General features: G+C 36.7%; 9 protein-coding genes across 19 annotated transcripts in view; 4 read left to right on the forward strand and 5 right to left on the reverse strand.

The window, feature by feature from the left end:
- The first annotated feature begins 3739 nt into the window (after window positions 1–3739).
- On the forward strand, window positions 3740–8895 carry LOC100748607 (trimethylguanosine synthase). 3 transcript variants are annotated; one of them, XM_024367252.2, is made up of 8 exons: window positions 3740–4015; window positions 4555–4690; window positions 4810–6653; window positions 6725–6971; window positions 7026–7638; window positions 7791–7922; window positions 7980–8278; window positions 8390–8895. In XM_024367252.2, exons 1-8 carry the CDS (start codon window positions 3906–3908, stop codon window positions 8498–8500), a joined length of 3492 nt encoding a protein of 1163 aa, XP_024223020.1. In that variant the 5' UTR covers window positions 3740–3905; the 3' UTR covers window positions 8501–8895. The 3 variants fall into 3 exon arrangements, with proteins under 3 accessions (XP_024223020.1, XP_012240357.1, XP_033176352.1); XM_012384934.3 differs by having other exon boundaries at window positions 3745–4015; window positions 7041–7638; XM_033320461.1 differs by lacking the exon at window positions 3740–4015 and adding an exon at window positions 4043–4446.
- On the reverse strand, window positions 8317–12992 carry LOC100748727 (zinc finger protein 836). 5 transcript variants are annotated; one of them, XR_004461622.1, is made up of 9 exons: window positions 12863–12992; window positions 11583–12224; window positions 11416–11523; window positions 11135–11337; window positions 10863–11038; window positions 10339–10791; window positions 10040–10246; window positions 9495–9968; window positions 8317–8543 (listed from the first exon to the last, which is right to left on the reverse strand). XR_004461622.1 is itself a non-coding variant. In XM_012384937.3 (8 exons), the coding sequence occupies exons 2-8, from the start codon at window positions 12153–12155 to the stop codon at window positions 9965–9967; spliced, it is 1725 nt and encodes a 574-aa protein (XP_012240360.1). In that variant the 5' UTR covers window positions 12156–12224; window positions 12863–12992; the 3' UTR covers window positions 9841–9964. The 5 variants fall into 5 exon arrangements, 2 of the variants coding, with proteins under 2 accessions (XP_033176353.1, XP_012240360.1); XR_004461624.1 differs by lacking the exon at window positions 12863–12992 and adding an exon at window positions 12550–12808; XR_004461623.1 differs by lacking the exon at window positions 12863–12992 and adding an exon at window positions 12462–12808.
- Window positions 12869–14461, reverse strand: LOC100748846 (leukocyte receptor cluster member 1 homolog). Of its 2 annotated transcripts, XM_012384938.3 has the most exons (4): window positions 14362–14461; window positions 14183–14282; window positions 13301–14104; window positions 12869–12998 (listed from the first exon to the last, which is right to left on the reverse strand). In XM_012384938.3, exons 1-3 carry the CDS (start codon window positions 14382–14384, stop codon window positions 13304–13306), a joined length of 924 nt encoding a protein of 307 aa, XP_012240361.1. In that variant the 5' UTR covers window positions 14385–14461; the 3' UTR covers window positions 12869–12998; window positions 13301–13303. The 2 variants fall into 2 exon arrangements, with proteins under 2 accessions (XP_012240361.1, XP_003489147.1); XM_003489099.4 differs by lacking the exon at window positions 12869–12998 and having other exon boundaries at window positions 13051–14104.
- Window positions 14462–14598: 137 nt separating this feature from the next.
- Window positions 14599–15434, forward strand: LOC100748964 (small nuclear ribonucleoprotein F). Its single transcript, XM_003489100.4, has 2 exons — window positions 14599–14726; window positions 14990–15434. Exon 2 carries the CDS (start codon window positions 15013–15015, stop codon window positions 15277–15279), a length of 267 nt encoding a protein of 88 aa, XP_003489148.1. The 5' UTR covers window positions 14599–14726; window positions 14990–15012; the 3' UTR covers window positions 15280–15434.
- On the reverse strand, window positions 15375–16241 carry LOC100745494 (chromosome transmission fidelity protein 8 homolog). The gene is made up of 2 exons (XM_003489071.4): window positions 15920–16241; window positions 15375–15834 (listed from the first exon to the last, which is right to left on the reverse strand). Exons 1-2 carry the CDS (start codon window positions 15991–15993, stop codon window positions 15504–15506), a joined length of 405 nt encoding a protein of 134 aa, XP_003489119.2. The 5' UTR covers window positions 15994–16241; the 3' UTR covers window positions 15375–15503.
- A 286-nt stretch (window positions 16242–16527) lies between these two features.
- On the reverse strand, window positions 16528–18546 carry LOC100749086 (type 1 phosphatidylinositol 4,5-bisphosphate 4-phosphatase). Its single transcript, XM_003489101.4, has 6 exons — window positions 18374–18546; window positions 18103–18287; window positions 17817–18026; window positions 17600–17740; window positions 17436–17490; window positions 16528–17292 (listed from the first exon to the last, which is right to left on the reverse strand). The coding sequence occupies exons 1-6, from the start codon at window positions 18456–18458 to the stop codon at window positions 17207–17209; spliced, it is 762 nt and encodes a 253-aa protein (XP_003489149.1). The 5' UTR covers window positions 18459–18546; the 3' UTR covers window positions 16528–17206.
- A 177-nt stretch (window positions 18547–18723) lies between these two features.
- LOC100749203 lies at window positions 18724–20225 on the forward strand. 2 transcript variants are annotated; one of them, XM_033320463.1, is made up of 3 exons: window positions 18724–18808; window positions 19127–19217; window positions 19313–20225. In XM_033320463.1, exons 2-3 carry the CDS (start codon window positions 19129–19131, stop codon window positions 19923–19925), a joined length of 702 nt encoding a protein of 233 aa, XP_033176354.1. In that variant the 5' UTR covers window positions 18724–18808; window positions 19127–19128; the 3' UTR covers window positions 19926–20225. The 2 variants fall into 2 exon arrangements, with proteins under 2 accessions (XP_033176354.1, XP_003489150.1); XM_003489102.4 differs by lacking the exon at window positions 18724–18808 and having other exon boundaries at window positions 19090–19217.
- Window positions 19917–44559, reverse strand: LOC100749321. Its single transcript, XM_012384939.3, has 22 exons — window positions 44412–44559; window positions 41386–41475; window positions 40905–41309; window positions 39507–39713; window positions 38532–38759; window positions 37611–38083; window positions 35875–37169; window positions 34640–34899; window positions 34450–34545; window positions 33699–33863; window positions 32900–33256; window positions 32437–32620; window positions 28511–32076; window positions 25070–28378; window positions 23266–23463; window positions 22659–22937; window positions 22496–22585; window positions 22248–22404; window positions 21411–21741; window positions 20840–20965; window positions 20571–20739; window positions 19917–20287 (listed from the first exon to the last, which is right to left on the reverse strand). Exons 1-22 carry the CDS (start codon window positions 44526–44528, stop codon window positions 20258–20260), a joined length of 12132 nt encoding a protein of 4043 aa, XP_012240362.1. The 5' UTR covers window positions 44529–44559; the 3' UTR covers window positions 19917–20257.
- A 4179-nt stretch (window positions 44560–48738) lies between these two features.
- The window catches only part of LOC100749441 (hillarin), a 26055-nt gene continuing 5029 nt past the window's right edge, over window positions 48739–69764 (forward strand). The window contains exons 1-7 of one of the 3 annotated variants that reach the window (XM_003489104.4): window positions 48739–49434; window positions 53981–54430; window positions 60329–60593; window positions 66611–66727; window positions 67294–67466; window positions 68700–68943; window positions 69656–69764. The exon at window positions 69656–69764 is cut by the window's right edge and continues 118 nt beyond it. In XM_003489104.4, the coding sequence (XP_003489152.1) occupies window positions 54087–54430; window positions 60329–60593; window positions 66611–66727; window positions 67294–67466; window positions 68700–68943; window positions 69656–69764 (1252 nt within the window). In that variant the 5' untranslated portion in view covers window positions 48739–49434; window positions 53981–54086. Of the gene's footprint in view, window positions 49435–52076; window positions 52202–53980; window positions 54431–60328; window positions 60594–66610; window positions 66728–67293; window positions 67467–68699; window positions 68944–69655 lie in introns of those variants that run through there. The other 2 variants (XM_012385069.3, XM_024367219.2) reach the window with 2 other exon arrangements.

Consider the following 69764-nt stretch of genomic DNA (forward strand, 5'->3'; position numbering starts at 1 on the left):
AGAGGGATATGCGGCAAGCGCATAAAACAAAATGTACGAATTGGCGTTTAACATTGACACCGAGCAGACGTATGAGAAAACAACTAGTGATAATTTTGAATAAAGACCAATTGTAAGTTTAATATTATATGGAAGTAAAGTGTTATTCCCTGCTGTAAGAAGAGCAGACAACATTCCCATATCATGAACGATACATCCGCCATCTGTAAGCTGTTGCTAGAAATAAGATTTTACTTTTGGACAAGAACTCAAAGCGGTTTGAGTCACCGCTACAGGACTTTTCTCATATCACAATCACTCATTTTCTCACATCTTCTTTCCACAACTTTTTCTGCATGCTCGATGCTCGGTAGTGCTCGATAGCGGCAGTTCTGTAGAATAACCAATGTTTGTTTTTGTTTTTATTATTATTATTGTTAGGTTTCATTGTTAATCTTTGTACACGAAACATATTTTTGGTACTAGCTACTAACAGTTCCGGTGTACTTTTGCAATGAAGCTTTTGAAGTGAATTGGAAAAGAAAAATTTTGTTTTGACTACCTTATAGCAATACTCTGCGATGGACAATACAAGAAAGTTTATCCTCATATTAGGAGTCTTGGAAAATGGCAAAATGAGTCACATGTACGCCAATTATCACGATCCAATATCAACATGCATCATTTATGAATCGTTGCTAGAACTAGAGTGTTATATAGACGAGAACATAAAAGGAGTTTGCTGTCAAGGGTCACTATGGCGCATGTTGTTTGCTTGGAAAGTAACTACATCACAGACAAGGATGGTACCTCTGGCACCAGAACGTAACACCGACGAGATGTCCTTAGTAAATAGTACTTCTGACGATAGGTACCTTATAGGTACTGATAGATCAGTGGTAACACTGACAAGTGTACAAGATTCGCCTATACTTGTACATCGTTTATGTTAGTTTATAATCTGTTACGATAGATCCATCTTATCTGTGGTGATAGATCCTGCATCGCTAAGTATATATATATATATTTCGTTCGTGCCTCGTAACATTTGATATAGATAAGGCAAATAGTTTTGTCTGGTGTTACGTCCCGGAATTGAACCGGCGCAGAATTATCTCGCGCCGATTTCCTCATGGACATTGCGAGTTTGCAATCTCTTGACCACAGAGGGCACTAATCATACATTTAGTCAGTTATGCGGCAGGACGCTTGTACGCCAATCATGGCTTAGCATCACCTAAAATTTATATTGTATGCTGAATCGTCTATGCAGAAATCCTCGAGATTCTGGCGTGCGTTGTACGGCAATAGTTTCCACGGAATGGGAGAAGACGATACCCTGTGGATTTCTGATGTAGGGGTCATCTGGAGCAATTCTATTTTCTCTGTGACAAACGCGACGATACGAATGTCTCCAATTATCCTGGGCAGCACAACGATTCCCAGAGGGTAGATAGTAGTTCGTACAACTCGCGAAAAATAGCATAAGATTTAATACATTGATATGTAGTTGATTCTAGTACTAAGTTTCAAGTAAATTGTATGCGAAAACATGATAAATCATAAAATTAATTTTAAACAATACAATATCTCCTTTAATTTACAAAAATGTTTTCGTTAGAAAATTGGGTATAAATTAAAAATTGATTTCTAATACTCAAATAATAGAAATAATCTTTTGAATTTAAAAAATTGTTTAAGAAGCTTAAAATTCCGTGAAAATGAGTAGAAGAAAATAACATTACTAAATTAATTGTTTCAAAAATGTCAGGAAATATCAACAATCAGAACGCATAAAAATGAGAAAACATTAAGAATATAGGTAGTATCCTTAGTTACCTCGCGTGAGATGGTCCGTGCGGCTTCCTTCATCGTCTGACCGTCAAGGCCCAAGCACCTAAGGTCCCACCATAAACTGAATCTTATTAGCCTTTAATCCTGCAAGTATTTTCGGTTTATGGCTGGTCCTTAGAACAGTCCTTAGGTTTATTGCACGTTCTTACAAATTACGGGGAAAGCAGATATTTGTCTAACGGAAAAGCAGATATTCCCATAAACAATGTCGCCCATGAGACACGTTGGTAGGAGGCTTCTTCCTCCTATCTTCATTCCTAACGTTGGTCATAACCAATGGGCATCGCGGATCGTTACCCTCACTTTCCTAACGAAAAGTGTGAGCAATAAATCCGCTTTCTTCATACAACAAAGACACCCACTCCGAGCTTTCTTCCGTAATCACACAAGAACGAACTTCATTTGTTCTCATAACTACAAAGCAGTCACTTCATCTCTATACTTGCTCTCTAGACTTGTTCCACAGTACATTCAAGTAACAGTCAAATCTCGTCAGTTAGTTAACACCAACTCGACCAACAGTTCAAGGAACAGCAGGAGTCAGAAGTCAAGCAAAATCGCCAAGTCGATGATGGTCAATCGACAGAAGATACATCATCACAGTCGCCAACATGAAATGAGTCTCAGGTTGTACTCATTCGTAGTTTGTCATTCCACATACGTATCCTTGTATCACATTGAAGTTGTTGGATAGTTGAAAATATACAGGATGGTTGGTAACTGGTGGTACAAACGGAAAGGGGGTGATTCTACGTGAAAAAAGAAGTCGAAAATATAGAATAAAAATTTTTTGTTTGAGGCTTTGTTTTCGGAAAAATCGACTTTGAATTTTCCGTCGGTACGTTATAACGGATCTCACTGTAGATCGTTGTCTCGATGGAAAAATTAAAAAAAAAAATTAAAAAAAAATTTTTATTCTATATTTTCGACTTCTTCTTTCTCGTAGAATCGCCCCCTTTCCGCTTGTACCACCAGTTATCAATCACCCTGTATATTAACCTGTTAATATCAGCGTTATATTCATTCAACCACTCTTATTATCTGAACCGAAATACGGGATCGAACGATTCGTGGCGTCGATTAGTCAAATCGTAGCGGAAATTTACGACCCCAGTTGACGCGCTTCTTAGAGATCATCGCGTCTCCACGCGAACGGTCGAAAGTTCAAATACAGTTCAAAGACTACAATTGAGTAGATACATATTACAGAAGTATAGAATTCTATGCTTTATGCGCAATATGTCTTTTTCTATACCTTATTTGTAATTTCATAAAACAGTTTAGTTTCAATTCAAACCACTATTATACCAAATCGACAATATCGTATGCGATAAGAAAACTGTACAGGAGTCAGGTGATCTCCAAAGCGTGAAAACGAAGAAGCATTGAGTGTCATCTCTATTCTGTACCTCTTGTCAATTACCAACGATGTCAACAGGACTAAGAGTACTCTTATCGTTTGTCGATCACTAAGTCGGTTGCAACATTGTCTAGTTCCACATTCTCCCGCTTCTCTCGCGCTGTAGTTTATTTCAATACTGAATCGATAATGTTGCATGTGACACGAAAATGGTAAGGAAGTCAAGTTACTTCCGAAATCCCATAAGAAAAAAAAGGCATAAAATCTATCCATCACATTCGTCACGTTATTTTTAATGTATCTAACGTAGTCTAAAGACAATTTTTAAAAAATGCTTGTTCTTCATAAATTTCTACATATAATATAATTTATACACTTTGTTCGAGTGGAACAAAAATTATTTAGAAAATATTTAACATTTTTTTTAAATAATACAAAGTAGTGTGTATAATTATGATGTATCTTTAAATTGTAATATACTATCATACTTAATGTACACATGTTTTTCAAAATCAAATGAAACTTAACAAAAAATAGCACTTATCGATTGATTATTAGAACATGATGGTAATCAGGAGCAACTTCACGATGGTGTGCTGTCTAAGAAATGGCGGATTGTTTTTACTCGAGGAAGTTGTAAAAATTTGAGCGTGAGACATGTGGGTGTTGTGACGATTCACGAGCAAATAGTCAATTAAACACTTCTATCGGCATGAGTGACCGCTTTTGGGAACCTTTAGCCGAAGTGTACATCGCAAAACAAGCTGAGTCTACTGACCCTGATCATTACATTTATTGTCTTTGCAGCAGAGTATTTATTCGGTAAATGCAGCTGCAACAGTATGACTCATTTATACTATCGAACATCACAGTTTCATTTTCATATCCTGTACCCCATACCGCGTTTATTCAATTCTTCAAAAATTAAAAATAGTACCATTTTATCGATCAGTGGTGTGACACATGACCTAACCTTGACACCCACTCGAATGAGCTAGGTCACAATGTATTTTTTGAAAACTTAATAATCTTTTGTTCAGCTATACATAATAGAAACGAAATAATGTTGTTTTCTTAAAAAATAGAGTTGTATAGAAGTTAACAGTCATTGAAAGTATTTTTTTGTTTTTCTGTTTGATTCTGCGAAATATCGATAATAAACAATTCGTATACCACGTGGGAATTATTTTCTACTTATTAAGCACTGAGATATTGTATCATATTGAACATCTAATTTATATAATAAAAACTATGTAAATTGATTTTTACCATTTTTTATAAGATAAATATAATTAAAGAATAATATAATAACATATATGTTGCTTTAAACTTATGTGAGGTGAATTTTTGTTTACTTTTAGACACCCAGAAGTTTATACTGCCCTTGCTCTAGAAGATGCTAGTAAAGATGAAGATATTGAGAGCGATTGTGTTGGAGAAATGTTAGACCTCCATAAAAGGTCTATTATAGAAGCACAATCCATAGAGAAACACGATGTAAGAATGTTTTTTTGTTTTCTATTAGATATTTTCAGTTAATTCGGTAACATTGGTATCTGTATTAGATTTCGATATAGCATTTGAACAAAAACATATCTTTTCTTCCTTAAAATTAGGAAGAACCAGTGAGCTGTTACTGCAGTGCATCACACACAGACAACAATTATTCCACAGATGAACATGACTCTGTTCGTGATTCGGCTCATCGTCCTACTGCACATTCCCTCACGCAAAAATTGGGCCTGCACCAGTCAGATTCAGGTGCAGACCTATCAGAATATCATGATCAACATGAGGCTAAAAGTATACAAAATCTATTGGCATCTTATGGGAAAACTTTTCAAAATACAGAGACTGAACTGGAAGATGAATTTGACAAAGTGAATGTAATTGCACAGCACCAAGAAGATAAAGATGTAGAATTTAAATGTAAAATAACAAACATTCACTCATCAGATCATCTTGCAGATAACATTGAAATTTTAAGTTATGATCCATCCATTTGTAATGAAAAGGAACTTCATATAGAAAATCCATCATGTATTTTAGAAGACAAAGGTTTTGAGATACATAATATATTTAAAAATGTTTCTTTGAATGATACACAAACTTATAAGGAAGATGTCCAACTTAAGTACAACTGTGACCATAGTTCGTGTGACTATCCATACTATTCTATGTATTCTAAAACTAAGAGTATAATAGATATAGCATGGGAGAAATATTGGTCTAAAAATGGTGAACGTATAATTTGGACAACTTGGATTAGGAAATATGCAGATTATATAAATCCAGAATATTTGCAACAAAATGCTCATTTAATAAGTAATGAAAAGTTAGAAATGAAAGATACTATTGAAAAATTTTCAGAGCAAAATACATGTTTTCCTAGTCAAGCACACAGAAATTGTGAACTTGATCGCTCAAATTTTGAGGGAATATTTAGCAAAAGTAGTAATGCTGGTAATAATGAAATAAAAGCAAAAGACACGTGTAGTATTAATTTTTCATTTGATGACATAAGCAAGCAAGAGATAAGTGACAAAGAAGCGGAAGATAATAGAAAGAAATTGACAAATTTTGAAGCATCACTGGAAACTGGAGATGGTTGGAGTCCATTAAGTCCTTTTAGTATGGAAGAAAGTTACAACCAGCAATCTAATGCGGAAGATGAAAGACTTTTAACAAGGTGTGATTCTATTAACGAGTCAATAGCAAAAACAAATGCAACATCAGATTCTATGACAAATGTCACAAAGATGACCCTTACTAGTTCTAGTTGTGACTCTATTTCTACAAATTCATCTAGTCTCATCAGTTCTGTAACTAGTTCCATTGAAAGCAATATAACAAACACAAGTTCTGATCAAGATAATGATCAGGAATACACACCAGAAGATACTGATAAGTATTGGCAACATTTATGGAAAGAAAATTTCCAAATAGAGTACCAAAATCATTATAAACTATTTATAGAAAAATATAAAAGGGAGCAATCTGAAATTAGAAATCAAAGTTATAGCCAGGAATATAATGATATAGATATGAAAGAGGAAGGAAGTGATGAAAGTATAGACCAAGATTTTGCACAAAGGGAAATAGACACATCTAATGAAATTAATATTCCTGAAAGTAGAATTGCACCTAATAAAAATTTTTCTTATTCTAAGAAAGATAAGACAAAAAAGAAGCGATTAATTATGGAATCAGTGGGAATGCTCATTCAAAATTTAACGGTGGAAGCAAAAGATGATGAAATTGATGCACATAAAAATGAAAAAATTAATGAAATGGAATGTTCACAAGAAGTTGAACATGATCAAACTTCAACTACAGAAAATGAAAATGGTGCAATTATTTCCAATGATACTAGTGGCAACAATAGTATTCAACGTAAATATTCTAATGATGGAGATGGAGATGAGCCCAATGAAGATAAACCTATAACATTAAAACGGAGGTGCAGTGTCATTATATATGTTTATAATCTGTTAAAATATGTAATATTTATCTATATATCTTTTATTTTAGTCATGAGGCTGATTATGATGACACAGAAGAAGGCCTGGAATCAGTAAAAAAAGCATTTTCATTGATGGGATATACTTTCAACGAAAATTACGAACAATCTAATTTTCAAGGAGAAGTAGTATATAGAAAAAAAAATATTAGGTTACAAAATAGACAATTAAAAATGAAATATTATAAACCCAAGCCAATAAATAAACATATATACTTTGATGATAACGGAGTGGAAATTACTAACACTATAGATAAAGTAAATAATTTTTTTTAAAATAAAAACGTAAATATATAAGTATTTTATCTTTAGTGTTTTGTTTTACAGGTGAAGCATTATTTATCATACTGTCCTGTTTTGCCACCAGCAAAGACAGAATTACAACCCTCTGAAAAAGGTTCCTACACAGCACAATTGACGTCAAGTTCTGATGATGAATGTGATCATAGCCTTAAGTCAAAGTTACAAACAAAACGATTTGTATTTAGTAAACCAAGCACAAGTTCAATAGATTCAGGAGCAGATAAAAAACAATTTGATGATGTTCACGATACCTTAAACGTATTTGATAAACAGGGCAATGTTTTCCAAGGTATCAAAGATAATAATATATACTTTGATCAGGATGAAACAAGCGATTCCACAAAATGTGTACCAGAAAATCAAGTTTTCGAACAAGAGAACTTTGATGTACTAAATGTCAATATGGATATAGATGAAAACTATAGTAACAACGAAATACAAAGTATGAAATTATCAGATGAAGATAGCGTAAAGAAGACGCAAAAGAAAAAACGAAGGAAGCCACCCAAAAGAAATGTAAGCCTGCCAGTAGAAATAGACAATGATAAAACTTTAATGAAATATTGGTTCAAAAGATACCGCCTATTTAGCAAATTTGATCAAGGCATTAAATTGGATCGTGGTATGTTCTATGATATTATTTATATGTATAATAATAAAGATTTGTAATCTTCAAAAGACTAACAGTGAAATATTTTATAAATTATTCGATAATGTGCTTATGAACTTTTAAATTTTTATAATAAAATACTTTTTTTACTCTTTTCTTTATAGAGAGCTGGTACTCTGTAACACCAGAAAAAATTGCCCAGCACATAGCTCAACGATGCAAATGCGATACCGTGATCGATGCGTTCTGTGGAGCAGGAGGGAACGCTATTCAATTTGCTTTCACATGTGAAAGAGGTGCGTTCGTTGCGTGTGGGTAATTAGCATAGAAACTCAATATCTTTATTTTTACAGTTTTCGCAATAGATATAGATCCAGCTAAAATCGAAATTGCTCGAAATAATGCTCGAGTTTATGGTGTTGAAGACAGAATAGAATTCATTGTTGGAGATTTTATTAAACTCGCATCAAAGTTAAGCGCAGATGTTGTGTTTCTAAGTCCTCCATGGGGAGGACCTGAATATGCCAAGAATGAAACATTTGATCTCAATAATATTATGCATCCCATTGGTGGTGTAAATTTATTTAATATAGCAAGAAAAATCACAGATCATGTGGCCTACTTTCTACCTAGAAATGTAGATACAATGCAGGTAAATTTTTATAATTCAAGAAGATTCGAAAAATTTCAATATTCTATGTTACTTTACTTTATAACGCACTATACATCAATTGCTTTTATTTATATATATACAAATTTACAGCTTGCCATGTTAGCCGCAGTAGGTGGTGGTGTAGAAGTGGAACAAAACTTTCTTGACAGAAAGCTAATAGCTTTAACAGCTTATTATGGCGAACTGCCCAGAGACTGTTAGTTGTGATACAAGGTGTAATTTCCGGGAAGATCCACATCAGTTGCTTAAAAAAAGGAGCTTCTCACGTTTTATGAATAATTAGCTGTAAATAATAACCTGTATCAATTTGCTTAGGATGTCCTTAAAAACAGTATTTTTTATTTCACTTCACGTTTTTTTTACAAAATACATATAAAAAGGCAACTGTATTATATGCTATAATTTATATATTTTTTATTTTATATATATAGTTAAATATATTTTAAAACTTTCCTATTGGATTTTTTAAAAATAATATGTTTACATATGTCCACCAGTTACCATTTTCACAAATCTCGCACTTAAGCAAATTGATACCGTAATTCCAATTTGTGGGGACATATTTGTGAAATCCAATAATTAATATACGAAATCTTTTAAAAAGATTTTAAATTGAATCTTCCATAGCAATAAGTATTATTTTTACCTGATGAATAATTAAGTCAAAAATATCAGAGCATTTCTCTTTAGTCCATCATGTAAAATATTATTTTACTCGTATTGTAAACCATACGAGACATTGTAATTTACATTTTACAACGGTTCCCAGATTATTTTACAATTTTTATGTACACTTCTACTAATTTCTTATTAATTATCAATAAATACATTCAAAATCTTAAAAATGTGTTTAAATATATAGTAAATTACATTCTTAGTAAAATTTAAAATAAAATATCTCAAAATTACATTCTTTTAACTATAAAATCTTGTTTCAGGACAAAATAACAATTTTTTGAACAAATATGAACATAGAAACCGTGAATGCAATTAACTGATTGAATGTGCATATGTTTTCATTTCTTTAAAATAATGTACAAAATTAAAATTTTTTTCAAACGAAAACACTTAAATTGTTATTGTTTGTGTTTGCTGATATAGTGTACAATTCCAAAAATAGTATCAGATTTAGAATTTAAAAAAATTAATATATTAATTCTAATTTCTTGTCAAAAGAAAACAAATTGATTCATACCTTCTAAGTAACGTGTGACTAGCATTTCTTCATTTACTTTGAAGTATAAATTTCTAGGAGTTTTCAAATATACAGGAATATTTTAATTAGCAACTTAATATTCCGTATTTCATGTATCAACATTAATAGTTGTTGCGCCTGATTCCTCAGGTTCTGCAGGTATAGTTATACCACCTGTGTCTATACTTTCTTCCTCTTCTCTTGGAATTTTTAAAAAACAATGCATTGTTTCTTCATCTTCTTGTTCAATTGCTGAGTTACTTTTAGTTCTACATTCTCTTGTTGGCAGTGAACCTTCAAGATGTTTCGATGGTATCTGTATCGTAATCGTTTGTGATGTACCGTCTGCAGACGTTGAGGAAGACATTAAATTTGCTTCTAAAGTATCGCCCACTTTTGAAAAGGCACCTAAGCAACTATAAATCAATTGTGCCGCCGCAATATTACCAGGAAAAACTTCGACATTTTCACTATCTGAAAAAATATATAATTTTATTTTTTTTTATATATCCATTAATTCTATTAAATACAAAATTGAAACATACCTTTTTTTTGCATATTCGCTTTGATTAATCCCTTTTCATGGTCTCTTACATGTTGTATATAACTTTGATTTTTAACAGTTTTGAAAGGACATAGGTCACATGTAAATAAACCAGAAAGTAAAGGATGTCTAGATTTCAAATGATTTTTATAACTACTACTTTGTATTGCTGTATAAGAACAATGAGGGCATTTATAAGGTCTAAAACCTGAAAATATTATTTATACTTGTAATTTTTAAATACATCCTTGTACTATACACATCTTTTTCATCATTTCACATCTTTATTATCATGCATACCTGTGTGTTGCATAATATGACGTCGTAACGTATTGTGATCACCTGTTTTATATTCGCAAAGTTCACAACTAAAGGGTTTGTCACCAGTGTGTTGTCGTAAATGCATTTGCAACATTGCTTTTCTAGCGCTAGAATGTCCACAAACATTACAAACATATGGTCGCAATTTTGAGTGGACTGCTTGAATATGACTCTTCAAGCATTTGGAATTAGCATAAGTTTTTCCACACATATCACATTTTTTTGAAGTATACCACCGCGTTACTTCCAATGTTTTGCGATCCAAATGCATAACTCTATGATTACGCAATTGACTGGCTTGTTTAAAACATTTACCACATTCTGAACATTCATACTCGCGTGTCTCACTATGCACACGCATATGAGTTAAAAGTTTGACCATTGTTGCACTTTTATATGCTTTACATATTTTACAAGTAAATAATCCTATGTCTAAGAAAACATACATAATAAAAATCACGTTTTAATATTTTATTGTCCAGATATAGATATTAGATACTTACCAATTTGATGCTTTTTCCATAAATGTAAGCTACACTGTCTCCATTTGGTAAATTTCATATCACGGCAAACGCTACATTTAAATGCTGTTCCATTTTGTGATTCCGTATGACAAAGTGCATGTTGCTGCATTGTTTCCTCTGTACAAAATTTGTATGGACATCCTCTATATGAACACCTAGCAAAATATACAATTTAATAGATAATAGATTTAAAAGATTGATATACACGATTGATATACACGATTGATATAACATAAGAATAATATATATACTTTATGTTTCTTTCCATTAATTCGATCATTTTTTTATTGAGCATATATTCAGAATTTAGAGGTTTTTGAATTTTAACTTGACGTTTTATATCATTACTTTCAACACTCTGTCCTATACACTCTAATAACCCAGAATCTTTTGAATCATCTGTTATATTTTCTTTACCACCTCTATTGGCTCCTGTGTCTGTTAATTGATGATCCTAAAATAAAAAACATTAATATGATATCTTTATATTTACTTTCCTTTATAACAGACCAGATAAATTTTAAATAATTACGTTTATCATGTGTTCTTTACAATCTTCAATAGAAGGAAAGCAATTAGAACATTCTCCACACATATATAACAATTTTACTTCATCTGTAATCTTAGATTCTTCTTTTATCTGAAAGATGCAATATCAATGTAAGTATTCGGAGAGAAATAAGTAATATCGTAGCTCACCTCTATATCCACTTTAGGATTTACATGCGTTTTCTGAAAATGCTGTAATAATTGTGTTTTGTCTTGAGTGGTATAAGTACATATCTTACATTTAAATGCTGTTACAACTTCCACAAAATCATTAGCATTTACATTATGTTTCTCCATTATAAAATTTTTTTCATTTTGACCAGTAATAATTTCATATTGTTCTTGAGAATGTTCATCAATATTTCCAATTACTAATCCTTCGTTGGTAATATACTGTGGTTCACAATTATCATCTTCTTTAGGTAGCAACACTGTTTTTTCTTGTGATTCATTTTCATCTATTACTTGACTAAAATCTAATTCTTGTAATTCTCCATTATGAAACGCATAAACCTGACCATCTAAGCAAATTAAAGAAATTGATTCATCATCTTTTTCTACTTGTGGTTCATTTATAAGATTAATTGTATTTTGTTCTTGAGTGGTTGATACAGCTTTTGATATATCTATAGCTGGATCTGATACAGTTTGTAAAATATATCTAGTGCCATTTATTTCATAACTTAAATATGAAGAATCTTCAACACTTCTTTCCTCATTCATGGTGATGATATTTAATTAAATCATACCGTTATAAAATTCTTGACGTTTAAATTAATAGTAACATCTTGCCTGTAATACAAGTATAATTTACAATTAATTAATAACGAATATTTATTTCCACCTATTATACAAGGATTTTAAACATAACTAACAAAGCAAAATTTGATATTGTTAGACATAGAAACTAGAATATATAACCAATAATATACTAATATTCTCGCACGGAGATTTTAAGAGTACATATATATAGCACAGTCTATTCAATAACACAATATTCAATATTTATTTACTTGAATTATACATTACCTGTTTAATATAAAATTTTATAAACTACACTAAACGTACGCATCACTATATTCAAAGTATACAAAATAAATGAATTATTTATAATTACATTTTGAAATGCCGATATTTGTATAAATTAGTGAAGAGGTTATCTTAAGGTCGATTCGTAACATGACTTAAAAATGTAATTCTTCTAACAATAATTGAAGTTAAGCTGTTATATTTTAACGACGTAAAATAAAAGCTTTCACAAATTATCATTTCTCCGTAATTAAGTATATTCATAACTGTTCAAATTCGAAAATCATGTTACGCGAAAGTAACTCGCGCGTTCTATGCGTCTGGTTCGAGATTTCAAAATGGGGCTTCAAAATTTTGAGCGGAAATATTTAATATATATACAAGGAGAGAATATTACTTACGAGAAAATTATTTAAGTCAAGTGATGAACAAGAATACTGAAAAAATGACATAAACGTCAAGTTTTAATACATTATCCATGAGATCCGTGATATTCCACCATCTTGCATCACGTCATACCGCGAAATTTAGCACAATCTAGTAAAACGAGGGATATCTGATATTTCATTTGGCAATAATTTAAAATTCATTTTTTTTTCTTTTTATTTGTATTTTATTGCGCTTTATAAAATAGTACTATTTAAGAAATATATATATACCATATTGTGTTATATTTTATATTTTACAAATGACTTAATGTATTAGATACTAAGCATAGATGTTATGAAATTTTATACAAATATCTACATATGTATATGGATGTTTACATAATTGTAGTAATAATGAATATTAGCACAATAAAAGAAATACATGTAATTATAAAATAAAAAGCAACTTACATTTTACTGTTCTCTCATTGGATGTACACTAGGAGTTCTTTCAGCATTTTGTCTAGCAATTTCAGGGAAGAACTGTGAATTATATTTTTGTTTGATAATGGATTTGGGAGGAGTCTTTGGTGCTACTGTTGGAACTGGATCTCCTCTCAATTTAGCCAATAAAGCTTCTGTCCTTAATTTCTCAGTTTGTTCTCTTAACAATCTCTCTGCTCTTAACTTTTCTACATCTATACTCGGCTTTTCTACATTTTGTCTTTCTTTATTTTTATGTTTCTTATGTTTTTTAGATTTTTTATGTCTGTGTTTTTTCGAAAATTTTTCGTGATCTGAATCATCACTTTCATCTGAATCATCTCTTTTCCTTTTAATAGTTCCTGTTCTAATTTTTATACATTTTTCTATAGAGCCAGATCCCATTATATTTAAATATTTCTTTATATCATGAATGGGATCATGTAATGTCTTTTTTTCAACTTGTACTTCTACATCCTTTCCTGTGTCTCTCAATCTTTCAGGTAACTCTTCATACCAATTTTTCCTACCTGTTGCTTCATTAGTATCTTGTCCAAGATATGTAAGATATCCAATCTGTTTCTCGTACTTTTCTTTTTCTTCTTTTTTTTCTTTTTCATGTTCTGCATTAGGTTTATTATAATCAAGTTTTCCTTGTTCAAGTTCAGCAAAAAAATTAACATGATCCCATTTTGAAGATGAGGCATCTGTATCACTTTTCAATGCTTCTGTTCGTCCATCGTATTTTGATCTGGCTTTCTCTCTCAAAAGATTAATTCTAGCTTCAGTTTCCTAGAAAAGTATTTCAGACTCCATTGATTACATAAGCAATGAACAATTAGCTTCTGTTTTATTCTTATTCATACATACTGCTTTTTGAATTCGTTCTTGTTTAAGTCTTTCTTCTTCTGCAGCTTTTGCTTCATCACGTCGTACACGAGCAATGTTTTCCTTAGTACGTACATGCCACCTAAAAGGAATAATTTTTATAATTATTTTAATGTACCTAAAGAAAATATTCATTATATACGAATTCATTTTAATTATACCTTTTCTTTGGTAAAATGTTCATTTTTAAAGTGTAATTACTTTTAATGAAAAACACAAATTCTTTATTGAAAACAAATTAAAATTAGATATCCTTATAACTCTATTTATTTTTAATTTTATTAATAGATCCTTTTAATAAATCGTGTTAAATGTATATAAATGTATACAGATAATTATCGTGTATTTTGATAGAAATCACAAATTACTACAAAAGTTTTGATAAATTTAGGTTATGTGTTCTAAGAGCGTGCGCCATTTCTGATTCTAACAACACAATTGCACGCTGCTTCAAATTCTAGCGTCTTGTTTTTATAGGACTTATAAAAAATTCGGAGAGTTTTCTATTTTATCATTTTTTAAATATGTAAGTACAAAATTTTCATCAAAAATAACAATAATTTCACAATTATACGATACATAAGTTTTTAATATATTCCCAATATTTATATATATAAAGTTAACCTCAACATTTAATATAATTGTCAAACAGTATCTCATTTAATTTAATTTTTGCTATTATGTATTATATTTGCATATATATTTTAGGTGATATATCTATTTATATTTATTGAAATTGTTGTTTTAAATATTTATAACAATATATGCACTGTGTAATATATTTTGCAGAAATTAAGGAAAAATACTACACAATGGCTGCAACAATGCCAATAAATCCAAAACCATTTCTAAATGGTTTAACTGGAAAACCAGTTATGGTAAAATTAAAATGGGGCCATGAATATAAAGGTTATCTTGTTTCCGTCGATGGATATATGAATTTACAATTAGCTAATACAGAGGAACATATAGAAGGAAATTGTACTGGCAACCTCGGTGAAGTCTTAATCAGATGTAATAATGTAATGTATATAAGAGGCGTGGAAGAGGAAGATGAAGAAGGAGAAATGAAGGACTAGTTCCCATAATGTTTATAAATCAATTTAGGATAATACTTTTTATTTTTAAGTAAGATTAAGTACAATTACGTAAGACTAAAAATTAATAAAGCAAATTGTTTTTTAAACCTATGTAAATTTATTTATCAGCAACAATACATTCATATTTATATCACAATAGTTTATTTCAATAGCACAGTGTACCATAAAATTACACCAATAAGGTACAATATTTATACATATGTTTAATGACATTTTGGGACATTTGTTACAATAGGTTTCGGCCTAGACTTAAAAATTAATTTCTTCTTTACAATTGCTTTAATAACGTATGCCGTTTTTACTTCGGAAGTATTAGCTGTATTAGTTTCCTCATTCTTTTTTTTAACTAGAACTGCAAATGGTTTTTGAAGCGCCATTTCTTTTCCTTGTAATACATGAATGCCGATTATAAGTATAGGTGTACCAGATTTTGTAAAGTGTAAATCTCCGATATATACATTCGTAATATTCACGGAATTAAATTTTAAATCACCTTGTAACTCAACAATCGCCCATTCCTCACATTCACCATCTCTAAAAAAATAGCAAAAAAGCACTTTTTGTTTGTGACAAATATAAAAATAATCAATATTTCTGAAACTTAAGTAATAAGTAATACTTTTTTATTGGTATGATCATACTGAGTTTTGGCGGTAAGTGGTGTTTACACACATATGTATGTGAGATATACATATATGCATAACTAAGTATGAGTAAAGTTACTAGAACATGAAGTATAAGCTTAGGTCGAGTTTGCACTAAAAAATGAAACAAATATAACTACAATTTGTAACAATCACTATTTATTGTCAGATAATTAGGTTTAAATTTTAAACAATGGTTTTAGATTGCAAATATTATATGATGTATGTAGTATTACATAAATAATTTTCTGGATTGGAATGCCATTACAAAACAGAAGTAATAGCTTTGCTGTTTAGTAATGAATCAATCAATTTAATAATATTACATATTTCATATACTTATATCTTTTAAAATAATATCTTGAGTAATAAAAATGTTACTGAAACATTTATAATATCAAAGTTTCTAATTTCAATCTCTTTTATCTAATATATTATGTCTGAAAAATGCGACAAATTTAAATGTTTGCAACTATTTGTTACCCAACACTTGAATAAAATTACATTCCTAAAAAATGATATCGTTATAATTCAATAATTTAAACTGCAGCAATGGTAATAAAATAGTAAAGTTCAACATATGTATTTTATATAATTTTACTTGCATGTCAAATAATACATAAACCCAAAAACGTCTGTCAAACGATATCGATTTATAATTTCTTCTTAAAAAGATATTTTTATTCTTTCGTTATCTGACAATGCAAGTTCGTAATTGCAAACACAATATATATAGCTGTATGTATAGCTGCTTACAATTGGAATATTCATGCAAGAATGTTTTATTTGCATATATATCTATGTATGTATATATGTGCATTTTGTATATTTACTGTAGATGTAGAAAGCATATTTTCATTAGTATATTTTCATTCAAATATGAAAACAATATAATGGGGTTGTTGTCTTGGTCCTGTGCTTGACAATATAAAAGTGCAGAGGAACAATCCTTTGTTTTTTAAATGGATACCCCAACTTCTAGTACTTTTTGATATATTACCTTATGTGAGAAAATGTCATACATTACAGTTACACATCCTCTTCATCCGTAACATGTACATTTGCATATGTATATGTAAGAATATAACTCATTACTAGCAATATAAACTTACATATGCATGTGTAAGAATGTACCAATTGTCCTATAAGGACTTGTATGTCATTTTATTACTATAAACATTTGATCTAAATATATTATTATACGACATAGATGTTAGAGGAATTGGTTTTAAAATATTAGCAACTGATTGTCATTTAGGGTATTACATTGGACCTTCTATCATACTAATTTTCATTGTACAATAATAAATGCTGCGTCCAAAGCACAAAAGTGCCAAGAGAAATGCACCTGAAAATAAAATTTTAAAAACAAACCTAGTAAAAAAGACAACTTATTACTTGAATAATATGTAAATGTAAATAAATGTTTATATGCAAGAAGTTTATATATTCAATTAATAATTCAATTTGAACAAATTTTATCATACTCACCAACATAAGCTACATAAATTCCACCACTAGTTTTTGCATATGCATGTGTTCCAACCTGAAAATAAAGTGGTATAAATTGTAATATGTTTTAAAATATATCTAAATTACCATAAATCTCCATTATGTAATTTTTTTAATATATCAGGTGTTATAAAAATACTTACAGTTACAGCTATTGCAATTACTAAGGCTATTAATCCCACAATAGTGAATGCAATACCTCGACCTCTAGCAAAATCTGGACCAACAGAAGATATTTTTCGGCAATGTGGACATCGAGCCAAAGCATTATTTAAGGTATTAAACTAAAGAATGTAATAACACATATATTAATTATTAAGATATTTCAATCATATAAAATGTTCTTATGTAAATCCTTACCAAAAATGTGTCATGACAATGACCACAGCATACCCTACACATTCCAGGCATAGATAAAACAGGTGGTGTAATTGGGCTTGGAGCAAGATTAATAATACGTTTACAGTTTGGCCTTGGACAAGCAATACGTTGTGAAGAACTCTTACATATTAATAAACAATTACATGGGCAACGGACATATTTCTTTCCAGGAGGTGCATTTCGTATGGGCTAAAAAAGTGATTTGTGGCTTTCATTTCCGATATGAGAATGAACTCCAGTGAATTAAATTACTTTGATAACATACTGTAGCTTCATTACATTGACAGCATTTAACAACATGTTGATCTCTTTTACCAGAAATATCTATCATAGCTTGACAAACCCTACAAGTGACCATAGGCTTGCCACATTGACTACTTGATTCGTATGGAGGTGGCACTTCATCAGGACCTATTGCAGATACTGTACTAACAGTCGATTCCACTTCATCTAAAGTAAAATGTAGTAGAGGTAACCATAAGCAATTGGATTAAACAAACTTAATTCTTCCGTGATCAAAATCGAATATTATTTACCAACGAAATCGCTGCCGTGTGAACTATAAGTGACATTTTCATTTTTTAACAACGGCTGTCGTTCGCCCTTCTTCCCGTCTCCCATGTCGATCTATTAATTTACCCCTTAATGACAACAATTTATTTCAAGTATTGTTTGACAGTACTCCCGGTGCTTCGATGACAAGGATGACAAAATAAAAATTTTTCTAACACCCTGCGTGGTTCTGTCTGTTCATAGAACAGAAACTATTCACCGAAACGAGATATACATTGGTTTCAACATTACGGATCTTTAATGGATTGGTTTAGGAATCCTACAGGCATTGTAACATTTTCACAGGTTGGCTACCCTGTTACTCAATAATTGTGACGTCTCCAATGTAATCGTATTTGGAGGTTACTTTTTCCTTTTTTATCTACTTTTCTAACGAAAACAAAGAGCACTATTAATTGGTAATGATATTATAAAAGTCCAGAATTTTTTGAAGCATTAGCGTAATCTGTTTAGGAGTCATACTACCACTTTTATCGTTCGTATAGTAGTACACTTTACACAGTTCGATCAGTTTCGCTCGTCAGTATACTTTTCGCATTTAATGACATTTTAAACAGCTAAATGGTATCACGTACTGTTTAAACGGAAGTTTGTATTTTATCATTGAAGATATACATATTATCTGTATGTAGTGTAAATAGCTCTAACCTAACACTCCATAACAATGCTCTATTTATGAATTTTTTTTTCGTACGTTCGTGTGTGTAAACAAACAGATATGGAAAAATTAACACATTTATGGAACGTGAATCAATTTATTACAAAATTAAATTGTTCGCAAAGTAGGAATTTGCAAACGTTTTACATGTAAGTTGTATTTTATTTATTTGAATATTTATATATATTTTTGAGTAAATAAAAAATTGATTACATACTAAATAATTAATATTATTGTATATTAGAGAAAGATGTAGGCAGTATACGCGTGGAATACAACCATCGTCTCAAAATTTTGGTCCTTCTGTGATGTGCCCATATTGTGGATCACTTTGGAATACTATAGATCATAGCATTAGATTATCACCAGGTAAACCACTTTCTAAATCCATAAAAAAAATTGTACACTCTATGAATAATGGTAAGAAAAGAATACCTGAAGTTCAAAGAAGTTTGGCAGAAAAATGTTTAAAAAATAAAATGAACAAATTGGTACTTAAATGCTCAGTTTGTTCAAAAAGTACAAGAATATCTTTTAATAAACCACAAAGGGAAAAAGTACAAAAAATTAGGACAGAAAGTATTGAAAGATCAAAAAAACGGAAGAAGAAGAGGACCAAGGATAGGACAGCTGGCTTAAATGTTTCTGGAATTTCAAATTTGAATGAGAAAAATGTTCAAACCGAGGAATTGAAAGAAACCAACATAAAAAAAGTTAGGAGCACTGCAAATTTTATTACACCAACTCAACAGAAAATAAAAATGATTAATATAGATCGATTAAAAAACATAATAAATCAAGGTGCAACACCTCCAAAAAGGAAGAGTTTACATAGTTTCTTAACAGAGCTTTGTTGAAAATTAGTTTATTGTTAAAGTGTTTTATAAAATTTTCTATTAACAGAAATTCACGTTTATTACATAAAAAACATCTGTAACCCTTTTATACATAAACCAAAAAAAGAAGATAGCGAGAAGAATAAAAAAATTGATATTTTAGTTTTCAAGTTCTATACTAAAAGACTGATTACTTTTATACATTAAATACTAAACAATTTTCAATCTTTGTTTACTTTAATCGTCAATAATTGTTCTCTACATCACTGTCCATATGATAAAATAAATACACTATACATGATGTATTAGAAGCGGAACTCACGTAATGTCCTTCATTAATTATTACCCATTTATCACTCCAGCGGAATCTCCTTCCGTACAACCTATAAAACGTCCATACATTAGATGTCACGAATAAAATCCTCCCAATGGTACGAAAAATTACTATTCATTTCAAGATAAAAATAAACAGAATGTACGAGGATAAAACCAAATTCTAATCCACAATTGCAGATCTCTATTTTTTAGCAACGTGCAGGCGCGTGCGCGTCACCACGTCGCACTTTTCGGTTGCGAAAGTCATGCGTGAAGGTCTACTTTCGTGCATTTCTTGTTAATTCGGTCAGTGTGTCGGGGCAGGAGTACAGGAGAGGAGTTGTTAGTCACCTGAATGCACGCCTCGAGATAATCCCGCTCGGACATTTCCTGGTCCTTCGCAGGGGGAACTTTTCCCCGACGGCGCAGCTCTTGCTTGGCATCGTTCAAGTCAAAGATCGCCACGGGATCCAGCTTGCCCTTCAGTACCAGGCCCGCCAAGTACTCAATGTAGTGCTGCCTGCGGGGAAAAGTACCCAGAATTTAGTCGTGCAATGCACGATGCCTTTTCATTTACCTCGATCAAGTCCCTCTTGTAATGTTCCGGATCACGACCGTACCAATTCGGGGGCAATTTGATCCCCGCACGTTTCACGCAAGTCTCGAGATCGTCTACGTTTAACAAGGGAAGCGGTTCCAGTTGGGTCTCCCGGATCTTTCGAACTAGGTATTCGATATAGTGGATCCTAAATATTTGAATATTTCGTTATGATAAAAGGACACTATTTTTTTAACATTTACATTACTTTTTATGGACCAGTGTTGGCTCAAAGCTTAAATAAATAAACACTTTTATTATATGTTTTCTACTTCTTTAAATAGATTTGTTTTTCTTTTTGTTTAATATAGTAACTAGTAAGTATTAGAAAGGAGAACGATAACAACGAAGGCCTCAAAAGCATTATTTTTTATTTTACTCGCAAGTTATATCGTTTTTTCTTCCTTTTTTAATTTATTTTATTCTTAGTCATTTTTATTCTTTTTAGCCCTCTAATATGATAATTTGTACGAGCTTTTTTTCGTATAATTGCAACGGTACCTTGGTTTCATCGAGAAAGGTATTCAATTATAAAAGTGGTGGTCGTAATAACGGCGAATGCATGCAGAGTTACGGGGGAACAAACAAATTACCTGCACAAGCCAGCGTGTCCCACAACGACATCTGAATTGCATACCGCATCTACAACACCGGTGGGAGTTTCTTTCTGCAATTGCACTTTGCACTTGCGTTCGCCAGCCGGACCCTCTGTGTCGTACTCGATTCCATTATCTCTTAACAGCTGTTGCAACTGCATGGGCTCCTTATCTCGAAGATAGAACAGACAGTTTCGTGGATGGTGTGCGTGAAGGCCCAGTTTCGCGCAATACTGACTGACCGAGCATTTTGCTCCCATCATGAATGCCTTTCCGCAACCGCAGCAGAATTCGTACTTGCACTGGCTACATGTAAAATGCATACAACCTACGAAAAAGTATCATTTTCAGTATTTATCGTTAACATTAATCAGAAATTAGTATTTCAATTAAGAAATATCTTTTATCCAGAATTAATTGCCTACTCGACTGATAAAGATATTTGAAATACATAGAGAAGTTACACGAACATGAAATCCTGCATCGGTTAATTTAGGTAAGAGTTATTTAAATTTATTTCTGGATTATAATAGACTGCGAATATATAAAATATCCAAAGTATGTAGAGTATTCGTCACAATTTTCAGTAGGTGAATTAAATCTATATTTAGCTTCTATTTCTTCTTATTCCTTTAAAAATGTCCGCAGTCTAATGATAGCAATGTATTTCAATATTTCAGGGAAAATTCATTTAGCAATTGTTTGAATACTTTGTACTCAATTGAATGCGTCGCCTATGAAAGCTCTATTCTTTGTTTAAAGTTAGCAGCATTTTAAGAAAAATTCATTGCAATTCAAGTAATTAAGGCTTGAGAGCTAGTTGAAATACTTTACCTCCCCTAGACAAGGAGTAGCGAAATTTGCATTTAGGACAATCTATCCCATTATCCGCGAGGTGCTTGGCTAAGCCAGCGGCTTGATTATCCGGGTCATTCTCGTCTTTCCAAGCAGCAAATTGCTCGCACGTAATTCCTTCGTGCTGTTTCTCCCACTGAAAGTGAAACCACCGTCAGAGAGGATGTTTGTCCGCGCTTGCGTAACTTCCATTTAATTTTCGCGTAATTATCAACGTCAGCACGTACCGGTCTTCGACACAGTGCACACGTGACTGATCGACAATCGGGACATATTAATCTCTTTTGATCCGGATCCGCGTAAAATCCGCTTGAACACTGAAAACAACACACATGACGTTTCTCCAATCGTCGACTAAAGAGGATTGTACGGTTTATATAGAAGAAACACCTGAATGCACCACTTAAAGTTTGGATCTTGCATTAATGTTCTGTCTCTCAGCTTTCTTTGGAAGAGTTCATGAATCGGAGGATCTAGAAGTGTTTTCAATTGTATGTCCAGGTTACTGAAATATTCTAACACCTCGTCTTCGTTGGCGTCTTTTAGGTTTGGCTCCTTACAAAATGGACAAACTGCGTCCGTGATATTTCTGTCGCTGATTTGGATGGTGAAGTAGTTCTTCGCGCACTCGTTGCAGCAACGGTGCACGCATTTCAGCATGGACACTATCTGGGATTAAAAATGTGTTTTAATTCAATTAAAATTCAATTATACTGCGAATATTCATGGATATTTCAATTTCTGTCTACATTATCAAAGAACTAGAATTCAAACAAGGGTTTCATTTGAATATTCTAATCTTTTCAATGTTATAAATAGTACTTAGCATATTTTGTATACTCTTACGTGTTACAGTCTCTCTGTATTCCATATATTTTTGTAGGCTTCAATCTTTTATACATGCATGAACATTCGCAGTCTACTCATGATCAGTTCAAATAAAAGATAAGTTTTGTATTCTAAGATGAAATAATGGGTATTGTATTGTTTCAAGTACCTGACTCATCGCAAAGCGACCTGTACAAAGTTCGCATTCTTGTTGCAAGAAAGCCAATGCCGATTCTACGCTGGAACACTCTTTAGCCGCATGAAGAGCCTCGACGTCTCCAAATTTCAAGGCCAGCAAACTAGCGGCCACTTCCGCCTCATCGTAGTTCGACGCTTTTCCTTCCGCTAAGAGACGTCGAGCAATTCTCTGTAAGTGCAGAGGAAATTCTCACAACATTTACTTTACAGAGAATCATTTCATGGATAATCATGTCATCGACACGATTTCAGTGACACCGAATCGTGACCACGATATTTAGTCATCGACATATTTAGATTACCGGCAATCATTTCACCGACAATGTTTTCTTCGTCACCGAGCTTCGTCGACGATATTTACATTTGTGTCGTCGATTTCTACCGAGTACAAGAATTAGTCGACAACTATCAATCGGTGAATCGTTGATTGACAAGTGTTTTATGTTGTGTTGGATAGGAGCGAGTGGTAGAATCGGTCACGTTACTCGCTCGCACAAACAGGTCTAGACCAAACCAATACCAATTCGTGGCAGGGGGCGAGGAGAATCCGATTTTTGGTCAAAACATATTTTTTTAAATCTGCTCCAATGTGCTCTGGACTAGATTTCTTCAAGCGAGATACAATACCAGAAAACAAGTTTGTACTTTGCCAGAGTTCATTGTGAACAGTTTGTCGAATTTTGTGTCGATTATCGATGTTGTCAGTCAAAGTTGTTCCTGATAAAGTTTAGTGTTGACAAAGTTTGGTGTCGGCGAAAACAGTGTCGGTCAATTTTGTGTACATCAAACAATACGGACCTGATATGATAATTACACGTATATCACATCCATTTAATGTGAAAATACGATTAAAAATAATACCGAAATTATGAGATAAATTATGGAATTTTTGAGACTTAGGGTAAAGATTGACGCACAGAATAGTATACAAGGACAATGGGCATGCAAAAATACGATAAAAAGATACTACACCAACGTCTAGAAACGAGCTCTGCATATTTTTAAGGTAACGTCGTCCAGTCCGTGAATAAAATATTAATATCGTGTTTATTTGTCACGGACAAACTACTGAAAGTGACATTATGGAACATTAATACGTAAATGAACGATCGTAAAGAATACAGAATGACGAACACGGAATACACAATGACCGTAAACAATTAAAAAATTGCTCAATGCTTGTGTTCTTTGAAGCACGTTAAGAGATGTTGTTTTATTCCCTGGAACGAAACGATCGTGCCGGAAGAGAGCGTGTTATTCGCGTGCGTTTAAATTACTATAAAATCCCCGAAAGCATCCGACAAATTGGATGATGGAAAAGTCGTGTTCCACGATATTAAATTAAACTCTCGGTGTGCTTTCTTCGCGGAGTGCATACAAACCTCGAGTACGTTTTCGCGTGTACACCACTGTTCTGTTACTTTTTAATTTAAACACACAGCGGAGCAACGCGAAACAAAGCGACATGCTATACAACAGCAATATTAGTCACGGGGAGAAACAAGAGGAGTACTTACCTCGGGCAAACAGAGAAAGAGCCAACTGTACGCTAGTTGGGTGGAAAAAAGAGTGTGCTTAAAAGATACAGTCAAAACAGGGTTAAAATTTTAACGGGAGTCTGTCGGGTATTTTTTCTCTCTTTTTTTCGTGCGATTTTTTTTTAAGTCTCATCCGCTGTTTCAACACTTTTGATCGAGCTGTTTGTAGACATTGGTCTGTCAGCGGCAAGTACTGACAAAGTCGACAATTGATTCTGACAACTGACGTCTACTGACCTCCCTCTCCGTTTTGGGAGATCCCCCTGTCTTCAAGTTGCCGCTTCTACTTTCCACGTATTCCCGTTCCGTATTTTCTTCGCCCTCGAACCGACGGATACAACTGGCCACCAAGGAGAATCGTTTCTTCGATGTTCCTCCCTGATCTACCCCTCTATCACAGCCTGTGCTCGCTCTACGACTCGCTTTCACTCGCTTGTCGCTCGTACGTCTCGCTTTCGTTACCTCAGTCTTAGGATCTGTCTTATTCTGCCCGTTTTTACCAGAGTTATCGTTCATCTCAAGTTTCCCCTTTAGTTTACCAGGCTTATCCTTAATTGCGTCTTTGCTGTTCTTTAGTGGTATTAACTGTTCTTTTGGTTTTTTAATGGAATGAGTTTTAGAAGTGGTATTTTTTAATGTCTCTTTGGTATTGTTGTGTGAATTTGTCATTTGCTTTCGTTGGTCCTTTACGTCAGTGTTATCAGCTCTCAGAGTTTCGTCCTCCTCAGACGAAATATAGTTTAGTTCTTTATTATCTGTTTGTTCCACTTCTTCTATTCCTTCTTCTTCTTCTTCTTCTTCGAAAGAAGAGTCTTTCACGTTCACGCGAGTTTCACTGGAATTAGAATCTTCTTGGCTGTCATTATCAGTTATGTATTCATTTTCAGAATCTTCGAATTCAGAGTCGGATATTTTTGCTTTTATCGCGTTGATTGTTTCCTGTAGCATGATTTCAGCATCGGTTAACTCCTCGATGCTGTCCGACGTGCGATCGGAAAGCTGCTTCCCCGTTTCTGATATTTCAGATTCCGTTGCGCTCTCGAAGTCGGAAGTGGAAGAGTCATTATCAGAAACTTCCTCCAGCTCGTATTCTTCGCTGGAAGTGGTATCATTTAAATCCAATTTCTTAGATATCGTTTGATCTTCGTTGGACCCAGTCACGTCTATTTCCTTGTCATTTTTCTCCGATGCCATCGCTGACTTCGTTTTTTCGCTCCTTTCGCAAGTCTTCGCCCGAGTGATTGCAGTTTTTACCATTAGCGTCTTTTTGTCATTTAAATTTCCGACTTTATCCGGCTCAATTTTTCGCTCTGCTCTGATCTTCGAAGCGCTTTCGGACGAACTACTTTTCCTTGCTGTTTGTTGGGTAATCGATGGTTTCGCCGAGGTGCTAGTTAACTCGTCACCGGATGCCGCTTTCAGAGATTGCTGAGAACTTTTTGGAGTCTCTTGCACTTGTGGAAGTCGACGTCTCGCTGTGAATACGGGAATCCTCGAAAGGAAAGAATGTTTTAACGTGCCGTTCCCTTTCGAAGATTTTTTAACCGTCATTCCACTATTTTTATCGTTAGTCTGTGCATTCATAATTGATTTTTTAATTTGTTCACAACCTTTGGACAACGTACTCAAGATTGTCGACTTCCTTTCCGGAATCACTTTCTTCTCCGTCGATTTGGAACCTTTTGAAACTTGCTTCTGTCTAGTATTAGCTGCTGATTTTGTTTTATTTATCAAACTGTTCGATGGAACGATCTTTATGACTTTTGCGATTGTTTTTCCTGGACTTCTCCTTTGGTTCGACAAAGTCGATTTTCGAGTTATTTCAGCCGCGGCATCTTTCGCCTTTGCAATCGTTGCGCCTCTCGGGCTAACTTTTCCAAAATTCCTTCTCGGTATGCCGGTAGATTTTTTAACGACTTTCACGGGAGACCTCCTTCTGCCGACCTTTTTGGCAGGAGATTTGGATCTCTCCTTGACTGCAACTCTCGAGGTAACCGTCTTATCAACTTCATTTGCATCTACTTCATTATTTTCAACGTCTACCGCGCTTTCTCCCGAAATCGTCACGATCTTGCGTGCTTCGGTCGCGCTTTCTGTTTGCAATTTCGCCGTCTCAATCGGTTTTACTTCGTTCTCTGATGGACTTTCTAGAACCTTTATTGGCGCACAATCGTTCACCGCTAACATGGGAGATTCCATGATTTTAATCTCTATAGTTTCAGGTACTCCTGGAGGAACATCGTTAATATTATCGACGATCGAACACTCAGTCTCTGGATTTTTATTATTGGAATTAACGCTTAATTCGAATTTTAATATATTTACAGAATCTTTAATAAATAATGCAGCATCTGCTTTCTTATCTTCTTGCCTTTCATTCCCTTCGATTTCACTCGAGCTTGGAGGATATAAATGGGACGCGTTATTGTTCGAATCCTTCGTGATACTTTCATCGTTGCAGGGAATCGAACTGGAAAATTCGTTAACGTTTCCAAGCACGTTAGGAACGATGTAAGTTTCGAGATTCGTATCGGTCAGATTTAGCTCGACAACTTGACTTTCTTCGTTCGAGTTCGATGCATTATACGACATATCGTTATTAGGAACAACGAGGTTCTTAGGAATGTTGTTAGTATCCGTAGAATTTAGCTTGTTAACGGCAGATTCGGTGTCCAAAGAATGCGAGGTCAACGAGGAACCGGAAATACGAGGGTCACTCGAGATAGTTACTATTGCCGGTTCGATATTCGCTATTGCTTCGCAAGCTGTATTTGCCTCGACCTTGTTCGAAATAGAGCCAGAAAATATTTCTTGGCCATTCTTTTCTATTTTTGACTCGTTGTTCGCATCGATTGTTTCCATCGATTTGTTTGAATTATTTCGTTCCACGATCGTCGAAGAATCTTTTTTTATCTCTATCAAAGAGTCTTTTGTTATATCGTTATTTTTTGTAGGAGATACCGATAGAGGGTGATCGTCTTTGACAGGTTTTAAATGAATATTAATTTGTTCGTGAGTTTCTTTAGAGTCGACAGACTTACTTGCTGAAGTTATTGGCGAAGTATCGATTTTGTCGTTGCTCTGGGGAATGTGACATGCGACAGAGATAGACTGCTCTACTTTTTCAGACACATGCAAAACTGCTTTCGAAGTTTCGTGTACGATTGTTGTTGGTTTGTTAGGAATTTCTTGAACCTTGGATTCTTGGGTTGATTTAGGAGTATTAGTGTATGGCCATTTGGGAACATCGCGTGGAATAGCTTCGAAATCCTTCGAAATTTCGTGGATACCAACGTTAAAATTTTGAGAAATCTCGTCAACAGTTTTTAAATCTTTCGACATTTCCTCAATGGAAACGTTGGAGTCATTAGAAATTTCCTTTGAACTAGATTTAGAATCTTCTGAAAATTCATGGTTAGCGATTTTGGGATCTGAAGATGCTTCTTCGATAACAGCTTTCGAAGCTTTTTGGCTAAGTGTTTTGGAGTTATTGGATATTTCCTTTGAATTAGATTTAGAATCTTCTGAAACTTCATGGTTAGCAATGTTGGGATCTGAGAATGCTTTCTCAACAACTGTTTTCAAATCTTTCGAAGCTTTTTGGCTAAATATTTTGGAGTCATTAGGAATTTCCTTTGAATTAGATTTAGAATTTTCTGAAACTTCATGGTTAGCAATGTTGGGATCTGAGGATGCTTTCTCAATAACTGTTTTCAAATCTTTCGAAGCTTTTTGGCTAAGTATTTTGGAATTATTGGATATTTCCTTTGAACTAGATTTGGAATCTTCTGAAATTTCATGGTTAGCAACTTTGGGATCTGAAAATGCTCCTTCAATAACAGCTTTCGTATCTTTCGAAGCTTTTTGGGTAAGTATCTTGGAATCAGTAGATATTTCATGTGAACTAAGTTTAGAATCTTCTAAAACTTCATGGACAATAATATTAGAACTTGAAGAAGTTTCGTCAACAATTTTCAGGTCTTTCGAAGATTCTTGAATAAGAATTTTGGATTCGATAGATGTTTCATCTGAACTAGATTTAGGATTTTTTGGAACTTCGTGAATGGTAATTTTGGAATCATTAGACATTTTTTTCGAACTAGCTTTAGGATCTTCTGAAGCTTCATGGATAATAAGTTTGGAGTCTGAAGAAGCTACGTGAAGATCAGTTTTCGAATCCGAAGAAGCTTCCTGAATAAGAATTTTGGGATCATTAGATACTTCATTTGAAGTAGATATAAAACTCTTTAAAACTTCAAAGATTATAGATGCAGGATTTTTCGGAGTATTAGGTATAATGTTTTTAGAATTTTCAAAAATTTCTTCAGTAAAGGTTCTATTTTCCGATACATCATGTGTGACGATACCAGAATCCATCGAAATTTCAGAGGATTTAGGATCACTAGGAATTTCATCGATCTTGGAATCTTTGGAAGTTACAACACTCTTAGGATCTGCAGAAATTTCCTGAGCTATTTTAGAATCTTTTAAAGAATCTCCAATAGCAACTCCACTTTCCTTAGAAAATTCATCTCGAGCAATTTTCGAATCTTCCAAAATTCTACACTCAGAATTTCTAACAAGATTATCCTCAGAAATTTTCTGCGATTCAATTTTAGAATTTTCGGAAACTTTGTAATCTACAGAATTATTTTCAAAGTTAACTAACTGAGAAGATGCTGCTACCTGGGTCACGACCGAATTAGTATGATTATTATCATGCGATATACGATCAGACATAACATCCTCAGATCTTCTATTGTCAGTCATCAAACTGCCATCAATTAATTTCACGCGGTTATCATCGCTAGGTCGAGTCTCGATGATAGACGTTTGCATGTCGGATGATTCACACGTTCCCGAGTCACATGCGACCGAGGATGATATCTTGTCCGATAATGATTGTGCGCCAATGGTCCCGTTGTGTTTCATCGAGCTATCGCTTATGAGTGATTCGCTGTTCAAAGATGCATTGTTAAGTCGAGGATCTTTGATGCCGGTCACGGAAGAGTTGCCAGCTTCCTTTGACGATGATCGTTCATGAATAGGTGGATCGTTCCATGTATGGATTTCCGGATTCGCGTCCGGATGATAACGATGAGATGAATCGACTTCTACCGAAGATACCTTTGATCTATCACTGGTGATTTCGTGTACTGGACCTGATAACTGGACCTGATAATTAGGTACCTTGTCTAGCTTTTCATCGTTGTTAATATTATTCGCGGCTTCTGGCGAACTTACTTTAGTTATCGTTGTTTCAGGTTTCTCTCCACTCTGCAACAGTGTTATCGTGTCTCCTGGGACCCGATTCCCGTTAAATTTCACCTCCATTGTCGCTCCTCCTGCGCTAGTATGCGAAATATTATCGCTTTTTTCGTTTTTACGTACCGTTTCGAGATCATGTAGCTTTTCGATGTCAGTCGCGGTCGTTTCGGTTGTTACAGTTTCGACTACATCCGATACAAGCTCCTCTGCATTTTCGACGCTTCCCAGAGGTACATTTTCATTCTTGCCAAACCCAGTTTCGCTGGAAGCTTGAAAAGACGTGGAATTCTGATCTTCTGTTACAACTTCGATAACGTTCGCTCGATCGGTCTCGTTGCTCGATTTCTTCGACGACAGCATTTGCATTGCCGATATGAAAGGGCCCAGTAATTGCTCTGGCAGCGATTTCACGGCAGATAACAGTGCCTCCACGGTGGCTACTTGCGTCTCGTTGCCTTCTGGACGAGCTTCCGGCGAGACGTTTTCAGAACTTTGATCTGTCGAGCCATTCTCAGCCGTAATTATCGGTGATTGCGCTTGTTCGATAACGTTGCCCGATTCTACTTTCGTATCTTCCTTTATAGGCCTTAATTTATCCAATGGTCCCGTCGTTTCTTTACTCGTTACGTCGATATTCTCTGAAATCCCCGCGTCTCCGTTTTCGCCGGAATTTTTAAAACTCTTAATTAATTCTGTAGAAGTTGTTGCCTTTTGAAGGGACTCTTCGCCTTGTTTCAACATTTGGTTTATTAAGTCGGCTCGTTCGATTCCAGTTTGCGAAGAACCTCGAGCCGATTCGGACGTCTTCGATACACTTTCGGGTAAACCGTGATCCGATACGTTAGATCGCAAAGGGACATTCTCCACTGAAGGAGAGCCTTTATCTACTTGCACAGCTCTTTGATGAGGATCAGAAGGCTTTTGGGATGGCGATTCGTTTTTCTCCGAACGCGACGAAGAAGCTTTATCTATTCCTTGGCTGCTTTGACCGGCGTCTGAAATCTTTTGAGACGTCGTTTCGCTTTCTTTTACGCGTGAACCACCTTCCTCGCCCTTTACCTCAGCTACTTTCAAACTCATCTCCACCGTTTGCTTTACATTCTTTTTCGACCTGGTTACATCGCTCGTTTTGGCTTCTGCTTTATACAATGATTCTTCTACTATACTGGAAGACGAGACACTAACTTCTTCATCTACGCTTCTACCTTCTTTTGTATCAGGAACTGAGATCTCTTTTATCTTTTGTTCACTCGGATTCTCCTTTAACAAATTTTCTGATTGATTAGGGATGTCTTTCTCAATTAAATTTATCGAAATACTGATGTTTGGGTCGTTGTCCTTAGGTACAGCAGCTGGATCAATATCCTCAGGTAATGTGGGTTTAGTTACATCGATATTTTCTTTTTGCAACTCGTCCGATCGAATTTTTTCATTTTCTTTCGTATGTGAAATTTTTTCTATCGTTAATTTTTTTTCAACGTTGATCTGATTCTGGTTTAATAAATTTTCTGATAGATTCTGAACTTGTTCTTTAATCACCTTTATAGTGGAATTGTTATTTTGGTCTTGTTTTTCAGTTATAATGGACGTATCAGTCTGATTAATTCTTATTAATTTAGTATCGTCTTGATTGGTTCGTTTTGGTTCCTCGTTCTCCACTGTTTTAAGAGTGCTGGCTACATCGAGGTCTTGTACGGCCCTTGGGACCAGATTTTTATCGATTAGAACGATTCGATCGTCAGTGTTAACTTGATACAGATTATCAGGCTTATTACCGAACGTATTCAGGGGGTCTTTGTCATGTTGCCAGTTATCGGTCAGTTGTCTGAGGGCTGCCAGTTGCTTTTGAAAGTCGGCCTGCAACGCGACGAAATTTTCTACGATTGGTGACATTACCTGCTTCCTGGCTTCAGCGTCCGACACGTTGGTAACCTGTTCGGAACCTCCCGTTCCACCACCGACCGCACCTGCTGTATCTGAAATTATTTCAACTCGATCATCGTGAATGAAAAGTTAAGAATGAAACTATCGCTTTGGTAAAACGAATATTTATCAAATATAAAGATTTATATAATGAAAAGTTCGAGGATATATTTCTATGATACTAGGTAAAATAATCAAAGGATTCCTATTATGCACGATTTCATTATACCAATCAAACAAATAATATGATAAGGATTAATTTTAAGAGGATTATTTAAGAAATTTAAAATTACTTTTTAATTATGAAGTAGTACAATACATCTGCGATTTTATTATACAGGCTATACTTAAAAATTATTCAATCTGTTTTTTATTCGATATGATCAGATAATTGATACGTAATATTTACTGACCTTCCCGCGGTGCAGCCTCATCGTTTTCCACCCCAACCGGAGGACCCCAGATTCTCATCAAGAACGGCTTGAGCTGATTCTTTTGCAGCTCGAACAAAGCCGCGTCCTCGGCACCAGAATTATTTTCCAATGATTTCACCACTTCCGCCATTGCGAAGTTGCCTTTCTTCATAATTTCCTCGCACTGTCAAATTTCCGTTTCATTTTTCTCATAATAAAGTTCAACATAGCATTCGAAGATTAAAGAATCTGTTTCAAAAAGACGGTACTACTTTCCTTAATTTCACTAAATCAACAAAATTCAACTAACGTGCTGCAAGTTCATAGTCAACTAATATTCATATTAATACGAACTTCTTTCGCTTCTGATAATTACAGACACAATTTAAATATTGGAGCCGTCTCTTTGTTGCCGTCCTTCAATTCGAAAGATTCTAACGAAAAATACGTCTAAAATTCTTACTTTTAGCTGTCTACGTTGAACAGCCATGGCGACAGCGTTCCAAACGTCTCCCTTTGTAGCTCTCAAGGCCTCTTTCGCCTCGATGGCGGAAAGCACCCCGATATTGTTTTCCTTCAGTTCTTTTCCCTGAGTAGTAACTAAAACTTGTACAGTTTCCACCAAATGGGGCCACTGCGTCTTCAGCCAGTCGATCGGGCTACTTGCACCCTGTGACAAGGCCACCTGAACATCATCCGTGGAATAACCGTGCTTCTCGGCTTCCCTTAGAAGCTCCACGATCTCCAAACCTTGTCGTGTCAACGTTGAAATTCCCTGTGAGCTTGGGCCAGCTTCGAAGAATCTTGGTTGGCTCGATTCCTGAAACACGAAGAATAATTCGATTGACGATAATTAAAATAGACTTACGAAGGGTGCACACGTCAAAAACAGTTGTAGGAAGGTCTCATCGTCGTAAGATGCACTTTCTGCAGAGTAACAACGAGAAATGAACAATCTTACAGGCTTAAGACTATATTAAGGCTAGTCTAGAACAATCTATAGCACGTAACAAAAATTTGTTGTTTATTAGATTAATGGTCACACAGTCGTAGAGAAATTTGAATGGAGAGAATATTTTCTTAGAAGTTCCGGTTGGAATGATAGGTAGAAGTTGCGCTGTAAAAGGTTGTAAATTGTAATTCCTGCCTACGTTCACACCGAGGCTACGAAACTGGCACAATCGAAATCGTGTGTTAAATTGTATTGGAGATTAGATCGGATTAGAAACCAATAGCTCTCGAGGGATAGCTGTCAAGTTTACCCTGGAACGGTAATAAAGGTGGGTGGAGTCGATGGAATTTCTTCGTGTACGATCTCTGCTGGGACCGCTGATCAACTGCTGAAGATACTGCTCCTGAATCGTTCGCGGATACAGATCTGGACTATTGGCGAATCTAGTTTGTTCCTGAAACAGACGCTCGGCATCCTTTTTATTAATTGTAAGTCGTTTTATGAGCTTGCTAGGTCTTTGGATGAATGTACTTTAAATGCTTTGCGTTAACGCTAAAATTACCATGTTTGTAAAAATGACGAGGTTTTCTCGAGTTCTATTGTTTTTGCAGTTATTAAAAGATATGTAATTGTCTTTGAAAAAATTACGGCTGACTTTTATTCAAGTTGCTATTTATTTTTAATTATGGCCATCCATATTATGAGACAGGAATCGATCATTGTAAAGTTTGAGTTACATTTGATAGTTTACAAAAAATATTTCAAACGAAAGTTCATTGGTATCAATTCAAGAACTCATTTTGGGAATATTTTTCAGTTAATTCTAATAATCTACTTCTAACATTTAAGAATATATTATTGGTAGTTCCAGTGTCAAAAATCGAAGTGCGCATTTGTCATCTTCCAAAATGATCAATCAAACATCTTTCCCAATGAGCTTGATAACTTTTAAAAGCCAAAGATAAAACTATTGTAACTCGTTTTAAATAATCTTAAATATTTGAACTACTTTTGTTTCGATAGAAGAACTTGAATATCTACATATTAATCTTTCGTATTACCTCCGCGTCGCTGTCTTCATAATATAATAATCCCTTTGAGGTGGATGCAGCTCTTACGAATCCAGCGCTACTTCTTGCTGGAGGATAGTCGTACGTCTGAAAAGTATATTTCATATCCCGTTCGTGCTTCTTTTACCTTTTACCAATGACCCATTTTGCGATAAAAAAAAGATGTCCTATTTTCCCTTACTTGAGTGGAAATGTTCTGAGGAGGAGGAGAGGTTCCAGTGGAAACTGAATGGCTTTTTGGAATTTTCTCGAGCATTGATCGTTTCATTGACTCTTCCTCATTTATTTTCGAAGAAACGATATTGCTTGGAGCATCGGTGCTCTTGGTCGTCACTGATATATCGTTTGCTATCAATGTAGGCTCGTTTCTTATCACTGACGAGGATTCAACGATTGATTTCTCTGGAACTATCGCAGGAGAATCTTCGTGCGTCGCGGAATCTGTAAATTTAAGTAATCAGGTCATGTTCTAGATGTTAATTTGCTAATACCGTGGGTAACGTTGCGGATGTTTATGCAAATTCATATTTTCATAGATAAAAATTCAAATCCACGCAAATATTTGTTTCGTTCATCAAAGATTCTTTTGGATATTTTACACATTTGTATATAACCGTATCGTAGGTATTCTATGCTTTCTTGCATTTCCATTTTTGTATAAATACATAAGCATCCGTAGTCTCTTTTTTACGAATATTTGGAATCTTAGACTTGAATTAATGAAAAACGTCATTCTGATGCAAACTGTTACCTTCGTGAAATTATTACGTATAAATTCTCACAGTACAAGGAACGGGGCATTAGAATCATCGAAAATACAAACAGGCAGGATATACATATTATTTTTGTTACTTTCTAAGGATTTGTATATTTAAAAAGAAAAAAAATTTGTTTACAAATATAAAAAATGAAACATTTACTTTCTGTTAATGATATTCAACTTCAAGACCAGTGAATGTTAAGATCTTCAGGACTTACAATGAGAAATAATTCGACAACGAATTCCGGGTGGAAAGAACATCAGCCAAATGCACGCTCATGCTTGAAACTAGCTCCTCTTGAATGAATAATAATTGCGTCAGACATGATCTTAAAAAAAAAAGAAGAGAAATGAAAATGAACGAGAGAGTGGCTTCATTTCAAATACGACTATGCATTTGGTATCCACTGATCGTGTAGGAAACACTTTTCATGTCTCTTTATTATTCATCCAAGGATATACATCGACAAAAGACAATCGTATCTTTTATTCAGCTGTTTCTTTAATTTTTGTAAAAAAAAAAGGAGGTAGGACAAACAGAGTGCATGGACCGAGGGAAAAAAGGAGAAACACTCAAGAAGAGAACAGGTACAATAATTCTAATCACTGATTCGACTTGGTACCAAACGAAAAGCTGATTTTACGCCTTGCTCTACCTTTGTTCTTTGTGGAACCACTATCCCCGCTCTCTTCGCTGTTTGAAATCTTTAACAGGCTGGTCCTCTTTTCCAGATCAGGACTAGGGTTGCTAATGTTGCTGGACGTAGTCGCTAATTCATTTTTAGGAATCTCACTCAAACCACTTTGAACATCTTCTTGATTTTCTTCGCTACTTGGTGGCAACGCGCTGCTCCTCGTTTTGCAACAAACTACGCAGACACGATCCTTTAAATCGTTTATGAAAGTACAATGCTCGCATGCCCATTCTTCGTTAGGAATTTCCATCGTGGTACTCGTTTCCTCTTTCAGTTTCACATTTTTCGGCGACTTGTTACGTTGATCCACACTCGTTGATCCATGCTTCTCTTCTTTGCCTACCGATGGTGATCTTTCTAAATGTTTACTTCTTTCATTTTCCATCTTCTTTACTAAAGCTTCTTCCCTTCTTTTCTCTTCTTCAATAAATCGTCTAACTTCTCGATTTTCTGTCTCGATATATCGCCGAGCTTCTTCTTGATTCTTATTCACAGATCGTGTCACGTCTCGATCCTCATTTTCACGTATCTTCCTAGAAACCGATTCACGAGATGGAGTTTTTCTAATGCTCTGACTATCAGAATCATGAGGCGACATTCTTCTAACAGAAATTCTCTCTGCTTCTTCCATTTCTTTTCTCAACGAAGACTCTCTTCTTGAGACACTTTCTCTATCACGCGAAGCTTCACGACTTCGTAGATTCTTCGTAGCACGTGGTACATCATCTTCATCCCTAATGGATCGTGAATTATCAATTCTTTCTACTTCTTGGATTCTTCTAGAGGCTTCTCTGGAAGGAGTTCTTCTGGTAATTTGTGTGTCACTGTCTATAGAGGACCTTCGAGAATCTCTACGAGAGGCTCTTTCGAGATCGTCCAAACTTACTTCTCTTCTCACAGAGGAAGCTCTTCTTGGAATCATCTCGTCGTCCCTTCGTCGAGGAACCAACTCTGATTTGTCGAAGTGATCGTCAGAGGAACTGGTTACTCTAGAGCGTGTTTGTAGTGTGGACCTTCTGTCTGAAGAGTCATCGTCGGTGCTTTGTCTACGACGGTAGCTGCCGTTTTGAACGCGATCTAATCGCGAATCCAGCTTGGAGAGCCTGCGTTCGTCTTGGTCATATCGTCGTCGTGAATTTAAAGTGTTCTTTTGAAATTCGTCATGGTTCTTTGGTGATGTTGGATATCGTTTGATAGAGTGACTCTCGGACCACTGATCTTCTGTACTGGTCATTCTTTCTTCTGACATTAGCCGTCTGTAAAATATCGAATTATTATATTTAAAATATTCCAGAATCTTTTTCGTAGAATCTGCGACATTTAGATTGTGGATATTTAGACAATTTCATATTTTTCTGGAGATATCTAAAGAGATGGAATCTGGATTTCTTTTTCTATGATACGGTTTTACACGAGCCATTAAACTTATAAAATAATTTAATGAACATTTCAATTTTAATAAATTTCCATCTCTATATTTTACAATTGACAAAACTTTCGTTTGTATTTCGATTGTAATTAACTCGATTAAATAAAAAACAAATTTTGTTTTAAATATATTGAAATGATAATTTTACATATTTTTGCATATCACGTATACTGCGTGCATTTTTCCACCTTTGAATTTTCCACAAACCCATAAACATCCGCAGTCTACTAATACGAATTTCAAATTATTAATCAAATTTCTAACTTACTCGCGACGATTTCTATTTAACAAATTTCTAGACCCATCATCTTCATGGTAGCTTCTTTGCCTTGTACTCCTAGACACACTTCCACGTCTGGTGCCCCTAGAACTTTTAGAGAGCCTGTCGTCGAAATCTGATTCACCAGAGTCTTCAGAACTAGCGTCAGACGGTGATCCCTGCGATCTTCTCGATCGTGATCTGCTAGCTAATGATTTCCTAGATTTCAGACTTGGCGATGGCGAGACTGCTCTCGATCTTCTGCTGGATTTCACGCTCCTTGCTGGGCTATGTGATCTTGATATAGAACCCGGATAGTGTGGTGGAAGCATTTGTGACGGAGGGAATCCCATGGGATAACCCCACATTGTTGGGTGATTTAGACTCATCGTGGAACCACCCATGGTCATGTCCCATGGTGGATTCGGTGGGTACCACATTATTGGAATACCTCCAGGACCTAGATGCGCCATTGATTGAGCCTACAATAAAATTCAATGGTAATTTTAATTTAATATGAAACGATAAATGTTTAATCTTACTGATTAATTTTGCATTATTAACTCCAGAATATAAATATTTATAATTCTTACGGCCGATAAAGCTCTTGCTTTTTCCTAATAACGCGTTCGATCATCGTTTATTAGAGCTATTGTATTATAAAAATACAAATTTGAAAGATATTGGAATTTTTTTTTTATAATTTTATTAGATCTTAATTTGTTTCCAATAGATTTAATACAAATATCTTTATACATTTATTTCGATACATGACATATATATCTTTTTATTTAAAAATAAATCTGCATTTGCATACGATCAATTCAAAAAACAAATTCATACAAAAATTTCTTTGTATAGTTTCAAAATAGAGACCACGTCAGCTAATGGGACGACATTCATTTGTGATGTTTAGTTTAATAAAATTACCTGATGCATTCCTGGACTCCACATGTGTGGCGACGATAAATCGCAAACACTGGCCGATTGCATCATAGATCTAGGCGGCGGCGGCGGTGGTACCGGAGGCATAAGTTTCGGGCTGCCTACGCTCAGTGGCCTTGTATTCAATGTATCTCTCGAAATATCGGAGGGAGGATGCCTCCTTCTGTTAGCATCCTGCGCTCTCATTGCTTCCTGATATTTCCTGTACCTTTCCTGAATATTCGTACGTGTGTTAAACAATTCACGTTTCTACCTTTACCAGCCATTTTACACGTTTGTTAAATACACATCTCGTATTACTATTTAATACGGAGGCACACTATCAAAAAGCACTTAACAGATCAAGTACTGTATAATGCGTAAATGTTTCAAATATTAATTAGTTATTTTATAATACTCGATGAATAGTAGAAGCCTACTGAATTACCGAATAATGTTGCGGTGCACGTAATAGTAAATGGTATTCGATGAATAATAGGTTGCATTCATTAAACGTCAAGCACTACTATTGAATAATAGGGGAACGTGTAAAATGTTCATTAAAGTTTTCTATTAGATTGGTGCATATGAAATGTTGTTCCTATGAAATTCGAATTTGACCAATAAATACGACTTGTTAAATTTTGTTCTACCGTTAATTATTAATCACATCGACTGTTTCACTTGGAAAGATCAATGACATCCCCTATTCCACCAAAGATCTTTTAATATACAAATCGTTTTAAAAGAAGCTGTAAGGCTACAGTATTCTAAGAATTTTTAAATTCTAGAACCGATAACTTTTATATGTAAACCTGGAATAATGAAACAAGTTGATCATTGAAAAGTATATTGTGTCGAATTGCATACTGTAATTGCTTGAATTAAGTATATGTGTATAAAAATCTATTATTTGAACAAATAACATATTATACGCACCAATTTAATGTTACGACAAGAATAGTTGACGAAATAGTTTACCTGCAGCGTAGACATTTTGTCAGTCCCTGATCCTGATCCTGTTCCATCGTTGGTGATAGTATTTACAGACTGCATGGATTTCGACACTGTTTTCGTGTCAAGGGTGGCTGACAGTGGCCTGGTGGTGTTTGGAAGAACTCGCTTCAAGCTGTCGACTCTTTCGATCAAGGAGAGATTCGTAGATCCCTGGTTTTGCGTCGATTTAGCCTAAGCGCGAAACCTGAACTTTATTACATGGCCATCGTTTGGAAACGTTGTCGTTTTTTCCATCATGATTGTTGAAAACGTTTTCTGTGTTTCTTTTTTTCGTGGATAGACGACGATGGAAAAAGGTATTCGAAAGAAGAAGAAGATGGCGGGTGTTCGCGGTTGAAGGCAGCAGCGCTAAAATTAAATTGCGGCGACGTGCGAGGCTAAATCGATGATAAACAAAGCGTTAGTAGAAAAGAAAATAAATTAAATGATGTCCTCGACGAATCGAGAATGCTTGCAACTTAAATAACGTGAACGTAATAAATTAGACTTCGAATAAATCGATTCTTAATTCTACGTTAGCGACAAAGAAATGGCGATGATCAGTGTCATTGCTGTAAGCTGAAAATAACTATCTAATCTGTGTAACAACGTGTATTTTTAGTGAATAAAATATATGCATATAATAAAACGATGTTTTAGTAACGGTACGGGAAATACGAAACGGTGTATGACGGTTAAATCGAATCACCGTGTTCACCGTGCTCTGCCATATTCACCGTCGTGCCAGTCGCTCGAAGACAAAAGCACGAGCATACAAAATTTGCATAGTGCTTCCGTAAATTGTGTCAGCACGTATCTTTTCCCGCCGTTACGTTATTATCGACAGAGTTGAAAGAGTGAACAGGTATCAGTGAATACGGCAGTAGTATTTTTGCGGTAACGTGGTGTATTAAGAAGAAACAACGTCGATATACAATAATAAAGATCTCTATAAAATCTGTCGATGTATCTGTGGAACAATTCTTAGATGACTATTTAAAGCTCGATGTGACTGACGATGTTCGATTAACAATCTTCACGGTGCCTCGGTGTGACGTGTTCTCTCGCAGAAATCAGCGAAACTGGCGCCGCTCGAAGCGTGGTACAGCTAACAACGAGTAAGAAGCAACATCTAATCAACAAAACAACATTCATCGATAAACGACTCGAGGTCACAGGAGACAAAGTTGCAATTGCTCTTTGTGTTACAAGATTCGTGATCTTCGCAACTTGGTTTCCGTTGATCCCGATACAACCCACTAACAATCGTCCGAATAGATTCTGGATCTGAAGCTCAAAGGTACCTAGTATCGACAAGACGTCGTCAGCCTGAAAGAAAATTCGCGGAAAGGGATGAAAGCTTCAGGCCAGGTTGCATCCTACCTGAGCGCTCTTGCGATTTCTTCTTGGCGGTGGGATTGGCGGCGGAGACGATACATTTTCTCCTTTTGGCGGTAGAGGTGGTCGCGTTTTCGTCGCTAGATCGGTCAAGATTCTTCTTCGTACGTGGTTTTTTCTTTTTGGGTGCTTGTGGTTCATGTCATCGCAGGCTTCGCAATAATTCCCATTGCAAATATCGCAACGGGCGAAAACGTTCTCGGTGCCACATAGGGCGCACTTGTACGTCATGCCCGGTGTCGAGGACTTCTGTGCTTGCGGTCGGGTCGGAAATTCGATGATCTCGTAGTCTGGGTCACCACAGTCTCCGGAGAGCGATGGCGGTGGGACTTTCGGTGGGGTCGGTGGTTGGCGTTGCTGCTTCTGCTCCGCATCCTTCTGCTGTTGCGCCTTTTAAGGATGAAAAATTACGTATTTAAGATTGATTGAAAGAAAAAGAAGAGATATTGACGGGAGAGTTACGCACCAGTACCCAGTGGGGCATGGACCTTGCCATGCGCAACCGGGTCGATGGGTTCGAGATGGCCATCGGGCGCCATTTTTCAGCTCCCGGGTTCTGTAAAACAGATATTTAATAATTATTGGAGGAACCTCGAAGAATTTCCACTTGAATTCTAATATAATGTTTATTAGAATTATCTATATCTTAGGAAGTATATACATTTTTACGTTAGCGGTTATGAGAGAAGTTCCCCTAATCGCAGTTGTTATTACGCTTCTCCAATGATTTTTATCCTTGTCAGATGAAAATACATTAACTTTCCGTTGAAGTTTTGAGGCGCACGTGTAATGATATATGTATAAAGCTCAATCTAATTGACAGTTATCATTTATTCAATTACTTAACGTTATATATTACTTAAAAGTAAAATTAGTGGAAATTTGTATAACATATGGATTGGTCCAGGACACCGTAGAAGTAGTTAAGAGTAGAAAAAATGAAATTGATAAATGCAATCGCTTGCACAATGAATCTCTTTAATTGTTTGTATAGGTGCGATGCATTTTTGCAGTCTCGAATTGGGATGACAAGCTGGCAGCATCGAGTAACTCGTGTTCAGCTGCCAAGCTGTACGTGAATTCATGTCATCGCACCTTGGACTAGGTGTCTGAGTAGAGTGACTTCGCTAGACAAGATTTTTCGAGTGGATCCTCGAGAAAGCGTGACGTCACACGGTTGATTCTTCGCCGGAAGAGGCCAAAATCGAATCTATTTTTACGAGGAAAAATCGTGTTCCGCGTCTCGAAATAAAATCGAGCCACGCGACGCTATATCTCTTCGCGTTGACTTGTATACCTAAAATACATAAATATCGCACCGTGATCCTCTCAAATTCATTCAACCTTTCCTCGATATTTAATCCAGACCTTTTGGAATTTATTTTAATTATTTGCATTTACATTTTTCGTTTTTACAACCGTTTACACGGCAAACATATTTCGTTTGTTAATGAATTTATGGATTAAAGAAAGAGGGTTTTTATGGTTCATCAATTTATGGTTTCGTAATTTCGAATTGTATTAAAAACATCGAGGTTTACGTTTAGCTTCACACTCTTTTATGCTTTTTACGCAAGAGATATATTTTATTCGTTTGTGAATGGAAGGAAAAGTATTGCTTTCTTATTTTCGAATTGCATTACAAATTCTTAAAGAATAACAATTTTTTTTTTATTAAAGAAGAGTAATTTCGCGGTTCCAGCCTTCGCGGCGGCATGAGTTCCACATGCATGAATTAGTCCCTCGAATTAGAGCCCTATATCTTTAGAACGTTTACCCCTTCTGTTCTTCTCGACTGTCCACACTCTTTTGTTCTACTACGAGAGCAACAAAGCACCTAATTCCCAAGAATTGTAAATTTAGATTCTGCCACGATCATCATAAGAATATTCTGTCTCAGACAAAAGTAGAGATAAAAATTTTGACAAACATGTGAATTTCATCCGACATGTTAGTTAATTTTAAGGTGAGAATTGCCTCGATAAAAAGCGAACGTGCTACACGAAACTCTATTTCCCGACAAAATTGCAAAAGTCTACAAGAGTTGGTCACGTTCCAACTTCTAGCTTCTCCCTACCCACTCGAGTTTCTTCTCCAAACATTTTTCTAACTACGTAATAATATCCCTTCGCGAGCCTTATTATCTTCCATCTAACGAGCAAGCATCAGTTTCGATTTTGTAGTGAAATATTCATCGTGATCGTCATCCATCACTTCGAGAAATTTCAAGACCAATTATAGGAAGAATCGTACGGAAAGAAACTGATTATTCCACACTGACACGTGTCACAAATCACGCAGACCCCGGAAACCAGCCATAAGTACATAAAACTGCGTCTCCAAGTCCGATCCAACTAAATTAGAACGCTATATATATCCATTCCTCTTGGTGGTTTCACACGAAGCGGAATATTCAGATGCTTTCGCCGCGATAGTGTCACCGAGCTGCACGCCTGTAAAAGCGTAGCTAGCATCGCGTGTCTTCATAAACAATCCGCTTTTCAATCCCCGGTTTCTGGTCTGCACCGGAAGAAAAAACGTGGAACTGCACGTGAAACCCACGGAAACACGGACACGAGCGTATATCCTCTCGTGTCTTCCGCGGTACATACACACGAAGATTCGCATCGATTGTGCGTCTTACGATGCACTTCCGTTTCACCTCGCGAAAGTAAAACCGGTGAAATTCGCTGGTTTATTCTCATCGATTCTGTTTGCCTCTCATCGCGCTGCTTCGTCTCTCGATCGCTTTAGGTTTACATCCTTTTGGAACGATTGAGAAAATTTAAGTTTGCTCGATTATCTGTGCTGTATTTTTGTGTTCTAACATTCTTACATCACGTTACTATGCAAGTTCGACGATGGAAGGCCTAATGCTTTCCACAAACTCCTATCTTCTCAAGCTTCTTTAAAACAATTACGGAAATGTAACATGACATAAATCTCTTCGATTGTTGCCATAGGTGTAACGAATTTTCGTATTTTCGCATTCTTACATCGTCACTACTTTATGCAACCTGGATGCCGCTATTTTATGCGAGGGGGAGACCTAAAACTCCCTAGAGTTTCATTGAAATAATTACAAAAACGTAACGATGAATCTTTTCCATTGTCCGCATCGGTACAGTGCGTTCTTGCTCCATCGCATCAACACTTTTCCACACAGTTTGAACAAGATAAAGCTTATAGCTCTCTATATAAAGTTTTTATTTCCTCAAAAATACATTCTTCCGCGAGAGAAAGAGAGAGAGAGAGAGAGAGAGAGAGAGAGAGAATTTGGGAGAATTTCAAGGCGTCGACGAAGAAAAGAGTAGAATAGGGTAAGATGGTGGAAGTTGTACGCGGTGGAGCGTTTCCAGATTGATGCACCGTGTTATCGGCGAGCACGTAGAAAACAAAGGACGCACTGTGGGCCCGGGATCAGGGAACGTCACGCACGGGCACCGATACGCGGCAGATAATGGCACTCGTGAAAGGAAGATCGACACTCACATTCATGTGGGACCTCGCGGAGGCGATTTCTCCGGTTTTCCTCGGGAACTGGTCGTCACGGTACTGGCTGCTTCCGACCGTTCGGCACTGCTCGTCGTCTACAAGAAGCTGTTGCATCGCCACCAGCCGAAATCTATTTCCGTAACGTTGGCTCGCTGGACCGATGCCACCGTTTTACCGAAGTCTCCCCGTTCGCGTAAATATATCGCGACGCCGCGCGCGTTTAGAAGCGTTAGAGCTGGCACTCGCTCGACAAAACCCAATGGTGTCTTTGTACGTTCTTTAGAGACACGCTATATAGAGGGATCTGAGCTTTTTTGCGCGACTGCGAGTTCCATCGGGAATCGTGATGGGAAAATTGGGACAATTCGTGTGGGACGTTCGTCGGAGATTTTGTAGGGTGGAATGGAGGAAATATACACACGAGGATAACTAATGGTGCAACTGGGAAAAGGGTAATACTATGGGACAATATGAGTCGAACATGTGGAGTAAGAATTTTTTGTACGAGGCCTTGTTTGTGGAAAACTTGGTTTTAGATATCTGTTTGACACATTGTTATCGATTATCTAATGCAATGTGAAGATAAATAAAAGATATAAAGATATATGATATAAAATACAAAAAGGAATATTAATCTGCGATGAGACCAATTAAGAGATATAGTTATGTAAATGTTCGCTTAGAGAAGACAAGTCTGATAAGTGACATTTTTCGTTCTTTACAAGGGCGATTTCAAAACTCAATAGGTCAACCAACCTTCAATTATATCGGGACTGTGCTTCGATTTATTTTTGAAACTAAATATACATTTTGGCTATCTTGATGGTTCTAAAAATATGAATTGTCGTAACATTAGCTTTTTTCCTAAAATTTCGTAGGTTTGTCATCTATTTTAAGATATTAGGTTGTTCCAAAAGTTCCTTTCCATTTGCTTATCCATTTTGTTCTATTACTAGAGAATGGATCATACGTAATTCAATAAAATAATATAAAACAGAAAATGTTGTGCATTTACTATTTCCTTATAAAACGAAAGAAATTTTTGAGACAACCTAATATTTTGGATTTAACAGACTTTTCTACTTTTCGAGTTTGGTAAATAAGAATCTTCCATACATGTTGCACGTATGTCTTATATGCAACAGTTAATAAAACCCAAATATAAGCGTAATACGCATCGGCGGTCGAAAAATATTACACAAAAGTGAACGAATTTACATTTAGAGGAATTTTAACGACACGCAATAAATTAATGAAAAATTTATTCTCTCAATAAATGAATTTATTTTGAAACGCGTTTCATCGATTGAATCCCAGTCCTAGTAGATATTGAGCATTATGTGGGATTATCTTGAAGAGAACATACACGCAAATTAATTCCGTTACTTCATCGCAACTTATAAGCAATTCGTAATGAACCAATGAAAGACAACTCTCTCTCTCCCTCCCTCCATTCATTTGCAACAATAAATTTTATGAATAAATCCCGGGCATTGTTTCTCTAACAATTCATAATGCAATCGTACTCGAATCAATGATATAATCACAGAAGAAGCGAAACGTGTTCGAATTTTAATGACCATCCAGTATCAATATCGTATCGAACATGACATGAAATTAACAATATCTTCGAAGTAGTATTTTCATTTTATATGCAACTCGGATAAATCATTCTTCACATAGAAACATACAGAACATTCTCGATAAAAATAAGAATTTCTATAAGATATTCCAAACACGTTGATATAGAACAAATAATACCTTGGAAATAGTATTTTCACTTTATATGCAACTTAGATAAACCATCGTTCACATAAGAATGTACTAAAGCTTCAATAAAAGTAAAAATTCTTATTGCGATTCCAAGCATGGCGATTCTTTAAACACCTAGAACGAGGAAAAACAAGTGTAAAGAACGATAGAAAGGTGAAGTACTCGATTGAAGTTGAACAGTCGTAAAACTAAATACAGTAAGGTGTAATTATATGCTAACTGTTGTCGACTCAAATTTGCATCTGTATTATATCCATGGTTGCATCACCGCATACAACTTTGCTTCCCACGTGTGGCGAGACATTCGTAAATACTCGCGTGGGTATTGAAATGTTTCGTTCGACGGCGAAAAACTTTTGATTCTTTATACCTCCCTTCCCTTCGCCTTCGTCCTCTCCATTTTTTTCTCTCCCTCCGTCGTTTTAATCTTGAACCGTAAGAAACAGGTCTACGAGCAATTTACTAAATCGGGAACTGCTCGCACGCCACGTCAGTCTGGAACGCCGGTTACCAAGAAAGAGAGATCTCGCCTTACAGTCTTAACAATTCATTTAAATAATTTATCGAATCCGCCGTTATTATCCACCGCGTGCTCAACCTGCTTTTCATTCAAACGAAAAAACATCCGCCTGTACACTCCACTAAGCAAATGATCTCATTGGAGATATCGAAGCACGATATCTCGGTATCCCAGGTGAAAACAACCATAAGCAGGTTGATGGAGGTTTAATGCTTCGTTCTTGTGCCTGTAACAGATTCATTAAGCGGGGATCCTTTTTTATTCACGATTTTCCACTTCACACGGAAGGGAAATTAATTAACTATTTCACCGATTTTAGCTGTTATAGATGAATGCACGCATTCGTGGACAGTTTATAGAGTTAATTTTACATTTAAGTTGATTTGCAATATAAAAGCATAATCATATTCGAGTTTAATTGACGTTTAATCGCTATTTCGTAGTGTCTTTTTTGTCCAAGACCGCTACTCTCAGAAAAGGAAGTTGACGACCTGTGAAAATATAAAAGTGTAACGCTGTAAGATATCTGTTAAGTAAGCTAACGATATAGTTAGATGGTATCTCACAATAAATTATCGATTATTCTCGTCTTGAATTTATGTATCATACTTGAGAAGAATTGTTTTGCAAGCTATTTTAGAACGTACAATAACAAATTTAATTTATTTCCTGAGTGCTATAGCATTCGAATTGTTCGATTCGTGACACACCAGACGACAGTTTAAAGCCCGCCCATTGTCGTCAGAACATTAACAATCGTAACTCCAATCGGGTTTAACATTCCAACCAATCGTGTTCCCAATGCGTCAGTGAAAGTTGGCCATAAAGAAGTAGGCAAAAAATGACGCCCGAACGACTCGGAGGAATCCCGATTTCGCATCACCTGTAATTAAACAGTAAACTCGCAATAAATCGAATTGCGGACTGTACTTGTTTCAACTCGCAATTAGCGTACGAGCATCTAAATGTGATCACAGCCGAGCATATCCTAAAACGGTGGCCGCCAGTCTCGGTAAACAAAATTGTGACTCGTTCTCCGCTTTCTTTTTTCCCATCACGTATCGATCAGTTGCTCAAATGAAAGTAGTGAACCGAGACCACGTTCCAGCCAGCTCGAGAAATCATTGAATTCTTCGGGAAATCATCCAGGAATCTCGTACATCATCAAACATCGACCGTATACAAATAAACTTATTAGATCTAACCGAAAGATTCGTATATGCAGAGTATTTCATACGCTGCAGTCAAACTTCAGAAGTACGTACTACTCATCGAAACAATGAAGAAGCTACTAAAAAAAATATGGATCTAAATATTACTAGTTTTGAAATTATAAGACTATGAATTTTCAACTGTGAAGCTGTAACAGCACGAAAGAAACTCTATTGCACGTTTATCTGCTACTTATCGAGTAAGTTGTTAGACAAAATCAAGCATAATAAACATCATGCTGATTCTACGCGTTTGTGCCGATGTGATGCGGTAATAACGAAAGAATGAATGTACTTTGTCACTTTATCATTACGGCACGTGTGTAAGCACAGTGCTATCCATCATATTCCTCAATCTGCTTTTACGCTAAAGTAGAACTCCGTTTATACGAACTTTTTGGCAGACAAATAGTTTGTATAATAGAGTTCACCAATTTCTCTCGTAACTATTATTTTTCGTTCATAAAATAGGAGTTTACAGTCAGATAAATCTATTCAACTAGTAACAGTTGATTTCATTAAAATAATTGCAGTTTTGCTATATTTAAACACTACCAGTGTGACAAAAGAGAAATAGAGAAAAGAAGATAGACAGAAGTACGAAGATTTTATTCTAACGAACGGTTGAACGACGACGATGAACGTGTATCATCACAGGTGACGAAGACAGAACCTCGCCAGGTGAGCGCACGTAAAGAAGTGTAATACCCACACCGGTGTAGCCACAGTTCTCCAACTATAGCGCCACCTGAGAGCCAGCACGGTCCCTCAAAATGGCCGTCCCTCTCACCTCAGATCTTCCTGGAACGTCGAAGGAAGCAGGTGGCGATATTCAGGTTCGACCTCTCGCGTGGCCGCCTCGCTTGGTGGCGGGACCTCAATTCCAGGTGACGGACACACGAAAACCGTGCCAGAAAACGTTCGTACGCGTCGACGTGAAGGTCGAGACTATCAGCCCGGTCCTCTGTGGTGTACTCGATAATCGAGATCGAACAGCCAAAACCGGAACGTCGTTCCGAGCAGCGTCGGAGCGACTTGATCACAGTTTCCACTCTGTTAGAGATCCGTGAAGTCGGGATATCCTACCTGCCAGGTGGACTTGTTCCTGGAATTGTTCTTCTTCGTTCAATTCTTCGTTCGTTCGATGGAAGACGGTGCGCGCGCGAACACGAGGTCCTCTGATATTGGCCCTGCGGTGATCATCGGGACCTGGTGATTTCAATGCACGGTGCGGCAGCAACGAGAGAGAAGCTCGTGATATCGTGCGCGATTTTTTCGCAGTGCCTTGGTTTCTCATAGACGGAGTACGATAGAGTCAATAGAAAGTAAATCGTGGAATATAATCGATCGTCGATCGTGAGACTCTGTCATCGAATCGTCAATAAGAAGAAACTTATTAAAAGACGGGACGTATAGAGGAAGGAACGGAAAGTTTGCGAAGAGATGTTCGAGGTGGACCAGGACGATCATCGAGGATTCTTGTGGACCAAGCTAGTGGACATGAAAGCATGAGAACGTGAGTATCCACGCAGATATCGTTCTGGTGTCGGCCACGGGGAAAGAGGGAACACCGGCCTTGCTGGTTATATTCAGCTTTTTTTTCATTCCTGTTCGCTGCTCCAATTGTCTTGCCGCTAGAACGACCGGTCGAATCATGTGCCTCGTTTGATACTCGCTTCGGCGAATATTCTTCTACGAGATATTCTCGCTGATGCTTTGATTATCGGTTTCATAGGCGCACGATTTATTACGTGGCTCTTGTATTCGCGTGATACACGTGTTTGACAAATCTGATGCGCCCCGGGGGATTCTCGCGATTCTCGCCTTCTCCACGGTGCACGGTGAAATCATTCAAATCTCTGGGATGGAAAAGGACGGAGAGTGACGGAGAAGGAGGCGTGCAACGTGTACCAGGCCCCTTCGATGTGCCTGTTCAATGGAATGCCCGCTATTCACCGGTACTTTCGCGCGTTAAGTAACCAGACAAACTGTCGCAAACACAGGAACACGCCTTTTCCGTTAACCTGTTGTCTCCAAACATCGAGCAGGCTTCGAATTCAGACTCTTCGGTCCACCTCGATATAAGGTTTCTCGATTTCCTTAACGCGATACATGGAGTTACGTGGCTCGTACACGCGCTCTACGTAGCTGTGTGTATGTGCGTTTGTGGGTTTGTGTGCGTACGTGAGCGCACGCGTGTGTCATTGCATGTATACATACGTATGTGCGCGCGCTGAGCGTAAATACCTAGGAGAAGGTGGGCCAGAATGGGGACACTGGTATTCAAGCGGGCATTATCGAATGATAAACGACGCGTGGAATGCAATAAATAATTTTCACATGCTGGACGGTACCAATTTTCAACGAATCGCGATGTCACATGCTCGGGAAATCGTTTTTCTCGTTTGATTAGGTAGGAGGTTTAATTTTAGAGGATATTCATAAATCTCTGGATATTTGAGAGTTTGAAATATATTTTTTGCTAAAATAAGTTGAGATTAGATCTTGAAAATATACCTAATATAATAATAAATGGTTAATAAGTAACAACTTTACTTTATAAACACGTAAATTACGTGCTAAGCGTCTGCTGATTAATGGATAAAAGTGTATAGATAAGATTGTAACATATAAAATGTCCGTTTGAAGGCTTTAGATTCTTTACTTAGATTACGTCAAGAAGTATATTGTTCGCTTGCGGTATGATCATCTCATCTCTTTTGTTTTGTGTATCTTTCATCTGAAGTAGTGTTGGAAGTTTTTCAGTATTTCTTTTAGAATGATACAGTGAATACACACGAAATTTCTCTCTTTTAAATATAGGTTTCTAAGATACCATTGCCAATGAACATTCTAGTCGTCCTTGGTTTCTAAACTTTTTTCCAGCCGATACCGTAGCCATGAAAATAGATGAACGAGACAACAAATATGTAAAAAAGAATTTGTACGAGAAATATCTAAGAATACTATAAATTTGAAAAATGTGTAGCTTTGATACACAGTGTGTTAATAAACTGACTTTGCTGGCTTATAAAATTACATTTATTTTAATCGAAGGAAAAGCACATTTTTCGTATGATATCTACGACCAAAATGCATAAATACGTACGTCGATATTTCGTTTTACAAAATTGCGCGTTCATTGGTCACACACGCTTAACACGATGAATGAAAACCGACGAGAGATCGTAATTGGAAGTGTCGCGTTTTACGAGGACTCGTTACGATTTCCTCTTTCGACGTTGCGTAACGCGATTGAAATGCACGTGAAGTCGGCGATCTGTTCGAGCGCGACGGGGACGTTACGAATTAACGATTGTGAAAAACTAAAAAGCAAGGTAAATCCGGAAAAGACGAGCAATGTGGAAGAAATGAAACGCTGGATGCAGGTGAGATTTACGAGCGTCCTTAAACATTCACGACTACCGGGATGTCATGGGACGCAAATCGACCGAGCTCGTTACCTCGTTAAATCAGTAAATTCCACATAAACGAGGACTATTCTAGATATTTTGTTCGTAAAGATTGCGAACAAGTTATATGTGAGGATTAATAGCAAAAATTCGTGCCTCTGCAGTTAATGATTAATAGTAGATTCGGTATAACAAGTGAAAACACGATCCCGAACGTTTGACCTATACCATATGCAAATTAATTTCAAAGTTTCAGTAGATATACATCCTACACCGATTTAAAACGTGTTCGAAGATAACGTTGACAACGTTTCAACTATTTTTACGAATCCACGTTCCATCGATAAAGTTTCCAACAAGCTAGCCTCCATTGTTCAGTCGACGTATCAATCAGATATTTTCAGTGTTCACGGCCGAGTGGCACAAAGAATCGTCGTTGCACGCTAGGATAGACGCTGATAAGCCTAGAACATGTTTAATATCGACAGGATATTCGCAAAATAAAATGCTTTCCCCGACCACCGACCGTCCTACATATGCCAGTTCTCCGGAAGGAGAACTTTCCAGCGTGTCCATCTTCGTCCGCGAATTTTTGTCCTACGCTCATCAAGGAGAGACTCGCAGCGGCAGAAAAAAAGAATCAGTGCATGTCGTGGCGAGCGGAAAGCCGCGATTCGGTGATGCGTGAGACGAGCTATCCTGCGTTTATTACGGTATTGTTGTGCATGGTCGCTAACGGTATGACGTAATCGCCATTGTGGTCGCTCGCTGCGCAACGGGAGAATTCGGTCGGTGTACAGGAGGAATCGTGGAAAGAAAAGGGAAACCTCGATCGTCGTATCGTAACGCGATTACACCGGTGAAACCGAGGTAGTAATTTGGGAAACACGCTCCACGGTTCATTTAGAAAGTTTCCAGTATGATGCGTGACTTCGTTCGAAAGAAGATACATAATATGTTTCTTTACGTTCGTGTAATTTCGTGACGCAATCGTGCATTAATGTATAGAAGAAGATTGTATGTTTTTAGCATTACATTTTGTGATTTTGTGAATAGAATACTTTCGAGCGTGGTCAGTTGGTTTCATGCTCGTTTCTGGTTATTTTGGCTCAGTAGTTCTTGTCGTCACATCCATTGAGACTTTTTTTGGCACCGTTGGTTCTTTTGATTAATCTCTAATATCACTTTTTATATCGTCGTTAAAAATAAGACTCATTATTGAGCTTATAACGTGACGCAAAGAGGATACAACGTCGAACACGCAGTTTTGCCTTCACGATCATTTTCTCAGTTATATCGCAATCATAGCGTTAATTGAAAATCTAAACTCGTCATTAGAAACACGTTAAAGACTTTCTTCTATAGAAATCTCGTTAACAGAATATGATTTCTGCTCGTGGAAATACAAATTCAGAATACAATCGAAAGAATCTATCGAAATTCGAGCGGAGCTTGTTCAAACATCGTAATATATGCCAGAAAGCAATTATCGCAAGGCAGAATCAACGAAATCGTGGAAAATCACGAATTTCGTATGCAAACGAATGAAATTCGATGGAATCGTAAGTTTCTCAACGAGAATTCATTATTTCTGTCTATAAAAAGCACAGAATCTTTTTTCCACAGTAAATAATTTCCTCGAGTATCGTATCTAGAAACATACGCAAACGAACAAAATTCGATAGAGTCGCAAGTGGCTCAGTAAAAATTCGTTAATTCCATCTAGAAAAAGCCTGATAATATAAAATTATTACTTCTATCTATAAAAGCGTAATAATTTCCTCGAGCCTTTTGAAGCAATCGTAAAGATGGACATGAACGTAGAAAACGATGAACAAACAGAGTGGAATGAAAAAATGCGATTTCCACGATGTGATTGTAACACGAAATCTGTTATCTTTCGAACGAAGCGTTAACGAGGACGTACGTGTGAAAATCCCAATATGACGTTATATGTCAGACTTGTGTACCGTGAGCTCGTGAAATCTGTTGCAATTATCCGTTTGCTGGCCGCCCACTATGAAAAGTATTGGCAACGAATCGTTGCAAAAGTCGACAGGAAAGTGTCGGCGGTATTGGCCATTCTTAATAGCGCTAATGCGTTTATAGGTTTATACTTTTTAATCGCTCACGATCGAGATGCTATCGGTTCAAGTTTTCTGTTAGCTCTTTCGTTTCTTCCTATCTTGTATATTTCTGTTTTTTCTTTCTCTTTTTTAAACATCCTGCAGAAGTAATTATTGAGAGTTAAGAAACAGACGCGGTCTGATTCGTTTGCACGCGTTTTGCATCGAGGTAATTACCGCCAATTAAGGCACACGTTTTCAGCTTATGAAACATATTTTACACCTTTCTGCATTTTGTCGTGAAAACAGAAGGAAGATGCATTCTCTATTGCAAAAACAACGGTACACTTACATACATACATAGTTGCCTCATCATTTAACACAAATAAATTTTATTCTTTTTGCAAATCGACTGTGAAATCGCATGAAATCAAGCCTTGTTTTAATCCCGATTTTAATCTTCACTTTAACCTTCGCCCAAGTCTTTACCAAAATTATCATATTATAAAACATTCAATTTAATTCTCTTCGTCGTTCAATTTCGCCTAATATTTCGACTGATACGATAATTTTCACTTTCAAGGTCGTACGCGGTACGTTCCACAGCGAGGTGCAGCGCTGACTGAGGACACAGAAGAATCAACCAGGAAACGGAAGCCTAAACAACGGGATCCTGATCGAGGAAGACGATGTATCGGCCGAATTTTTACGAGAGCACGTGTTTGAGATGCGCTCAGACCGTCTACCAAGTGGACAGAGTCGGTCCACTGAAGGACTTCACGTTCTTTCACGCGGGTTGTTTCAAGTGCGCGATCTGCGGCACTAAACTGACCCTGAAGACTTACTACAACAACCAGCATACGATCAACGACAAGGAGGTGTACTGTAGCAGCCACGTTCCCAAGCCAGGTCCAGGAACCTTGGACGGATCTAGTGTAGGCATTAGGTCCGCGCTGAACGTACCGAGAAGCGGTTACGTCAATGAACAGATCAGAGCTGGTGGCGCGTCGCCGCGGGGAGTTTATCCACCTTGGTAAGGCACTCACCATCGTACCTTAACGCTAGACTGCGGACTTTTATGCAAACTTATATTTTCCAGAATATAATTAAAAAGGTAGAAACTTGGTATAAAATTGTTTTACTTAACAAGTACTATAAATTATACCTTGGGTATTTTATATATTCTTTCATATTATATGCATTCTATGTAATTGTACACTTTTAAATTGTCTACAAATGTATAGAAATCTGTAGTCTACTTGTTACTATAGCGTCTGTGGTACTATAGATTGTTTGCCGAGACTCGAAGAAAGCAGAGTTTCCCATTGTTCAATTTTACTGATTACTGTTCGAGTTTCGCTAGTTTATTCTGTATTTATTGTTGTACTCCTGTAGTAAGATTTCGAAGATTTCTAACATAATTGATAGAGTCTGTGTAAAATAAATTGTTGCTCGTAGTCATTGAAAACGGAATATTCTGTTGTAATTCGTCCACGTTTCGTGATAGTTCAATGTTTCTTATTCCATAGAGAAGTGGTCTCGAATAATTGATTTTCAACAGGCTAAATAGCGTTGCGATTTGTTAATAATGTTAAGCTTCGTGTAGATCTATCAGCGATCCTCTGGTTTGAACAGAGTGAATGGAAGCTGATAATGATTTCATGTCTTCGGGATATAGAATTTTGCGGTGGATTTGTGGAAGGAATGTGTGCTGTAGACTTGCTAAGCAGGAGGTAGTAGAGTGTGTTAATTTGGTCCACTGAGAAATTGGTCGAGCCTCGGTGAATCAATTAGCACCAGGATAGGTGTATCGACCAGGTTGAAAGTCGTTTGGTTTGATTCGTCTTAGAACTGGTCATAGGATTTTCGTTTAGCCGAAATTTTCTTCTTAAAACAAACCTATTCAGACTCGATTCTTTTTAAATTTCTAGTTTCTATGAAATACATTGTAATTTCAAACAATCAATTTGCGGTTCGTTTCTTTGTTAAAACAAATTTGTATAGACAAGAAAAATCACAGTTACTTTCTTCATGCAATCTTACATCGCTGCACCCAAGTTAGAAAACGCGAGAAACAAATTGGATGGCAATTGATCTAATCAATGCATCCCTTTTCTTATTCCCTGTTACGTTTATCGGAATATCAGTACAACACGACGATTCTTCGGTACTGTTATATGTATCTACAGCATCGCAGCAATTCTACGAGGGAAAATAGAAAGAATCTGAGAAATACTGATCGGAATTCACAACGTAACTTCGTTACTAGAATACATTGGACGCAATTTTCCTATGATCGAAGAGATCTTGATTAAATAACAGTAATCATAATAAGGAAATTAATTACACGTAATACGTGTGGTAACTATTTAGTTGCAATTGAAACGAGAGTCCGGTTATTCGCATTGATTTGTTATCCTGTTCGTGTTGTTGGTTCGTGGCCGTGTTACCGGAAACGGCTGACATACTGTGCGGTAGCATGAGGTGTCATCGATTCAGGAAAAGTGTCGTGTCGTGTGGAACGTCGCGGTAACATATAATTTTCAAGTCTAAATGTGGGAGGGACGTGACACACGCGCGTAATTAAGCCGCGGCTTCTTAAGTCGCGCTTGCCGATTCCAAGGACGTGGCCTGATCGTACGTAACCGGTATTGCTATTCCAAAGGTTACAGGTTGAATTACGCTGGGAACGTTTTACTAGCACTGCTAGTAATGATACGTTGAAAGCGATCGTTGAATTAACTTGAGCATTTCTCTCTTTCCTGTCTTTCCTTTTTTCTTCTTATCTTTCTGAATTTTTCCGAGTTTAATATTTTCGGATGATGGATAAAATATCTTCTACAAATGTAGATTATAAGAGAAAAATGCGACAAGTACAATATTTTCCTTGATTTTCTGTTCTTAAACTCGTGTGATGATCGAACAGGAGAATTTTATTATGAAAGTGAATTCAAACTGAAGATGATCTGTCAGGTCCAAAAATGGTCTTCTAAAAGTAGCTGATAAATTAGGAAATTTTGTGAAAGTCAAAAGTATAAACGGAGCAATACATATTTTGAAAATTTTGACCTATAAAATCACTGACCTATAGATGTTAAAAAACTCGTAATAAATTCACGAGTCTAAGAAGTCTCTCGCTTTTTAAGATATTAAATACCTATCTTCAATCCGACTCAATTGAATACACGTACTTGATTTTTGAAATTGAAAACTTCGTAGAAAATGAAGTTTATCGATATGGCTTTTGAAAAGCCGATTTAATCCTGTACGAACTAAAATATAATTCATATAAATGGAATTCTACTCTACTAGATTATACCCCATTTAAAAAACCACACTCGATCTATTTTCTTTTTTAAAAATCTAAATTATATTACGATTCGTACTTTTATAATATTTTACCAATTGTTTAAAAATATGTTATTTCCAAGAGATTGAGAGCGTTGCAGAAAATCGCGAATTTCTACGTACGATGCATTTAAAATTCCTTAATGAGAAAGAGAAAATCATGGTTGGGTGAGGGAGATTCGTCACGATAAAGTCGCGTTAAACCTCGTTAAAATTCCATCGTTGTCTGTCACAGTTTGGATTATTCATTCTGGTTTTCTTTTTAGTAATAGAATCATATACGATGTAGCCGTTAAACGCAAATTGCTGTACAACAGCCCTGACAGAAAATTAACGTGCACCGCTCTCCTTTACGTTTCCTGTGTTTTAATGGCTCTTGAACGATCCGCCGGAAAGTCGATCGACTCGCTTCACGTTCGGTTTCACCACTTTCCCTTCGGTGTTAAATCGAGATCGCCGTTTAAGTGGAGTATAAATGGTCGCGCGGCCTTTTGTGCTCAAACGACCCTGTTAACGGTTTGTTAACCGTGTTCCTTAACCTTGACGACGCACGATTAATGCTTTATTGCCGATTCGATTCATCTTTTACTGGTTTCGATTTCATCCCCATAAAATCGAGTTTTTTAATGATTTATAAAGAACACTAGATGTTTCAAAGAAGAAGAGAACATTTGCTTTTTACAACTATTAGTTCGTTCAGTAAATTCGTGCCGCAGTTATACTCTTTGTGATGCATTTTTCGAACGCAGAATAACAAACGACTGAGATGAATGGTCTTATATGATCAAATTTAGTACAGCGGAAGCATTTGAGAGGAGGAAATTTAATTTTTCCATCTTAACAAATTGCGAGCAAGACGAATATTCTTTGTTAGTATCTCTTGGAAAATTAACATAAATTCGATTTCTCCAAAAATTTACGTTACAACCGAAGATATTCATTCTTCTGGCGATTTCACGAAATTTTTCACGCGAGAATTGACGCGCAAATCGGTCACGTAACACGGACACTTCTCTACAAGTCTGTCGAGTCCTGAATTTTTTTACCTATAATTATTTGCCACAGAAATTTGCCACAGAAAGTTTGGTTGGCAGTCATTCCCGGGGCCTATATGCATACGTGTTAGCCGAGGCATCTGGTTCATCTTCGTTACATAACGTATCGCCACATTGGCCTTAATCCCGACCAGGTCTTGAACAAAGTGTGAAACCGCGATTGTGCGCGCGAGAAGCACACTTGCTCTCCGGCCGGAATGTCAATGGCTGACCCGATTTCCTTGAAATAACGAGCTCGCCTCCGAGAGATTCATGCGGACGCGATCGACCAGACGATCCTGCGTTCATTTTTCGGTCGATCCGGAAAACAAGCGAAATATCTCGTTGCGCGTTAAAATATAAGTGAAATTGCTTTCGATAATTAGACCGAATAATTATACACGTGTACTGCAACAAAACTTTCGTGTAACAGTCTTCGTGATATAGTACAATACCAAATTGAAGCATTAAGTTAAACGCTAAAATGTCCAGCCAGTCGATTTTAATCTATGTTAATCAAGAAGCAGTAGTAATTGGAAGTGAAATACAGTTCTCATTAGCTAGATCAGAATCAGCAAGATTTTACTGCATAATACATCATGTACCTCACAAATAAGTATAAAACGGTAAAATCTATTCGATTTGGCTTAATTACAAGAAGAAGGAGCGTGTTGTGCCTAAATTAAACGATAGTTCGTTTGGACTAATTCTTTTTCCCAATTACACCCTGCAGGCTATAAAATCGATCAGAGAAAGACCTGTTGCAACGTTCAGGAAGTACCTCAAGGTTCCAAAAGGACCAGTACAACCTCCAATAAACGTACTAGTATAGAAACGTTACGTAAAGGTCGATGGGTTGTGAGAATGTCTGAATTTAATCGTTTGAACCTCTCGAGTATCGAATGCATCTGTTTCCTGAAAATTCTAAAGCCGTCAATTTATACAAGATATATACTGTGCCTGGAGAAAATGTGATATTCGATACAAATTGAAAGTTTCCCCCTGGTTTTATTAGTTAGACGTGACAAGTATTCCACTTGCGATATTTTATGTCTGTTTGTATATGATATACACCCTGAATATTTTTCGGAGATTTCTATAAATATCTGCAAGTGTTTTAATACATATGGCTTGGATATGGATAATCTTCTCAAGCTTACGAAAGTATTTAACTCTTATTATACATTTAAGATGGCTATTCATGTTGTACAGTAATCTTTTTATTAAATATACATATGTTTACAATGAACATCTTGTAATCTGTATGTACGTTCTCAGATTGGTTTTATATTTGACCAATATAATTACGACAGTCGTGTCTCATTACGATGTTAATGAAATTTCAAAATTTTGTATTGTAACATACGATAACGAATAATATGAACACAAAAGTCCTACGATAAGCCATTCAAATGCTTTCGTGATCCGGTGTATATCGTTTTCACCATTGAACAAACCCGCGAGAAGTATGCGTACACACATGGGTTAACGCGTGTGCAGTGGAAGAATTTCTTGTAGCTGCGTTTCGCGAGTTCTCTGCCTCCGGCTGACATAAGGAGCGCGCGCGTGTACACGACAAAGACAGAATGTCTGAATACAGAGAGAGAAGAAGAAGGAGAAGAAGAAGAAGAAGCAGCGGCTTCAGCCGCAAGTGAATGAACCCCGGAGGAGAGAACGAGCGAGAGAAGGTGTAACACATTCATTTAACCAGAGACTTTCTGGTTTCTCATAAGCGATGCGGTGCTCGTGCGCGAGACGGCTGTTGTCAGGATTTTTCCTAAGTCGAGCCAATGAATCAGGCTCGTCGGCTCAGGCCCGTGTGGTAATTAGTTCTAGGATGCTTGTTGGAACGCGGCTGAATCGTTGATGAGCTCCGCGCGAAGCAGACTTGCACGTAGGAAAACGTTTCGAAGGCCCCGTTAAAAAGGCTGACCTAGTTCTTCGATGCGCGGAATCATTGAATTTGCATGCTAAATGCCGGAAGCTGCGGCAAATGTTGCACGAGTCAGGATCACGGTTACCAGGAATTTCTTTTCTCTCGGTTCTCTTGTCGTTAAATGAAGCTCGAATCGAGTCGGTGCAGCGATTTAGCTTTGGTGTATTTCTTAGTCTTTTTCGTCTCGATCACACAAAGGGAAATCACACCGACAGGCGATACGGTCGAATTATTTTTCGCTTCGAATGATCAAATTTTACGTTCATCATATTTTTCCTAGTATTTTTATTTTGACCATGTGAGGGAAAATTGCTTTGGAAAATGACACGACTGGCACACGCTTGTTACGGTATTTTTATCATTGTCCATTTGAATTTCACCAAGAAATATCGAGTGAAAAAGGCGATATCGCTCGCTTTTGCTACGTTGCTACTTATGGTGCTATTTGATTTATTCGAAAGAAGATCACATCGTATAATAACATTACCTAACTAAATTTTCCATCCATCGTACATTTTGATTTTTTGAAAGAAAGATGACATTCTATAGGAGGCAACGACGATGACGACGATCCCTAGTCCCCCTGAAGACCCGTTGCATAATTTTGTTGCAGTTACGATAATGTAGACTCGCCTAATTGTGCCAGGCACCTAAACGGACATGGTTCACCGCCGGCCACGAATTCGTCCCAGCGTGATCTTCATGGGAACGCCGGCGGAGGAACGTCCTCGCCGTACAACCACAATTATTCCGGCGACGGGAGCTACCAGTACGGGAGATTCGACGCGAGCGCGCTTCACATCGCCCATGCCCTTAAGCAGACGGAGCTTCAGAAGGGCTACAGCAAGGCACGCGAGAAGCCCATCGATTATTATCTGGTGAGTCATTCGCATAGTCCGGTGAAATCATTCGTCACGGTCACCGCCATATTAGGAGCGGGTTACCTCTATTCCAACACCGATCTGCCGCGTAATTACGCGAGGTATCGAGCTTAATTACCACTACGCGGACCATCGTTTTATCAAAATATTATTACGGCGGAGCCCTCGATTAATTCAGCTTCGATTATCCGCGGTTTGATTAATCCGAATCTTGGTTACTCGCGTTTTGCTTATTTGATATAGAAGCTATATATACCGTCTACCATAAGTATTCGAATAGCTATTGGTTTTTGGATTTTGAACTTTTAAGATGATGAGATATTTTGATATTGGCTTTTCGGGATGAACAATCGTGTTGCGATTTTGCATTTGCACTTTGTATTTGCATTTTGGACCAAAAAAGTCAATATCAAGATACTTGCTGGTATTTAACGTAAATTGGATGGTTCTCTCTGACTTTAGTTTCTACTTATTTTATTATAAACCTGTTTTTTAAACTGTATCGTACGCGCTTTGTAACGCAAAATATTAAATAAAGTAAAATCTGTTACAATCGCTGAATAAGTGTAATCGGTAAGTAGACTAATGTGTGTGTGCTAATGCTTATGATCGACGGTATAAGGCATCGTTATTTTTTCCTGAAGCACTCGTAATAGTTTTTGTTACATATATATTATATGATGGATCGCAATAAACAAAGAGTACGTTAAACTAAAGACGAGGATAGTTGGAATATTTATTTCAAAAATATCTGGAGCAAGTTGCTTCAGGACTGCGTTAATTACGTTTCTTGATTAATATAACTTCTTAACGATGACCTGATTACGAGAGTTCGCGTTGAAGTATAGAAAATCAGATTTGAATTTCACGCTTTTCTGGATATTTAGGCAGAATTACTTTTCGCCAGTCGAGTCGATAGTAATAAATAACGACTCTTACATCTGCCAGATTGAACTGTCTTGTTAATCGCTTAGCAAACCTCTGAGAAATAACGCGCCAAAGCTTCTTCCACTCATTGTAGAAATTATAAACGTACGTATTTCAAGCATCAATCAATCGCTCTTCGAGCAACATGGCGCGATATCCGGTTTCTGAGAGCCATAGGACGCTGCAGAACAAAATCTGGTATTTCGCTTGTGCTCAGCGGCGCGTGAAGATACTAGGAAGAGTGGAATATATACGATAACCAAGTTCGTTGATTAGTTGGAGCGAGAAATACGCGTTGACAGAAGGTAGACGCGTTTTAATGGAAAATGGTCGGAAGCCCGAATTTCCGATCGCGATGGAATGCGGGCCGGGTACCGGGATTCCATGCCAGCAGCCGTGACTTTCATGCGCGAATCGCTTGACAAGCGAGGAATGTGTACCGCCGCGAAGACGGACCCTACATGAAAATGAGATTGCCGGCTTGCTTTTCCCATCGGTGTCGGCGTAGAAGAAGAAGGCCGAGCCGCTAGTCGCTCCACTATCGGCGCGTTTTCTCTCAATCCGCTTTCGCGTGTACATTCAGCAAAACGCCTCCCGCCGGCTACGGCTGTTATTTATAGTATTTCGTGAATGTCAGCCTACCTGCGTGCACACTCTTACGAAACGAAAGTAGCGTGGGCAACGAGCAGGGTCGTGCACCGTGTCTACGCTTCGTTTCCTTCTGCGTCCCGTTGACGAGAAATCGAAAGATATGAACGTCCTTCGACGTAGTTATTAAGTTCGTTGATCGGAGAATTTTTTTTATTAATTCTATTAAATGTATATTAATTATTGATTTACTGGTTCATTTAGGAAGCTTGTGAGAAAATCAACAAGTTTTCGTAGAACTAACGTTTTGTAGAGTAACACGTGCACCATTTTGTGCAATGACTTATTCTTATTATATTTTCATAATATTTTTACATCGACAACTTTGCGAATCTCTTCCATAGAAACTTTCGTACAAAGTCTCGTGACATTTGAAACTTACAGTTAATCGAATATTGGCGAATCTTCAAAGACGTTTCCTTAAAAATGAAGCCTTATACGCGAAGGTTTTATTCTATACTTTGTAATTTTGCATAAAAAACTACCATCTTCTTGCTTATATCAGGATCACAGAAACATTCTGTATACATATTATTACTAGCCATTTTCATCATACCGCAATAATTACAATTGTCAGTATCTAGAAAAATATTAGAAAATTATAGAAAGGAGACGAAACTGTCTCCGGAGTTTCTTTCATCGCCTGATTTTTTCGATCGTTTACGCTTCACGCTCGTTGCAATGGTAGCGGTTTCTTACGATCGGACGATCAACTTCGAAATTGTCCGTTCGAACGCCTCGTGAATCGTCAAACACTGGTGATCTGACGATGATCATGGTTCTGCGAATCGTAGAAACCCAACATGGGTTTCCGTCTTATTGTCTATAGGTTGGGTAAAGAGAACGATCGTGGAAAGTTTACGAGAGGTCGATAATTGGGAAGCCGCGTGGGCAAACCGATCTCGGGCGTGCCCGTCATCCTCTCGAACGTAGAAAGTATGATTCGTTTTAGCTAACGGTCCCGTCGAACGCGCTGCTGGTTATTATCGGTTGCAATAAAATAGAGATCGTTCTGTGTATCGAACTGTTAGAAGAGATTCACGCGATCTCCAGCCTGATATCGATATTGAAATAAAAAAAAAGAACAGTTGGATTTTATGGATTTATCAGAGCGGAATGAATTTTCACGTATGGCTACTGCGAATGGTCCTTGAATAGTACGATGCTTCAACCAAATACGAGTGTGGTAATTCAGTGAAAAATTGTAATACTCCAAAGCGTATCAAATTGTACAACTTGTAAACCTGTAATAAATCGAGCTAAACAATTCTAGCTCAATTAATATATTTGTTATGATATCTTGAATAAGACGGTACTAGAATGAAATATGAATGTGGTAATTCAATAAAAAATTGTAATACATGCTTTATATTTAAAAACATACTAAATTCTATGCTTGGAATAAATTGAATTAGACGCGATCAATTAATACATTTATTATAACATCTTGAATAACACGATACTTGAATCAAATATGAATGTGGTAATTCAGTGAACAATTGGAATATTTTGAAATATACTAAATTATACAACTTCCGAGTCTAGAATAAATCGAATAAAGCGGGACTAATTAACATATTCATTATAATATCTTGAATCAAAGTCAATAGTAGTTTTACGATACGATACGCGTGCGATGCAAATTAAGAGTAGAACTATCGTGCTATTGTTTTATCTCCTATAAGCGCGTCCCTCAGTCAAGGTTTCACGCGACGCGGCGACTCAACTTTCTTCACCTGCTTCCGTGACATCCAAGAACAATAACGACGAACGTCCTCGTGAACATTAACCGAACTGTTGCCACGGAAGAACGCGTTTCCCTTGTATCTTCTTTCCATGACAGCGTGCACACGCGAAGGAAAGCTCGCGCACGGACCCAGAATCGCTTCCGCTTGCGGTACTCGCTTACCACGGCTGACAGTTAATTAGAGAATCGTTCCGCGGCCACGGAAGAAGTCGTATACAGGAGAAGAAAGAGCAAATGAGGGGCGGAGAGGGCCACCGTGTGCGTATCCTGTTTTAAAGAGCGATTGTGGTTCACCTCTCACGCGCCTTCGCCAACAAACGACCCACGGATGTTAATTGGAATCGCTGTTGCGGTCAATGCTGTGTGCCACAGTCTATCGGTTTTATTCTTACTTTCTTCTCGCTCCTTTTTCGGCCAGACTAGCGGATTGAACGACAGATTGGCGCAAATGGACTGATCTCGCGTCTCGGACATTGACGTACGATTATTGTGTAACGATGGAATTAAATTATTCATAACGTTTTGCTATTAATTTAGTTTTCTATTATCGTAGACATTTTTGTGGATGTTCGTAAAGGATGTTTCTGTTATATACATGTGATAACCATAAGAATGAGATTCTAAAATTGTACTACCAAGATCGAGCTGTTCTTTGAGTTTGAAATTATATATTTGTCTTTGTTGGTGTTTGAAAAATTTTAGGAGAATTGTCTATCGGTGTTCAAAATATTCGGATGATCTGAGAATTCTCTAATAAATTTTATACGAATTTTTTCGTTCGAGGAAAAATTAATTAGGTAGAGTATCCGAACTACACGAAGCTGACAATCTTGCGGAGCTCTGTTTGAATTTAATCACAGACCGATACAAATCTTCTGTTTACGAACGACGGGATTAGCAAGATGGAATTGAATAGACAGCATACGCTTTTTATCTGTATCGCTTTTTATCAATACGCGCGAAGAACCAGAGTCTTATTGAACGTGACAATTTTTAGTAAAATCGACTTTAGCAAAAACGTATTCACGGATCAAACACGTCTGTCCGTTCGAGGGAAAAGCAAACAGCAGTTGGAAGGTTCGTGACGGAATCTTGGTCACGAACCAGTCACGAAAACAGGCATCAAAAAGAATCATATTTCTTTAACGGCGCTAGCAAACAGATCGATCGAATTAATCCTATTAACGTGATTTCTTATTTGATTCTATTTTATTACATCCAAAGAGAACAAGATCTTTATTAAATCTTTTAGTTAGCACACTAAATAAAATGAAAATCGCGATATAGTTCAACATCCACAAACTTCGAAATGAAAGATTCTATCGAACGTAAAATATGAAACGATAGCAAACGACGAAGACGGTTCTTGGCTATTACAAGAAGTGTTTCTCCAAACAGAAAACAGAGAACTCTATGGTATGGAATGCTGGTTAACCAGTCAGTTGTAGTAAAGTAGTCACAGGAAAGTGCTTCTTCAATGACGCGAGTAAACAGATGGTCCGAATTAATTCTATTAGCGCGCTTTCTCATCGTTTCGTCGATAATTTTTACCGATCCACTCGAGTGCAAACGACAAGATTAACAGAACAAGTAACATACTATGACCATCGATTTGAAAATAGCAACCTCTCGGTCGTTACAAGAAATTGTTGTCCCTTTTTTTTTCTGGGAACAGCCTAATTGCATCTGTCGCCGCGAGAGGCTGAGGCTCGTCTAAGCAATTTCAGCAAGCACAACCGCAACATTCCTTACTGTACAGAGCGATTCGACCATAGAGATAGAATCTTACGGTTGTATTTTGTATCTCTGTGGTTTTTTATGCAAATAATTTCCTGTTAATTCGCTATAAATATTCAAAAAGATTTTATCTTACTTGCGTTATCTACGTTGCAATCTTTTCAATTTTTGTTTGAATTAATTTTACGCGATCCTTACAGGCTGTTCTAGTTTCTTCCCGATATGTCTTAATACTTTTCATGTTTCAATATATGACGCATCTATAAATTTTCAAATATCTCCGTCGAATCGTTTCATACAACTCTTAAAAACTCTAAGCGTAAAAAAAAAACATCAGTCTATGTCAGTGCTCTCTAACATTGTCCTTATTTGCGGTTATTTCACGCAATAACGTGCGCTGCTATGACGTAACTGTAGCGTGGGCATCTGAGTTTGTACGCGCGACCGACTTGCGCAGGAAATTGCTTGCGTAACGCTATACCAAATCTGAAGAAACCCTTTTTCAAACTGAGTGTCTATCTGTGTTCCATCGGTTACTTTGTAAACGGAGAACGAATCCACTAATGCTCCATCGGTACTCGTTTCTCTTTCCCTACGAACGCTTCGATTTGTCGAACGATTCTGGAGCGCGCATCTTGTTTCCAGCCAAAAGGAAAGCAGAAACGCGGCGTGAAAGTAAAGCCGACAAAAACTGGACGACCGTCGCTGGGACGTTTAGGTGCGGCCTCCGCTTTTTGATAGACGAAGAAGATACCTCGGTTTAATTGCGAGCCATCCCTGGTGAAACTCGTTCGAGTTTCTGCTGAACGCGATTCCCGAAACCGATCCAACGAGTTCCTTTAAATTTCCCGCGCGGCAGACGAGGAGGATATGCAAAAAAATTCCGGCCTTCTTTTTCTTTCATAATTAAGAGAAAGGCCCTTGATGACCCTTTTTTTTTTGTTGCAATTATCAGGATCGAGATGAGCAGACGCGACTCGAGATGAAACATCGCAAGGAGGAGGATGACCTCTATCGGAAATTCGCTCACCATCGTGAGGAGGAAGACAGACGAATTCGAGAGGAATTTAGGGTACGTGCTTCTTTCATCTTGAACCGAATTTAATTCTATCATATTACACGTATATACAGTTCTGTTAATACTGTATTTGTGAACTAGATGGTGCAATCATGGAAATGAATAAAAACGGAGTTAATAGTTGGTATTAGAAAAACGTGAGAACATTATACAGGATGTTACAGTTAAATAGGTCACCTAAATATTTCTTTCATAAAATTAAAGTGAAAGTATCTCTTAAACTGATCATTTTCAGACCCAGGTATCTTAATATTTTTGTCTAAAAAATAAAAGAAGACGCACCGATTGTTGTATAAAAAAAAAAAAGAAAATAGAGTTATTCGTTTATATATCGTTATAATTCGTTTAAAAGAATATAGGTGATCTTGAAATCTTGAGAAAAAATTGAGAGCCCCTTCTTGGGTTGAAATTAAATTTGAAGCATGAAAAGTTTGCAACAGGGTTAATTAATATATTCCAATTTAAATTCCAAGTACCTGGAGAAGAAAATCGTTTTGGGAATATCTGGATCAATATCGAGCAAGCTCTGTGATTAAAAATCGTGTTTCTTAATTGAATAGGACGAATGGGAGAAGGAACTGGAGGAACTATCGGCCAGATGGGAACGCGAAAAAGGTGGAAGAGCCCGAGCCCAGCAATTTCAACAAGAGAAGGAGGACTTGGAGAAGAACATGACTCTTCGTAGGGACAAGAAAAAGGAAAGTCTCACGCGCAAAATGCTGGAGCACGAACGGTACTTATTACCTAATTAAGCTGATTCCATTGCACGCTGCTCTGATCACGTTCATTATGAAATGCAAGAAAGGCAAGCAACACTCTTGGGCTAGCTGACCCACGATTAACCCTTTGATTTGACGATTGTTAACTTCTCTGCGGGAAAACTATCCATTTTCACCTACGAAACTTAGTGTCAGAGACTAAAACAACACAGTCTTTCCTGGTAGTGTAGCGAGTATTTTTTACACAATGGGATTTACATTGTAGAAAGTGGATTGGAGCGTTAGAAAGAAAATCGAGTGAGATTTTTCTTCGTTAGTACTACATTGTTATATCCACGTTCTATATAATTTTGCATTTCTTCTAAGAAAATGTTGCTTTTTGTTTACACAGCAGCAGTCGAGTTCACTAAACATTGAACAATTTTACAAGAACTTCTCCTTTCTCTTTCTCAGTATTTCACGAATGAAGTACGATCGTTCTACTTGCTAATTAACAAATTCCTTCCTGGTTTATTGTATCTATCGATGATTAAGTTTCACTCACGTAATCTAAAAATTCAGTTAAGTTCTATGGGATTCATTTGGAAAAAGAAGTTAACATTCAATAGGCACAGTTAAATGTCGTTTCGTATAAAAAAAATTTATTTTTAAAAGTACAGAAAGTGATTTCCATTCGAATCCGTAGACAAGGTATCTCGTATGTTAATGGAAAAAATATGCGAGATACTCACCTGAAACGTCGTATGAATTACTACGTAAGACATCTCGTCTACGTATGCACATATTAAAAAAAACATCCGTGAGTTTAATAAACTTTTCTCGAGTTGTACGAAAAAATAGATACATATTCATGAGCCGGGGATCAAGCGCATCCTACGCAGGAATCATAAAATACAGAGATTTTAGCAAGAAAATATTCCCCCTCGAGAAATATGAAACAGCAAAAAAGAAAAAAAAGAAAGAAAAAAGAAAAAGACAGATCAGAAGTCGAAACGTTCTTCTTCAAATCAAGCGAATTTTACACGAACATCGTCTCATATGCATATTAAAATGAAAATAAAAGAGATTCATCATTTTAACCACATAACCAATCTACATCTTCGCCACATACGCGTATCAACTAAATTTGGATCTGAAGATATTAAAACCAGAATGAAGTTCCAGCCTTTGCATTAGCATTTCGAGAATTGGTTCTTCGCGATTCGCTGATGAACCGCGAATTCTCGTAACTCCTGATCAATTTTCAGGGCGGCGACCGCAGCATTGGTGGAAAAACAGAGCTCGGAGATGTTGGAGCTGATCAATGAGGCAAGAAGCGAGTATATGCGGCAGGAGAGCTTGTATCTCGACGAAGGGGACGGTTATGCCCAGGAAGCACCGCCTTTGCCTTATCCATCGCGTGCTCCACCCCCACAACCCCCTGCCCTCGCAAAGTATCACATCTACAATGATCCTCTGGAGTTTGCTGACATGGATCAGATAGCTATTTCGGTAAGCCCCCGTCGTAGTGCCAACCCCCTTTAACACCGTCATCCCCTTGTAAATGTAACGTCGAGGAAGAGTCGAAAGGGGGTGTGTTACACCCGTGGAATTTTAAACGGACGGCTTGGAATCGGTGCGGACCGATATTTTCATATATTCGAGACGGCCTCGCTTTTATCCGGTCTCCGTCTATACACGAAGACCTCGCGTAATCGATTTACGACCTTTCTTTCATTCGAAGGATAGCGAGGAAACGGTTGATCGCCTATGACAACGGTGTCGTGTCGAGGCTATTCGTTATGATACCATTGAACGGTACGGTACCATTAGTGGAATGGAAGGGTGAAAGAGGTATTGTGCTAGTTCTCGTGAATGTTTAAGTTATACGGAGTCGGTGGAAATTGGGTGATGAGTAGAATGTGAATGTTTCTATGAATTTATATTTTTATGGATAGAACTGAAAAGGAATCACGGGCTCGAAAATACCTTTCTTAACTTTGTTCGCGAACTTAGCATTCGGAACTTAACTTTGTTAGCGATTTTATTAAAATTCTGTTACATTAGGAAACTATTTAGGCAAAAGCTTATTAAAATAATAGAAATTGTTATTTGGAATTAATAATAGTAATAATTCAATTTAACATGATTTTATGTGTCTTAACATTGCTGAGTCCATCGTTATTATTTTATGTTCTTTTTTTTTGTTCTTTTAATAAATCAGGTAGCTCAAGAAGATCAGAAAACATTCACGGATCTGGTACGGCAGTTGGTGAGCAGATGCGGATCAGATATAGAAAAAGCTAGGACGATATTCCGATGGATCACCGTGA

This window comes from Bombus impatiens, unplaced genomic scaffold, assembly GCF_000188095.3.
Source record: "Bombus impatiens unplaced genomic scaffold, BIMP_2.2 scf_0317, whole genome shotgun sequence".
Taxonomy (NCBI): Eukaryota; Metazoa; Arthropoda; class Insecta; order Hymenoptera; family Apidae; genus Bombus; species Bombus impatiens.

Coding starts and splice junctions, on each gene's coding strand:
- LOC100749086 (XM_003489101.4), bottom strand. CDS start 18,458: ATGGGAGACGGGAAGAAGGGCGAACGACAGCCGTTGTTAAAAAATGAA. Junction 17,491..17,599: donor TAATTGCAATAGCTGTAACT/GTAAGTATTTTT, acceptor CTTTATTTTCAG/GTTGGAACACATGCATATGC. Junction 17,293..17,435: donor AATTTATGTAGCTTATGTTG/GTGAGTATGATA, acceptor TTTTATTTTCAG/GTGCATTTCTCTTGGCACTT.
- LOC100748727 (XM_033320462.1), bottom strand. CDS start 12,155: ATGAATGAGGAAAGAAGTGTTGAAGATTCTTCATATTTAAGTTATGAA. Junction 11,524..11,582: donor ATCCTAAAGTGGATATAGAG/GTGAGCTACGAT, acceptor TGCATCTTTCAG/ATAAAAGAAGAATCTAAGAT. Junction 9,969..10,039: donor AGCGAATATGCAAAAAAAAG/GTATGTTTCAAT, acceptor ATATTTTTTCAG/ATAGTGAAAATGTCGAAGTT.
- LOC100748964 (XM_003489100.4), top strand. CDS start 15,013: ATGGCTGCAACAATGCCAATAAATCCAAAACCATTTCTAAATGGTTTA.
- LOC100748607 (XM_024367252.2), top strand. CDS start 3,906: ATGAGTGACCGCTTTTGGGAACCTTTAGCCGAAGTGTACATCGCAAAA. Junction 6,654..6,724: donor CCTATAACATTAAAACGGAG/GTGCAGTGTCAT, acceptor CTTTTATTTTAG/TCATGAGGCTGATTATGATG. Junction 7,639..7,790: donor AGGCATTAAATTGGATCGTG/GTATGTTCTATG, acceptor TTTTCTTTATAG/AGAGCTGGTACTCTGTAACA.
- LOC100745494 (XM_003489071.4), bottom strand. CDS start 15,993: ATGTATATCTCACATACATATGTGTGTAAACACCACTTACCGCCAAAA. Junction 15,835..15,919: donor ATGATCATACCAATAAAAAA/GTATTACTTATT, acceptor CTATTTTTTTAG/AGATGGTGAATGTGAGGAAT.
- LOC100749203 (XM_033320463.1), top strand. CDS start 19,129: ATGGAAAAATTAACACATTTATGGAACGTGAATCAATTTATTACAAAA. Junction 19,218..19,312: donor AATTTGCAAACGTTTTACAT/GTAAGTTGTATT, acceptor ATTGTATATTAG/AGAAAGATGTAGGCAGTATA.
- LOC100748846 (XM_012384938.3), bottom strand. CDS start 14,384: ATGAACATTTTACCAAAGAAAAG. Junction 14,283..14,361: donor AACATTTTACCAAAGAAAAG/GTATAATTAAAA, acceptor TATTCCTTTTAG/GTGGCATGTACGTACTAAGG. Junction 14,105..14,182: donor AAGAACGAATTCAAAAAGCA/GTATGTATGAAT, acceptor ATACTTTTCTAG/GAAACTGAAGCTAGAATTAA.
- LOC100749321 (XM_012384939.3), bottom strand. CDS start 44,528: ATGCAACAGCTTCTTGTAGACGACGAGCAGTGCCGAACGGTCGGAAGC. Junction 38,760..39,506: donor ACAAAATGTCTACGCTGCAG/GTAAACTATTTC, acceptor ACGAATATTCAG/GAAAGGTACAGGAAATATCA. Junction 37,170..37,610: donor TTAAATAGAAATCGTCGCGA/GTAAGTTAGAAA, acceptor GATATTTTACAG/ACGGCTAATGTCAGAAGAAA.